This window comes from Arachis ipaensis, chromosome B10 (assembly GCF_059453495.1).
Source record: "Arachis ipaensis isolate K30076 ecotype BB chromosome B10, ASM5945349v1, whole genome shotgun sequence".
In the NCBI taxonomy this organism is placed as follows: Eukaryota; Viridiplantae; Streptophyta; class Magnoliopsida; order Fabales; family Fabaceae; genus Arachis; species Arachis ipaensis.
Window position 1 is genome coordinate 43986058 of NC_142435.1, and position 52755 is coordinate 44038812.

The window sequence follows — 52755 nt, forward strand, 5'->3', positions numbered from 1 at the left end:
ACATGTAGAATTTTTTTTGAATCTCACTTGAAGTATATTTAGCAAATCTAGGAGCATTTTCCAAAACAAGCTTCTGAATATTACTATTGTAAGAACCCAAAAACTTTAACAATTCAATAAAGTTTCAATAAAGTTACCTCGATTATCTGAACTCGAGCTTTCATCATGGCCTCTATAAGCGCAACCTTGAAAAGTCAACCATCTAATACAATCAATAAATGCTCCAAGTCTACATCGACTATTCTCAATTTCCTCTGATGTTTGTCGTTTCATAAGTGTATCAACATGTTGTGATTGCTTCATCAAATCCTCACATGATTTCGTTGCCTTATGATGGAACGAATTGGGCCTTTGCCAATGTGATTCAAAAGAGGACAATCTTTTCCATTATTTACGTTCTTCCAATTCTTGAAGCCATTTTCAATGAAAGCATTTGATCCTGTATTGATTGAAGATTCCATAGCAAATATGTAGCATGGTAAACAATATACAGCATCATCTTCAATAGAATACTCTAACCATAAAGGATATAATTCAAACCAAGAAGCTTGAAAATGACGACGATGACTTGTATCACTCGAGAATGGATACTTATCAAGTATTGGTTGATTTGGTCCAGCTTTAATATAAGCTCGACGAATTTTATCTCTTTTACTTGGATGAAACTTCCAAATCATTGGTCGAATTCCTGGATCTCTTACCAAATGACATACTTCCATTTGTTCAGGATTAAGTCATGGGCGCTTTGACTTTGAACTATCTTGTTGAGGAGCTAAAGTATTCATATTTCATGCTTCAAGTATTGAAGATGTTGGTGTTGATGTAACAACATTAGAAACATTTTCACTCTTCTGGCTAGTCTTTTTGAAAAAAGTATCTATTATTTTCATCTTGTTCATGATTCAACTAAATTCATACAATTAAGAATTTACATAGATAATAAGATAAACATTATGCAACTTAACTAAACTCAATTTATTTTACTTTTTGTAAATCAATAATATCAATGTCACAAACAATTAATAATGAAAAAAATAAAAATAATAAAATGGTAACATTATAATTACATGATTATCATCTTTAATTTTTTCAAAAACCTAAATTATAATTCTAATATTATAAACTAGATAAATAAATAAATAAATAAATATATAAATTATTCATAAAAACAAATAAAATAAATAACTTACAAAAGAAAGAATAATGAAAGATGATAATAGAAGACCAAAGACTACTTGCTATCTTCTAAGTTGTAATGATAATAGAAATATGGAGTGATGTTTTATTTTCTGATTCAAAGAAGAGGGAAGAATGGAAGAAGTGATTTGTTGACTTATTGTTATTGCCTTTTCAGATTCTTCACTTCTAATATGGATTATGGCTTTTTTTTTTAACTAAGCATATGATCCACTATCCATAATCCAAATAACACACTACTTTTCAATCCATTACGGACAGCATATATTTTCTAAAGGGGGAGGCCTACTTTTTCTTTTAGGGGGGCCACTCTTTAATTTTTTTATTCTTGTAAACAAATTTTGGGGGGGGGGGGGTACTGCCTCCCCTGGAACATACGAAGCTTCGCCCCTGCATGTGGCGCTAATGAAGAATCATGTGAAGCATGCATTATTAGCATAGGAAGCCATGTAAAGCAAGTGCCATTAATGCCAATGGTAATAAGCTAAGCATACAATGAATTGTAAGAGCCCCTAACGTACAACGTGATAAATTACATGTTGTACGTGAATGTAAAATGGTTCTTTGGGAGTGAGAAAGATATTCACGTTGTACGAGAGGAATATGGCGTATAACGTGAAGGCACAAATGGCCTTTGGGAGCAACTTTTGATTCTTGCGTTCTACGTGAGAAATATCACGTAGTACACGTAATGCTACTCGCATGTATGCGTGCGGCATGCATATGTGAAACACCAAAATTTTTACCAGCACGTGTACGCATACAATATGCATATGCATGACTCTTGCTTGGCATAGTACGTGAAAACTCTCACATTATATGCTAGACTGAAAATTCCTCTTAAAAGAAAATAATTCAACCACGTTATACGTGAGGACTTCATGCACAACGTGAGGGCATCCACCACACCAAACTTTAAGTGGAATCATATATCCTCATTCAATTCTCTTGCACCAAACTCCTGTGACTGTTCATGTATGGTAGGAAATAAGATAATAACTAAAAATTAAATAAAAGAAAAACAAAAATACGAATAAAAAGAAGATACCAAACGTTGGGTTGCTTCCCAATAAGTACTTTTTTAACGTCACTAGCTTGACGGTTGTTCCTTGCTTAGGTTGAGGTTGATAGTGCTTCACCTCTTCCCCTCTCACCTTGAATTTTCTTCCTGTGTATTCATATGTTAGCTCAAGATGCTCAAAAGGAAGAACTCTACTCACTGTGTATGGCAACAGTGGGTGGTGAGATAGCACTACTTTGTCTTCGGGTAAAAAAGTCTTCAGTAGGAATTTTTTTGTTCCTCCACCCTCAAGGAACTTTCTTCTTTGGAGCCTCCTCCTTGTTTGATGCACATCCAACACCAAACTTGGAGTTGATGTTAGGAGGTTTGTTGATTGGAAAGGGAGGCTTTGGTTGTAAAATCTTTGAGACTTCGATTGAGTAGTCAGCTTGCTGCACCTTCTCTGTCTCTTCCTTTCTACTCAAGCATGAAAAAAGGACCTCTGGAAGTGATTCATTAGGTTCTTCCTTCAGATTCGGGTCCTTGGCTTCAACCTTTTTGCAATCCTCTTGATCACTTGAATGGTGCATGGTTTAGAAAACATGAAAGACTTGATGCTCATCATGCACCCTCAACATTAACTCACCCTTTTCAACATCAATAAGGGCTCTTCCAGTGGCTAGGAAAGGTCTCCCTAGAATGATGGAGGCATGTTCATCTTCCTTCATGTCAAAAATGACAAAATCCAATGGGAGAAAGAATTTTTCCACTTTGATTAGGACGTTTTCAACCACTCCATGTGCAAGCTTCATTGATTTATCTGCAAGTTGTAGAATTATTTTTGTGGGTCTCAACTCTTGAATTTGCAACTTCTTCATCACAGATAAAGGTATTAGATTAATACTTGCCCCTAAATCACATAAAGCTATATCAGAGGTAGTATTGCCAATAGTGCAAGGAATTTGAAAACTCCCTGGATCTTTCTTCTTTGTTGGCAAGTTTCTTTGAGTAATTGCACTATACTCCTTGCTCACCACTATTGTTTGGCCTCCCTTCAAGGATTTCTTCTTGGAAAACAAATTCTTCATAAATTTAGCATACAAAGACATTTTTTCAAAAGCTTCTGTGAATGGGATGTTGATGTGTAAAGTCTTGAATATCTCTAAGACTTTGAAATATTGCTTCTCCTTGTTTTCCTCTTGGAGCCTTTGAGGATATGGAATTCTTGGCACTGTCATTCTCTCTTTTGGTGGAACTTATGTAGCTTGAATTGGTTGCTGGAAAGTGGGCTGTATGTGCTCCCCTTCAAGATTAGTATCCTTTGGAGCTTCCTTTCTTGCCCTGACAGTGAACTCCTCCTTCTTAGTTTCTTCTTTCTTTTCTTCTTCTACCACCTTTCTACTTTTCAAATAAATAGCCTTGCACTCTTTCTTTGGATTTAGAATTGTGTCATTGGGAAGTGTTTGAGTGGGTTTGGCTAGTTGTTGAGAAAGTTGGCTTATTTGCAGCTCCAGATTTTTCAATGAAGCTCCTTGATTCTTGAAGTTGGTTTCTATTCTTTCCATGAATTTTTATAAGGCTAATTCAAGGTTAGAAAGTCTCTGAGAGTCTTGTTGTATTGGTTGTCAGGGAGGTGGTGGTTAGTGAAAGTGGTTCACATGAGGGTTATTTGGGTTGTGGTAATGGTTATGAAAAGTTTTCTGCTGGGGGTTATTGAATTAAGTAGGCTGGCGGGAGTGATGACAGCCAAGGGAGACGGGGCTGGCAGCAGTTGACGGAAGAGGAAAAGACAGGGGGTTGCCCTATTCGTGTTGAAGAAGAAGAAAAAGAAATGGGAGAAGAAATGAAAGAGGGGAAGGAAAGGGGTTTGACGACGGCAAGCACAGTGGTGTTGGTGGTGGGCTGGTGGATGCTGGTTGGCACGGAGGTTGGGGAAAAAATAGGGAAGAAAGAAAAGGGAAAAATGAAGAAGAAAAAATGGAAGAGAGGCATGATAACGGTGATATGGGCGGCAACTATGGTGGTTGCTGGTGGTGATGAAGATTGGGAGGGAAGGAGACGTTGGAGAAAGCAGAGAAGATGAAGAAAACGATGGGTTGGGGGTTTGTGCGAACACAAGTTTAGGGTTCGCACTAAAGGGGGCAAAATTTTGAAATTGCGCGTACGCTTAAGGCATGCGTCACGCGATGTGTCGTGCGAAAAGGGATTGTGCGTACGTATGGTGTACGCACAACATGATGTAGGTGCTGGAAAGGGGGTCATACATACGCATGAGTTTGGGTTATATATATATATATACACACACAGATGGTGCTGTTTTGGTGTCATGCATACGCATCGCATGATTTGGCGAACTTTTGGGGGTCATGCATACACATGATCTGGTGCGCTGTGTTTTCAAAAAATTTTCAACTCCTTGCATCAAATCAAGCATTTCCAACACCCAAAAGAGTACCAAAACAATATCAATCCTTATTAAAACAAGCTTAACTACCAAGAAAAGCTAACAAAACTACCTAATAATGGCAATTCAAATTATTCACCAATATGTACAAAAGAGACAATGGAAAGATCATACCATGGTGGGGTATCTCCTACCTAACACTTTTATTTATAGTCCTTAAGTTGGACATTTAGGTGAGCTCTTTGTCAATGAGGCATTTGGTTGAATTCATCCTTAAACTTTCACCAATGCTTGAACTTCAAGTGATTGCTAGAATTTCCAATCAAATGCACCAAACCTTGATGAAGTTCCACACAAGTCAGGAGCTCCCAAAATTGATCTTCATGTATGTCGGGATCCCAAATCTTGTTTCTATACCCGTCTTTTAATTGATCATCATGATTCTATCCGGGTGGTAAACATTCAGAACTGTCGTATGGACACTAAAGCACCCTCCTAAACCATTCAAATGAGCACTACTCCAACCTTTGCACTTAAATCTTGAGCTTTCAACTTTAATGACCCTTGAATTACAATGCCAACCAATAACCATCTTCCTTTTGCTCTTGAATCCACAAAGAACCCTAAGTTGACCATCCGTCTCAAGGACGCAATATTCAAGCGGGATAATAAAGCTTAGGGATAAGAGTTTTACAAACTTGATGGTGACTTAGGAAGAGACGTTTCCAACGGTCTCGACAAAGCAATTTTCACTTTCGTCTATTCTTTTTGAAGGACTTCCACCACTTGACAAGCTTCCTTATATTCAGTCCATTCTTCACCAACTTTCTTCTAACTCTTCTCCATCACTCAAGTCATATCTCAAAGGTTGCGTAAAGTCTATGCCAACATCCATTTCAACTTCACTAGAGGAAGATTCATCAAACTCAAAGAAATTATCAGTTGGTTTGAGACCATCATCAATGACGGGACTTGTCGCTTGCTCAAGTTCTTCCAATTTTTCACTCTTCCTAATATGCCTTGGAGGTTGCACCTTATCCTCTTCAACATCAATTTCAATCTCAATGAAAGAGTGCTTGACAACTTTGGACTCCACCTCGTGCTCAACTTCTCCTAAGTCTTCAACCACTTACTCATCTTTAATGATCTCAGCTTCCTCTACTTGTTGCAAAAAATACGTCTACTCCTCATTCTCCACTTGAGATTCTAACTTCTCTTTCATACTACGCTCTTCGTCTGCTACTCCTCGTTTGTCAATAGGAGTGCCTTGATTGCATGATGATACGTGAATATCTTATACCCATTTTCTACCTATTTTCTAGTTAAATTTAGTTGGAATTTAGTAAGTTTAATTATATTTTAGTGTTAAAATCCTCTTTGGATGATACTTTGAGTTTTTCTAGTATTTTTATTATTTCAGGTGAAATTCGGCCAATTTGGCAGAGTTTTGTGCAAAAAAAAAGGAAGAAAGTGGATGCTATCAAACCTGATCTCCTTGTACTCTAATGAATATTACTTGAGATAAAAAGGTTCAATTGATGTGGTTTCAACAGCGTTAGAAAGCCAACTTCCAGAGCTTTCCAACGATATATAATAGTCTATACTTATTTTTTGGAATCACTGCCATGAAGGGTGCTAAATTCCGAGAATGGCATTTAGCGCCCAGGAAGACAGAACTGAATGGGAACTCACTGCCAATTCTGGTGCTGAACGCCAATTCTGGCGCTAAACGGGAAATTAGGTTAGATATAAAAGGAAAAAGATTTAGCCCTTGGGGCATACTTCTCCCAGAAGGGGATCTTCTCTCTTCTGCACATTTCACCTTCGAAACCCTTGTTTTCTCTATAAGTCATGAGTCACTAAACCTCCTCGGTTAAGGTTAGGAGCTCTATTTATTTCTATGGATTAAGACTATTGCTTTTCTATTTTAAATAATGTATTGACTCAGTTTCAAGGATCGCTTTCATTCTTCATCTTATGAATCTGGGTAGAACGTTAGTATAACCCTTATTCTACATGTATTCTTATGATTCTCGACAGAGCTATCTCGCTTGAACAATAGATTGAAAGCAAATTCCTCCTAAATTGCTAATTACTTGAACTAATCAGGATACGTGACATATAATTCTCTTAGTTTTGGGTAATTAGGGTTTCTGTAGCCATAAACTAGAATTGCTCTTAACCCTCAATCGAAATTAAGTGACCAAGACATTGGCGATTGATTTGGGTTAGAGGAGACTAAATCACTAAGACATTAGGGTTTAGTCAATTACAGTTTGCTATGAAACGAATCTTGCATGATTAAAATAGTTGGTAAGAAAAATTATTCCGGATGAATAAACAACTCTGAAGCCTTAACTGCTTTATCTCATATCTTTCACACCACTTTTATTATTTGCTTTCTAATTCTCTAAATTTACTGTTTAATGTGTTTTACAACTCTTAAAACACAACTTTCTGTTTGCCTGACTAAGTGAGTTATTCGACCATTGTTACTTAGTCCATCAATCCTCGTGGGATCGACCCTCACTCACCTAAGGTATTACTTGGTACGACCCAGTGTATTTGCCGGTTAGTTTGTGGGTATTCGAAAATCCGCATAAAGTTTTTGGCGCCGTTGCCGGGTGATAGAAGAATTTATGTTGATCTAGAACTTCTCAATGGAAATAGAATTGTTTCATTGCAAGCATAGTCTATACCAAGAATGGAATCTCCATCAAAGTTTAATTTTTGGTTTTCACAAGTTCAACCCAATAAAAATAACCGAGAGTATTGCTCCCGGGTTGTTCTTCCTAGGAATTACAATTGAGTGCTCAATTATTGGTTATGAAGTTAAAGGGATTGGGTTGATAAAAAGGCAAGAAATTAAATGACAAGAAAGTTAAATGACAAGAAAATAAATCAAACAACTAAAAATAACAAATACTAGAAAGAGTCATTCATGGCAAGGATTGAGAATCTAGTTTTTCTATCTTAGTCATTAATCATAACACAATAATTATCAAGAGATAATCCTATTTCGTTATCTCCAATATCGGGAGAAAATCAAACAAGACTAGTTAATCTCAATCCATAAGTCCTAATTAACTTACTAATTGAATTAGCAAGAAATTAGCATTAATAGAAACAATATTAACTAACAACTCTAGATCACCAACATAAGTTGGGTATTAATGACTCAAAAGCACCTAATTTTTCTTTCCAAGCCAAGAATGCACAAAATCTACTCTAAAGCCCAACCAAGTATTTTGTCAAACATTTGGAAGGCATAAGAGGAAAGTATGGTAAAAGGGCAAGAATAATAAAATCTACGAGAAAATAACAATAACAACTCAATTAAACAATAAGAAATATAAAAAGACATCAGTTGCATTAAAGAAAATGGAAATCAATTAGAGTTCATAAACATATAAGTGGTTCAAAAGAGAAATTAACAAGAGAAACTAAGAAGATTGAAGCAAATCAACAAGGAAAAGGTAAAGGAAACTAAATCAAAACAAGTAATTAAACCTAAATCTAAGAGAAAACTAAACTAAGAACCCTAATTTCTAAATAGAAGAGGGAGCTTCTCTCTCTAGAAAACTACCCTAAAATATGGTTTTAACCTAATCTAATTGCTCCCCCTTGATCCATCTTGAATTCAGCCTCTAATAGCTTCAGAAATGAGTTGGATTTGGGTCTGGATGGCTCAGAAATCACCCCCAGCGTATTGCCTTTAAGTTGGTCACGTGCCGCTTGTCATGCGTACGCGTGGGTGACGCGTACGTGTCACCTGGCAGATGTCCTTCCCACACGCACGCGTGGGCCGCGTACACGCATTGCCATGAATTCTGCAAATCCTCATTTCTTCATGAATTCTCCACTTTACATGCTTTTCTCTTTACTTCTTCCATCCAATCCTTGTCTTATGAACCTAAAATCACTCAACAAACATATCAAGGCATCGATTGGAATTAAAGTGAATTAAATTTATCAATTTTAAAGCCTAAAAAGCATGTTTTCAATCATTAAGTAGAATTTAGGGAGAATTACAAAACCATGCTATTTTAGTGAATAAATGTGAGAAAAGATGATAAAATCCTCTAAATTCAACACAAGATAAACCCTAAAAATGGGGTTTATCAACCTCCCCACACTTAAACCAAGCATGTCCTGATGCTAAACTCAAGAAAGAGACAAGGGGTATCAACATTTATTCAATGTAAACTATCTACATGCACTCTATCTAAATGCAATTTATCTACATGAATGCAACTACTTGGTCAAAAATAAATCAAATTCCAAGAATACATATATGATCATGAGGGCTAAGGCAATGGAAATCAAATCAAACCCACAATTGAATTGAGTTATTAAAAAGAATTTACAAACTTGGAAGAAAAGAGATGATCATAGGTGAAAACATGTAATTGAGCAATCGAATCCTCGCTGGATGTGTATACGCTCTAATCGCTCAAGTATATAGGGTCGATTCACTCAATTCTTCTCTAATAATGCTTTCCAAGATTTGTTTTTCATCTAACAATCAACAATTATTCAATGCATGTATACAAATATCATGAAGACTTTTCACAAGGTTGTAATGGGGCTAGGGTCAAAGTAAGATTATATATGGCTAAGTGAGCTTGAAATTTGCATATTTGATTAGCCTAAGCTCTCACCAAACATATATAACAACCTATACAATTCTAATACAAACCTAACTACCCGTTCTTCACTTTTTCACACACTCATGCATTCTCTTCTTGATCACAACCCATATGCATTGATTATTATTACTTTACTTTGGGACATTTTGTCCCCTTTTATTGTTTTTTTTCTCTTTTCTTTTGTTTTTCCTTTTTTTTCTTTTCTTTTTCTTTTTATTCTTCATTCATTTTTTTCAATAACATAATATATACAAAAAGATTAATGCATATGGTTTATATAATTAATACATGAGTATGTACCTGATTCCCAAAATCTTCAACAAAAATACAAAAAATACACTTTTATCTCACCCAATGTTTCCAAATTTTCCACTTTTAAATGATAAACACTCTCACTAGCCTAAGTTAATCAAAGATCCAAATAAGAGACATTTATTATTTTTCACTTTAAGGCTAGTAATGTATTAAAATTAAGAACAAAAGGGAATTAAAATAGGCTCAAAGTTAGTTAACAATGGTGGAAGAAAGGTAAGCTATTTGGATAAGTGAGTTAAATGAAACGATGGCCTCAATCATATAAATACATTCATACACAAAATAATGAACATAAAGAATAAAAAAAATCAAAGATTATATTCATAGAAAGAGAATAATACACACAAGAATGAAAATAGTGGTTATATGATGTAACCACACAATTAAGCTAAAAAATTCACATGCTTATGTGTTCTTAGCTCAAAAACATATTTCACAATATATAATTCAAGCAAGTTCAATGAAATTTTTTTACTCAAATCAATTAGGGTGCCCTATAGATAAATTTTTTGGAAAATTTTATTATTTTGACTAAGCTTATTATATATATGCAAACTAAGAAAATGCAACTAAAAACTCTAAAAGACCTAGATAATAAAAGAAAAATAAAATATGAAAGTGTTAGGATTAGAACTTTTTACCTAAAAACGGTTGCTTGGTCGGACAACCTCCCCACACTTAAAAGGTTGCACCGTCCTCGGTGCATTTAAAGATGAGCAAGGGGGTACGACGACTATACGGATTGCCACCTTCAGTTAGTGGATCAACCGGCTGCTGCGTGTTCTTTCTTCCGCTTTCGTTTTTGCTTATGATGACTCACCCATGAAAAATAGAAAATAGCACAGTAAGATGAGAAAATGCAAAAGCAAGGAAGTGTAAATTGTTAGAATGAGATGATGATCACTAGAATAAAGTGAGTGAATTAGTTTGTGACATTAAGGAAAATAGTGTGTGAGTTCTAAGTTGCATGTAGTTTAGAACACACACTGGCATTAAAAGCTATGTCACAAGTACACAAAAGAAAGCATACACTTCATTCATTCTAGTGTGCTTGAGATACTTGAGAGAAAACTTGTTGGTTAAGACAAACAAACAAGTTATAAAGAAGCATAGAAGCATTCAAGCAATAATCAAGCAGATGTGAAATGGATGATGAATGGACATTGATTGATGTGCAAGGAAATGTAATGAACAAAATAAAATATGAAAATCACACATCAATCAATGACACACTTTGAATTTTTCTTGCATAACCTAATTGACATAAAGTGGGACACATGGTTGCTATGAAACTTAGGACAAGAGAGATAGAGGTTAAAATCAATCACATAGCAAGCATGGTCTACAAAGCTTTGAAAATCACAAAAATATGTCACTAAGTAAGCTTACCATCCAAATTCACAATTCCAAAATCTCAATGCATGAACTAGGTGATGTAAATAAAGATCAGTCATAAACAAGCATCACCTAACAAAAAATGCATTGATAATACACAAATTGCCTCATCATAGATAATGAAATCAAATCACATGCTGGCCAAAATATGCAATTCAAAAGATTTAAAATGCTTGAAGGCAATTCTCATGCACTTGGTAGTCACAAATGTTAAGCATGAAAAATTCAAAACCAAGTACCAAATTATAACCTCAATAAAAGAAATCCAACAATGAATAATTTCAGCATCAAGAAACAACAAATCAAGTCACTAATCCAACACTTATCACTTAAAGCAAAAATTAAGTTAACTAACTAACTAACTAATTAACTATTAACTAAAGAAAATAAGGGTAAATGGTAAATGGTGGTGGTAGATGATGGTTGGAGAAGAGGAAAGAGGAGAGAAGCGAAAAGAAGAAGAGAAATGGAAAGAAGAGAAGAAAAGAAGGTGGGTGAAACAGGGGTGCCCATGCATAAGCGTGGGGTTGAAGAATGGAATGTGATATGTATGCGTCGAGCAAGCGTAGGCGTGGGAAGCAGAAAGTAGAGGGTGACACGTACGCGTGGGTCACGCGTACGCATGGGAGGAATTTATTCTAGACGCACAATTCTTGCACCCTACGCGCAGAACTCTCTGTTTGGCACCCATGCAGCAGCACCCTCCTCGCACCATTCTCGCATGGTGGATTTTCGGGAGTGACGCATACGCGTGGGTCACGCGTACGCGTGGGTGGTTGGAATCTTGGGGTCACACATATGCGTGGCTGGGTGCTCTGTTGTTCAAACGTTTTCAAGTTCTAGCACCAAACCAAGCATTCCAAACATCCAAACAGTCATCTAAACACCACCAAACCTTATTTAATATACTAGACTACCAAATAAACTCAACAAACCAAACTAAACATGAAATTAAACTAATTTACTAATATATATATATATAAAAGAGAAAAATGAAAAGGGTTTACCATGGTGGGGTGTCTCCCACCTAGTACTTTTATTTATTGTCCTTAAGTTGGACTTATAAGGAGCTCTCATCAAGGTGGCTTGTGCTGGAATTCATCTTTGAACTTTTACCAATTCTTGGACTTCCATTGATTGTCAGAATTTCTAACCAAATGCACCAAACCTTGGTGAAGTTCTACACAAGATATGAGCTCCCAAAGTTGGCATTCATATTGTAATTTGGGATTCCATATCTTATTTTCACATCCTCCTAGACCTATTAAATTTAGCAACTCTTTAGCATTGGATTTGGATTTTGATGATGCAACCACAATGAACCTAGAATGGTGCTTCCAACCACTAACCATCTCTCTTTTACTCTTCAAACCACAAATATTCCTAAGTTGACCATCCGTTTCAAGCAAACCATATTCAAGTGGGATAATAAAGCTTAAGGACAAGAATTTTACCCACTTGAATGATGTAATGGATGATAACTTCAGAGGAGATGCTTCCATCGGTCTTGACACGGCAATATCTACTCCCTTCCATCCTCTTTGAAGGGCTTCCACCACTTGACAAGATGCTTCAAGCTCTACCTCTTGCCAAGCTTCCTTAAGTTCAAATTCTTCCTCACCATTAAATTCAAGTTCAATAGGGAAGGATTCATCAAGCTCAAAAGGATCATATGTTGATACAAAATCATCATAAATAGGAGGGTTTGTTACTTGTCCCATTTCTTTCAATTCTTCATTCACAATATGCTTTGGAGGTTGTGCACTAGCCTCCTCAACATCAATTTTAAAGTCCATGGAAGAAGGCTTTACAACCTTAGATTCCTCTTTGCATTCAACATCTCCTAAATTTTCAACCACTTCTTCTGGTTCAATCATCTTAAATTCCTCCTCTTGTTGTAATTCTTGCTTCAACTCATTCTCTTTTCCTTGAAGCTCCAAGTTCTTCTCCTCTCTACACTTTTTATTTGATCTTCCGCATTCGTCAATGAGAGTGTCTTAATTGCACGAGTTTAGGTAGGAGGCTATATGGTTAACCGCTTCAGTCATGGTAGCCACTATGGTTCCTAGCCTCTCTAGCTCCTTTTGCTCCTCTTCTTTTTGCTTTTGGAAATGAGCTAGAAGTTCTTGTTGTTCTTGCATTAGATGTTAGAGAAATTTGTCCAATGAAGGCGGTGTTGGAAGAGAGAGTTTATTGTTTAGAGGAATGGTGTCATAGTTGGAAGGTGGTTCATATTAGTGAAAGTCTTGAGGTGGTGTATAAAAAATTAGTGGCTCTTGGGAGTATTGGTGTTGGAATGGTGGTGGTTCTAAAAATGGCTCATATAGTTGTTGGTATGGTGGATATGGGTTAGGATCATACGGAGGTGAATGGTGGTATGGGGCTTGTGAGAAAATTTGACAACAATGTTGAGGGATTGGTTCATAATTGTGCACATTATGGGTAGATTGTTACCATAAGAGACCGGAGGAGGTTGTTGCCATAAAGATTGCTCGTAAGTATAGGGCTCCTCCCTAACTTGATTTCCATTCCCATAATGTGATCCTTCATTGAAGCTTTCATTCCCTACAACATAATTGTAGCCAAACTGATAGCCAAAGGGATGAGAATTCATAGTAGCAAAAGAAAATAAAAACAAGAACTAATAAGAAACAAAGAAACAAAATCCTAACTACTAACTCAAACAAGCAAACAAAAAAGAGCAAACTATTTACAATATTGACATATGTACAATAACCAATAACAAGCACACATTGCAATTCCCCGGCAACGGCGCCAAAAACTTGATAGAGGAATTTATGTTGATCTAGAATTTCTCAATAGAAATAGAATTGTTTCGTTGCAAGCATAGTCTAGACCAACAATGGATTCTCCATCAAAGTTTAATTTTTGGTTGTCACAAGTTCAACCCAATAAAAATAACTGAGAGTATTGCTCCCGAGTCATTCTCCCTAGGAATTACAATCGAGTATTCAATTATTCGTTATGAAGTTCAAGGGGTTGGGTTGTGATAAACCCCAATTTTAGGGTTTATCTTGTGTAGAATTTGGGGGATTTTATCAATATTTTTCGCACTTATTCATATAAATTGCATGTTTTTGTGTTTCCTTCCTAATTATACTTCATGGTTTAAAACATGCCTCTTTAACCCTAAAAATGCCAAATTTTAATCCTCTTCTTTTACCATTCAATGTCGTGATGCGTTTGTTAAGTGGATTCAGGATCTATAAGGCGAGAATGGCCTAAAAGATGGAAAGAAAGCATGCACAAGTGGAAGGGACATGAAGAATAAAGCTTTGGAAAATTGGTGGCGACGCGCACGCGTGACTGACGCACACGCGTGGTCGTGTGTAGCTGAGATTGGTGCGTGCATAAGCTGACACACTCGCGTAGTGATCACGAAACCCCACCGACACGTACGCATGACTGACGCGTACGCGTGGCTTGAGGAGTTCAACCGACGCGCACGCGTGGTGCTCAGCATGTGACTCATTAATGGAATCATGGCTGGCTATTTCTACAAGGCTCCAGTCCCAAATCCAACTGGCTTCTGCATGAAAAAGACCCAAGGAACTAAGGGAGAAAGGAGGACTCACTCATACACACCATACACATAATTTTAGCTAGTTTTTTATTTTTGTTTTCTAGAGAGAGAAACTCTTACTTCTCTCTAGATTTAGTTTGTTTTGATCTTCCTTTGTTGAATTTCTGTATTGGGTCTTGTTAATTTTAGTTTTATTTACTCAATCATAATTTCTTTTGTTAGAATTTTGTTTGGATCTTCTGTTAGAATTCTATTTCCTCTTTATTTTTCCTTTTCTTCTCATTTTATGAACTTTGTTGATCTTGAATTTCTATTAGTGCATTGATGTTTTCTATGATTGATAGTGTTATTCGAGTTGTTTTCTATTGATAATTGTTAGTGGATACTTGTAATTTTGAATTAATTTTGCAATTTAAATATGTCTTTAGTTAGTGCATACCATGTGTTTGATGAAATGTTTCCTTTGATTATGGAGTAGTTTTCTATACTCTTGGTCTAGGCTAAGGAAATTGGGTGACCTTGAGTCATTGAGTCTAATTGAATTGGTGATTTGAGAACCCTTAGTGGTCAAATTGATACTCATTGACATTAATCTACTACTAATCCCATTAGTAGATGGATTAGGACTTATGAGTTGAAATTGACCAAGCTATTTGACATACTTCACTTGTAGAAGTAGACTTAATGGGCTTGGTTCCTCATAATTGTCAATATATGATTGTTAGACAAGGATGGTGATCCCAATTCCTATGCCTTAGCCAAGAGTCCTTTTTATAATTCATATTTGAATCCCAAAAATCTTAATTTCTTGATTCTTGTTATAGTTAGTTTAGTTGTTTACTTAGTTCTAGAGTAAAAGTAGATTTATATGTTCCCTTGCTAGATTGCATTTACTTATACCTTGCTTTAATTGCTTGATTTAGTTTCTTGCACTTTAAGATTCTTGCATGCTAAGCTTTAGTAGTTTAAATTCTTGTCTATGACTCCCAACCCCGGAATTCTAACCAATATTGATGCACATGTTTGCCCATTCTCTTGAGGACGACCCAAGACTAATACACTCGGTTACTTTTTATTGGGGTTGACTTGTGACAACCATATCAAAATTTGATGAAAAAGGTTATTTGTTAGTCTAGGACTATACTATGACATGATTTTTTATTGAAGAAATTCTAGACCGGCGATAATTTTACCTACCGAATTTTTGGCGCCGTTGCCGGGGAATGGTTGCAATGTGTGCTTTGATATTGGTTATGTGAATATGTGAATATTGTAGATAGTTTACTTGCTTTCATTAGTTTGCTTTTAGTTTAGATTTTCTTTAATGCATGAGCTATGACTTCTAAGTTGAATGACTCGGTCTCAACCGGATTCTAGCTTAGCCGAGTTTGATCCCGAAATTGAAAGAACCTTACTTCATACTCAGCAAGCTAGACATCGGTTGGATTATACGGCTAGTGCTTCGGCCTCTCTTGAGGAACTCTTCGAAACACTAGACGGACCCGAGAGTGATCTAGAGTCCACATTCAACGAAGGAACTTCCGATTCCTCTCTTGGCACTATTGATATATCCTTGCATACTACAGGTAAAAACCACATGGTGGAGCCACGTAGGATTACCTTTCATGAGCAAGGAGCACTGGATCTCATTCTTTAACCGTTGCAAGCTAGGTATCCGAATCTTGATCCTAATTTTGGGCTGAAGAATAGTCTGATTAACTTGCTGCCTAAGTACCATGGACTACCGGGCCAAGACCCCATTAGGCACTTGAGAGACTTTCAAGTAGCTTGTTCTACGGCTCGAAAGCATGGTGCTGATGAGATTACAATAATGGTTTTTTCTTTCCCCTTCTCTCTTGAAGGGCAAGCAAAAGAATTGTTCTACTCCTAACCTGATGAAGTGGTGACTGAATGGGTGACGTTAGGATTTTTGCCAGTAAAGAAGTTCATAAAAACAGTCACGTTGTAGATATAGTCTCTAAACCGACAGAAATCCCTTCGTACAAACGTTTGGTTGTCACAAGTAACAAACCCCTTAAAATTGATAACCGAGTATTTAAACCTCGGGTCGTCTTCTCAATGAATTGCAGGGAGGTGTTATTATTGATTATGAAAAAAAAGTGTGTTTTTGGGGAATGTTGAGTTTGGGCAATGGGCACAGATATATTTAAATGACAAGTAAAATAAATAAATAACTGTAAACTAAACTCTTGGCAAAGTAAGAGAAATTGGAAGTCCAGACCAAGTTATCCTTATTAATGATAATGAAAATTGAATCTTAATTCCACTTAGTCAACATTTACTAAAGTAAAGGAAAGTCAATGGACTAATTAGTTTGATCTTCGAATCCTATTTATTTCCTAAAAAAAGATTGGGATTATTGAAGTTCAATTCAATTGGCAAGATAACAATTAACAATTATGCTGTTGAGTTGGATAACTCCTGAGTTACTGATTTCTTATCCAAAACCAAAAGGGAAAAAGTAAATCTACTGGAATAAAAAATGCCTTCAGATGTAAAGCAACAATAACAGCAATCATAAATTGAAATACCTCAAATAACATTAATTAAGAAAATTATATGTAACATGGAAGAGTTCATAAATTAAATAAAAATAAAGAACCTGGGATTGAGAGTCACTCCTAAAACTAAGAGAAGTCCTAAATCCTAATCCTAAGAGAGAGGAGAGAACCTCTCTCTCTAAAAACTACATCTACTCCTAAAATTTTGAATGTGAAAAACCTCCTTATGAATGGATGCAGTCCCCACTTTATAGCCTCTAATCTGTGTTTTCTGGGCCGCAAACTGGGTCAGAACAGTCCAGAATTTGCTGGTTTCGAATTTTGCCACGCTGGATTTCCGTCACTGCGACGCGGCCGCATAGATCACGCAGTCGCGTCACCTAGCGTCAGGAGAACTATAACATATTATATATCAAATCGAAGCCCCGGACGTTAGCTTTCCAACGCAACTAAAACCGCGTCATTTGGATTTTTGTAGCTAAAGTTATAGTCGTTTGAGTGCAGAGAGGTCAGGCTGGACAGCTTAGCAATTTCTCCAACTTCTTGCATTCCTTCCACTTTTGCATGCTTCCTTTCCATCCTCCAAGCCATTCCTGCCCTATAATCTCTGAAAACACTTAACACACATATCAAGGCATCTAATGGTAATAAGAGAGGATTAATAATAAGCAAATATAAGATCAAAGAAGCATGTTTTCAATCAAAACACATAATTAGGAAGGAAATATAAAACCATGCAAATAATATGAATAAGTGGGTAAAGAGTTGATGAAATCCACTCAATTGAGCACAAGATAAACCATGAAATAGTAGTTTATCAACCTCCCCACACTTAAACACTAGCATGTCCTCATGCTAATCTTAAGAGAAGCTATAAAGAATGAAGAATGTATGAAATGCAACCTATGAATGCAACTACGTGCTAAATGCTTTTGCTTACTTGGTTAAAAATAAATAAGTTCTCCAAGACAAACATAAATCAGATTTCACTAATTCAAATCATAAAATAAAAATCAGGTAAACTTGTAAGAAGACAGCTCATGAAAGCAGGGAACATAGAATCAAGCATTGAACCCTCACTGGTAGTGTGTATCACTCTAATCTCTCAAGTGTATAGGGTTATTCACTCTACTCTTCTCTAGTCATGCTTTCTAAACCTTGTTCTTCATCTAACCAATCAACAATATTTAATATACCAATGCAAATATCATGAGGTCTTTTTCAAGGTTGTAATGGGGCTAAGGTAAGGGTAAAGGTATATATATGGCTAAGTGAGCTTTATAAATTGAATCTTTAATTAACCTAAGCTCTCACCTAATATACATATACTCTATATACTTTTAAATTCATGCCTAGCTACCCATAATTCCCACTTTTGTATAACTCCCATACTCATGTACCAAATTTTCTTTAATTTTTTTTATCACATGTGCATTGATCTTTTATTAAACTTAATATTTGGGGTAATTTTGTCCCCTTATTTATTTATTTATATTATATATATATATATTTTTTTTTTCTCTTTTTTTTTGTAGAGAAATAAACATAACTTATCAATGCACATGGATTTTTCTATTATTTTTCTATTTTGGTTTTTCATGAGTAGGTTCCCAAATTCCCAATATTCAAATAAATTAAATACATTTCCTTATTAACCAATGTTCCCACACTTAGTTGATGCACAATTTCTATCTTAAGCTAACCAAAGATTCACTTGGGATTTTTAATTTGTTTTTCTGCTTAAGGCTAGTAATGTGGTTATAGAACAAGAGGGGATTAAAAGCTCAAGGGGCTAACAAAGGTGATGTAAAAGGTAGGCTTATTTGGGATAAGTGAGCTAATAACAAATAATGACCTCAATCATATGCAAGCATGTAAATATACTAAATAATGGACATATAGAATGGAACAAAGCAAAGATTGCAGTTATAGAGAAGAAAACACACAAGAATAAAAATTTTATGGTTAAATAATGTAACCATATAAATAAGCTCAAATCTCACAGGTTGTGTGTTCTTTGGCTCAAAAACCATGTTCCAAATACAACTTCAAATAAGTTTTAACAAAAAAATTTTCAAATTAAATTAGTGAAATTTCTCTCTAAAAAATAGGGTCTCAAAAGAAATTTATTACTTTAACCAAGTAGTAACTAAATGCATAAAATAAAATAAACATGCAATCAAATATGCAGATGCAACAATGAACAAATTAACATTGGTGTTGAAGTAGGAAATAACTAACCCATGGAGATCGGTATCGACCTCCCCACACTTAAAGATTGCACCGTCCTCGGTGCATGCTAAGATGTGCAAGTGGATGGGGGTTGTGGTTCCTCAGCTGGGGCTCTTTTTGTTCCTTTCCTTGCTGTTGATTTGGGAATGGTTTTCTCTTTTCCTTTCTTGGTGGCCATCCTGAAAAAGGGAAGAGAAAGTAAATTAAATTCAAAGAGATATATATAGCAAGAAAGACAACGAAAAAGGTGGTGATGGATGCACATTAAGATATAACTGACATTATCACATGCTCGCGAGTACATGTGAAAAGCCAACAATGGGAAATAGCTAGTGCATGTAAAGACAGGTGAATGCAAGGTGTTTATTGGCATGCCGGCAAAGGGCATGAGTAGCATAGACCAAGCAATACTTTGTAACAAACTATCACATTTGTATTGACAATTAATTTCAATTAATACAATAGTAAAGGGAGTTTATGAAAAGCAAGCATTCAGAGTAGTAGGATAAAAGATACTGAAAGCAGTGCACAATGCCATACGGGCGTTTTCACAAACACATAGCATGCATATTAAATAATCTAATGAAAATAATAAATTGAACATGCAAGCAACCCTTTAAAAATAAATATATATAATTGTCAAATAATTCCTCTAATAATCCATAAGTAAAATATAGAAATAATGACCCAAATAAATTTCTAACACCAATGAAAATAATGCAATGAATGAAAGTATGTAAATAAACAAAAATAAAAAGAAAAATAAGAGAGATGAGAAGGGAAAGAAGATAAGAAAGGAAGAAGAAAGAAATAAGAAAAGATAAGAAAAATAAGGATTAGAGAAGAAAAGATAAGAAATTAGGTTGATCTGGATAATCTGTGCACCGCTTGTGACGCGGACGCGTGAGTGACGCGGTCGCGAGGTGCGTGATAAGGTCAGGTGACGTGGACGCGTGGGTCACGCGATTGCGTGGCCTGTTTTGTGCGATTGGCGCGAGTGCAGCCTTGTGGTCGCGCAACTCTCTGTTCGAAATTCTTTTTGCCAAAATTCTGGGTGACGCGATCGCGTGGGCATGCGATCGCGTGAGTGGCCATCATGGGGATATGACACGGACGCGTGAGGCACGCGTTCGCGTGGTGAGGCTTGGGCTACCAGCACGAGTCCAGCCCAACTCCTGCTCAACTTTCGGCCATGCACCTGGTTGACGTCGATTTTCAGGTCACGCGGCCGCGTGGGCACGCGATCGCGTGGGAGGCCAGTATTCCCCTGCGACGCGGACGCGTCAACGACGTGGTCGCGTGGGACGAATTGTGCCACTGGCACGCCTCCAGCCTCGCTCCAGCGTGACTCTCTGTTCATTTTTATTTTCTCTTCTCTCCTTGCGACGCGGACGCGTCGCTGATGCGGTCGCGTCGCGTGGCACTTTTTTTTTTTTGTAATCTGAAAAATGTAGAATGTAGTGTTAATATGAATGTGATGCAAAACTCCAGGTTCAATATAAAAAAATAAAATAAAATTCAAAAACAAATAAAACTAAATAAAAATGAAAAAGGACGACCATACCATGGTGGGTTGTCTCCCACCTAGCACTTTTAGTTAAAGTCCTTAAGTTGGACATTTGATGAGCTCTTCTGTTATGGTGGCTTGTGCTTGAACTCATCCAGGAATCTCCACCAATGTTTGTATCTCCAGTCACCTCCGGGGTCCCAAACTAGGTATGTAAAGCCCTTAAGAAGCTTCAAAGGGATTCTTAGGCTCCCGGGGTGACAAATGTCAGAGCAGATTCCAGGATCCCAAATCTTGCTTTTACACCCATCTTTATGTTGATCATGATTCCATCCGGGTAGCAAGCAATCTGAATTCTCACTAAAGTGGCCAAACAACTTCCTAGACCCATTCGGTTGAGCTCTATACCAACCTTTGCGTTTAAACTTAAAGCTTCCAACCATAATGAACCTTGCAGGACAATTCTTAGCACTGACCATTTTCCTCTTACTCTTAATGCCACAAAGAGCTCTAAGTTGACCATCCGTCTCCAGTAGCCCATATTCAAGTGGGATTAGAAAGCTAAGAGATATGAAATTTACCCACTTGAATGTTGTGAAGGATGATGGCAACTTAGGGGGAGGTATTTTCAATGAAATTGCAAGCTCCACTCCCTTGTGCTCTTCTTTGACATCTTCTACCTCTTGATCAACCTCTACAAAATCTTCAACCATGATCTGCCTTGGAGGTTGTATGCTCTTCTCAACATCAACATCAAACACCGTGGAAGGAGGCTCTGTGACTGGACTTTCCAATGGAGGTACAGCATCTCTTAAGTCTGCAACCACTTCTTCCTTTTTAATAATTGCTACTTTGTCCAGTTGTTTAAGTATAAAATCATACTCATCCTCGATATTTTTCTTTCTATGACAACTCATTTCAACTATTCTTTCATCTTCAAGGGTCTCTCCTACCCTTACCTGTAGGGCCTCCTCTAGCTCTTTATGAAGTATGGATTCGCGAAGATGATTCCTTCTTTCCTGTTCCATATCAATATCATAATTGGGATCATCTTGCTCTTGGATTGATGGATGTGGGTGCTCTTCCATGGATGGTGGTGATGGGATGGAGAGATTATTCTGTGGCTGACAAGGAAGTGCACTAGAGCTTGAGGGTTGATTGTTAAAGGTATTTGGTGGTCTGATTTGGGTGAAGAGAGCTTGTATAGTAGAGTTTAGATCGGCAAGTGCTTTCTCCATGGAGGTTTGGGGTGGATCTATGTATGGTTCATTTGGTTCATAAGGTGGTTGGTATGGTGGATGTGGGTTAGGGTCATATGGAGGTGAATGGTGGAAAGAGGCTTGTGAGTATGGCGGTTCCAAGTTGTGTTGAGGAGGTTCATAGGCATATGATGGTGGTTGTTGATAGTCCATTGGAGGTGGTTGTTGCCAAGAGGGTTGATTAAATCTTTGTGGCTCCTCCCATCTTTGATTGTTCCAACCTTGATGCCTGTTCTCATTGTAATTTCTTCTTCCTGCAACATAATTGTAACCAGACTCATAGCCAAAGGGGTGAGAGTTCATAGTATCAAATAAAAATTAAAAATGAAAATAAAAAAAAATTTAAATTAAAAGGTTATTTAAATTTTGAATTTGAAAATTAAATTTTGAAATTTGAAATTTGAAATTTGAAATTTGAAATAAGATAAGATAAGATAAAAATTTTAAAAATAAAAATCTGAAATTATTTTTTTTTCGAAAAAAAATTAATTAAAAATATTTTTGAATTTAATGAGGAAAGAGAAAAATAATAAATGACACCAAATTTCAAATTTTTAGATCAAAACGAAGAAAACAACTAAGAACAACTTGAAGATCAAGATGAACATTAAGAACAAATTTTTGAAAAAAAAAATTTTTTTAATAACTAAATAAAAATCAATAACCTCTTGATTTATGAAAAAGCAAAAATAAAAACAAAAATAGAAATAAGTAAACAAGTAAAAAGCAAATATTTACAATAACCAATAATAAGGCACACGTTTGCAATTCCCCGACAACGGCGCCATTTTGACGTTAGGATTTTTGCCAGTAAAGAAGTTCATAAAAACAGTCGCGTTGTAGATATAGTCTCTAAATCGACAGAAATCCCTTCGTACAAACGTTTGGTTGTCACAAGTAACAAACCCCTTAAAATTGATAACCGAGTATTTAAACCTCGGGTCGTCTTCTCAACGAATTGCAGGGAGGTGTTCTTATTATTGATTATGAAAAAAAAGTGTGTTTTTGGGGAATGTTGAGTTTGGGCAATGGGCACAGATATATTTAAATGACAAGTAAAATAAATAAATAACTATAAACTAAACTCTTGGCAAAGTAAGAGAAATTGGAAGTCCAGACCAAGTTATCCTTATCAATGATAATGAAAATTGAATCTTAATTCCACTTAGTCAACATTTACTAAAGTAAAGGAAAGTCAATGGATTAATTAGTTTGATCTTCGAATCCTATTTATTTCCTAAGAAAAGATTGGGATTATTGAAGTTCAATTCAATTGGCAAGATAACAATTAACAATTATGCTGTTGAGTTGGATAACTCCTGAGTTACTGATTTCTTATCCAAAACCAAAAGAAAAAAAGTAAATCTACTGGAATAAAAAAATGCCTTCAGATGTAAAGCAACAATAACAGCAATCATAAATTGAAATACCTCAAATAACATTAATTAAGAAAATTATATGTAACATGGAAGAGTTCATAAATTAAATAAAAATAAAGAACCTGGGATTGAGAGTCACTCCTAAAACTAAGAGAAGTCCTAAATCCTAATCCTAAGAGAGAGGAGAGAACCTATATCTCTCTAAAAACTACATCTACTCCTAAAATTGTGAATGTGAAAAACCTCCTTATGAATGGATGCAGTCCCCACTTTATAGCCTCTAATCTGTGTTTTCTGGGCCGCAAACTGGGTCAGAACAGTCCAGAATTCGCTGGTTTCGAATTTTGCCACGCTGGATTTCCGTCACTGCGACGCGGCCGCATAGATCACGCGGTCGTGTCGCCTAGCGTCAGGGGAACTATAACATATTATATATCAAATCGAAGCCTCGGACGTTAGCTTTTCAACGCAACTAGAACCGCGTCATTTGGACCTCTGTAGCTAAAGTTATAGCCGTTTGAGTGCAGAGAGGTTAGGCTGGACAGCTTAGCAATGTCTCCAACTTCTTGCATTCCTTCCACTTTTGCATGCTTCTTTTCCATCCTCCAAGCCATTCCTGCCCTATAATCTCTGAAAACACTTAACACACATATCAAGGCATCTAATGGTAATAAGAGAGGATTAATAATAAGCAAATATAAGATCAAAGAAGCATGTTTTCAATCAAAACACATAATTAGGAAGGAAATATAAAACCATGCAAATAATATGAATAAGTGGGTAAAGAGTTGATGAAATCCACTCAATTGAGCACAAGATAAACCATGAAATAGTGGTTTATCAATGGGACCTATTGTGAAGAGAGTTCTTAGATAAGTTCTTTCCTCCGGAGAAGACTGACTATATCCGTAAGGAAATTTCCGGTATAATGCAAAGAGACCAAGAGACACTCTATGAATATTGGACTCAATTTAAGAGGTTGTTGGAATCTTGTCCATATCATGGATTAGATATTCATTTGCTCATTAGCTATTTCACTGGAGGTCTTTGTGCACCTGATAAAAGTTTGCTTACCGCTTCTAGTGGTAGTTCTCTTTCTAAGAACAAGACGGTGGCGAAAGTATGGAGTTTGATCAATGATGTTACCGAAACTACCCAACATGTGAGAGTGAGGAATAATCCTCCCAAGAGTGTGGTGGAAGCACCTTCTTCTGACTTGGCTTTGACTAAAGTACTTGGAGAAATGACCACTCTCTTCAAAGAGATTCACCAAGGACAAAAGGCATCTCAATCAATCAAAGCCATCCAAGCCCCACCTCAAATCCTCCAACTTGAAGGACCTCCAAGAGTGTGTGGGGTGTGCTCTTGTACTTCACACTATACCGACCAATGCCCTCAAGTCCAAGGGGATTACACTCTTGCGGTAGCCAACAACTACAACAACCGGCCACCTTATCAATCTCAAGGTCAAAGCAATTACTCCCATGGTAATAGCTCTAATCAAGGGTAGAGGGACAATGCTCAAGGAAACAACCATAATCAAAGATGGAACCAAGGCAACTCATCTTCTCAATACTACAACAATACCTACCAAGTCAACCAAAACCACCATAATCAACCATACCAACACTCACAACAAAACCAAGCCAACAACAATAGATACCAAATGCCTCACAAAAGACAATAAATCAATCAACCTTCTTCTTCTCCCACAAATCAAGGCGATGACTCTCACCGTGCACTTTACCAAGAACAAGAGAGACTTAGGGCTATGATAGAGAAAAATGAAAAGAAACACTAGGAATCTCAACGCAAAAGTTGGCACTATGAGTGCTCAAATGTCCTCTATAGCCGAGATTCTCTCAAGGTTGGTCCTACCTCCTACCAACAATACTAACACCAACCAAGCCTCTAGCTCATCTAGCCTTCCTTCCTAACCTATCCCAAACCCAAGGGGTAGCATCAATGCAATTACCTTGAAGAGTGGTTGATAAACCCCAATTTTGTGGTTTATCTTGTACTTAATTTGGGGGATTTTATCACCTTTTCCCACATTTATTCAATGAAATAGCATGGTTTTGCAATTCTCCCTTGATTTGTACTTAAATGTGAAAACATGCTTTTTAGGCTTTAAAATAGCTAAATTCAATTCACTTTAATTCCATTCAATGCTTTGATATATTTGTTGAGCGATTTCAGGTTCACAGGGCAAGTATTGGATGGAAGAAGTGAGGAAAAAAGCATGCAAAGTGGGAGAACTCATGAAGAAATGAAGGAACCGCAAAGCTGTCAAGCCTGACCTCTTCGCACTCAATCGACTATAACTTGAGCTACAGAGATCCAAATGAGGCGGTTTCAATTGCGTTGGAAAGTTAACATCCAGAGCTTCGAAATGATATAAAATTTGCTATATATTATTTCACGTTCAGGGGCGCGCACGCGCCATGTACGCGTGCATGCTGATGCTGCTCGTGGCCCACTAAAGATAAAATCGATGGGGGCGATTTCTGAAGCACTTTGGGCCCAACCTAACTCATTTATGATGCTATTTCATGAAGAATTCAAGCAGGGGCAAAGGGGGAGCAATTGTTTGTAACTTAGCATCATGTAGGTTAGTTTCTAGAGAGAGAAGAGGGCTCCCTCTTCTCTCTAGAATTAGGGTTCTTAGGCCATTTCCATCTTAGATCTAGGTTCAATTACATGTTTTCATCTTGTTTCTTTTATGATTTCTTACTCCTACTCTTTCATTCTCATTATTTGTAGTGTTAATTTCTCTTTATGTTCTTTTTTATGTTGATGAACACTTGTTGGATTTGGATTTTGTTTTAATGAAATTTGATTTTGATGTTCTTTTATTGTTGATTTGAATTGTGATCTTACTTTCCTTGCAATTAGTAGTTAGTAGATTTATCATTCTTGTATATTTACCATGCTTTTCATTTATACCCACCAAGTGTTTGACAAAATACTTGGTTGGGCTTTAGAGTAGATTTTGAGCATTCTTGGCTTGGAAAGAGTAATTAGGTAATCTTGAGTCATGAAAACCCAACTCTTGTTGGTGATCTCGAGTTGTTAGCTAGTATTGTTTCCATTAACTCTAATCTCTTGCTAATTCACTTAGTGAGATGATTAGGACTTTTGAATTGAGATTAGCTAGTCTTGTTAGACTTTTTCTCATGGAAGATAACCTATATCTTCTTCCAATGTTAGAGATGACATAATAAGATAAATTCTTGTTTATATTTGTGACATGATTAACTAGTCTTGTTTGACATTCTCCCTATGTGAAGATGACATGATACCTTCTTCCGTTTGTTGGATTTGACTAAATAAGATGAATTAATCAATGTATGACTAGGATAGAAAGCCTATGATCTCAATTCTTGCCATGAATGTCTCTCTTTATTACTTGCTTTCTTTAGTTACTTGCTTGATTTACTCTTCTTGTCATTTAAATTCTTGTCCATTTACTTCCTTGCCCCTTTATCAATCATAGCTCCTTGTTCCTTCATAGCCAATAATCATCCACTTCATTGCAATTCCTTGTGAGACGACCCGGAGTCCAAATACTTCGGTTAATTCTTATTTGGGGTTTGTACATGTGACAACCTAAATTTTTGTATGTGAGGAATCTTTGTTGGTCTAGAACTATACTTGGAACAAGAATTCAATTGAAAAATTCTATATCAACAAATGTTCACACTTCAAAATGGCGCCGTTGCCGGGGAGTTGCAATGGTGCTATGTTATTGGCTATTGTATATATTGTAAATAGCTTGATTTTTGGTTTGCTTGTTGGCTTTTGCTAGTTGTAGGACTTTGTTTTCTTTGTTTCTTGTTAGTTTTGTTTTTGTCTTCTCTTATCACTATGAATTCTCATCACTTTGGCTATGAGTGTGGTTCAAACTATATTGTAGGAAATGGAAGCTTCAATAAGGAAGTGCATCAAGGATTTAGAAATCAAAGATGGGAGGAGCCCCAAGCTTATGGATAACCTTCTTGGCAACATCCTCCTCCGAACTCTTATGGGTATAATCCTAATCCTAACGCATACCAATCCAATGTCTGTGATGACCCTTATTGTGATTGTCAACCACAACCACCACATACATATGACCCTTTCCCTCAACATAGCCCTCAACAACCATACTCACAAGCCTCATACCACCATTCACCTCCACATGATCCTAAACCATACCTACCATACCAACCACCATATGAACCATACTTAGAGCCACCACCATTCCAACACTAATACTCCCAAGAACCACAAAGTCCACACACCACCTCAAGAATTTCACTAATATGAACCACCTTCCAACTATAATACCTTTCCCTCAAACAATGAACCCTCTCTTCCACTACAACCCTCCGATGAAGCCTTTATGCTAGAATTAAGGGATCTTGAATCTCATATCTTAAGGCAACACGAGGAGGATGAAAAGAAATTTGATGAGTTAAGAGCAAAAATGGCTATCATGGTAGAAGCCATTGGCAACATAGTCTCATCCCGCCTAAGCCTATGCGATCAAGGAACTTCCATTGTGGAATGTGGAGAAGCAACCAAGGAGCTTAGTGAGGGAGTGAACTTGAAGCTCCAAGGTGAAGAAGAGGAGTTAAAGCAAGAAATGCAACAAGAGGAGGAGGTAGAGATTATTGAACAAAAGAAAGTAGTGGTTGGAGCCTTAGGATATGTTGAGTACATAGAGGAAGCACAAATTGAAGAGCCTTCTTCCATGGAGTTCGAAGTTGATATTGAGGAGGAGAGTGCACAACCTCCAAGGTACAATGTGATTGAAGAATTGAAAGAAGTGTTCCAATCAATAGGCCCGCCTATTTATGATGACTCCGCATCAACATATGATCCTCTTGAATTTGAAGAATCCTTCCCCACTATGCTTGGAATTGATGATGAGGTAGATTTCACTCAACTTCCTATGTATGATTTGAGTGATGGAAAAGAGCTAGAGGACATTGGTGAAGAAGAATGTGAACTTGAGGAAGCTTGGCGAAAGGTAGAGCATGAAGTATCTTGCCAAGTAGTGAAAGCCTTCCAAAAAGGATGGACGGGAGTGGAACGTGTTTTGTCAAGACTGTTAGGAACTCCTCCACTTAGGTTGTCATCTAATCCTTCGTTTGAGTGGGTAAAACTTCTAACTCTTAGCTTCATTATCCCACTTGAATTTGGTTTGCTTGAAACGGATGGACAACTTAGAGAGCTTTGTGGAATTAAGCAAAAGAGGAGGATGTTTAGTGGTTGGCGTTGTAAGTCTAGGCTCATTATGGTTGAAGCTTCAAGGAGTAAAGGTTGGACTAGTGCTCAATTGGATGGGTCTAGGAGGATAGTTTGGTGCTTCCATGAGAATTCATCTCTCTTGCCACCCGGAGGAAATCACCATGATCAACTCAAGGACGGGTGTGAAAACAAGGTGTGGGATCCCGGATCACACAAGGAAAATCAACTTTGGGAGCCCATGGTTTGTGATGAACTCCATCAAAGCTTGGAGTTATTAACCTTGAATGATGAAGCATAATGGAAGTCCAAGCATTGGTGGATGTTTAAGGATGGATTCAAGCACAAGCCACCTTGATGAAGAGCTCCCCATAAGTCCAACTTAAGGACAATAAACAAAAGTGCTAGGTGGGAGACACCCCACCATGGTAACATCTTTTCATCTTTCCCTTTTGTACATATTGGTAAAATAAGTTTAATTTCATGTTTTGTTTGATTAGTTGAGTTTAATTGGGAGTCTAGTAGGTTAAATAAGGTTTTATGATGTTTTGGTAGCTGTTTGGAGGTTTGGAATGCTTGGTTTGGTGTAAAAACATAGAAAATTTTGAAAAACAGAGCACCATCCACGCGCATGCGTGCTTCACGCGTACGCGTGAATCAAGCAATTTCGACCATTTACGCGCATGCGTCATGTATGCGTACGCGTGGATTGATTTTTCCACTTCCCATACATTCACCCGAGAGTTGTGCCTGAAGTATGCCAACTTTGTGCCCCAAGGCACGCGCACGCGTACCTTGCGTGTCCGCGCCGACTCTCTGCTTTGCCATGCATGCGTACGTGTCAGCCGCGCGTACGCATCGCTGCCATTTCATCAATCCACGCTTACGCGTACATGATGCGCACGCGTAGATTGCCCTGTTCACTCACCTTCTTTTTTTCTCCTCTTTCCATTTCTTTCCTTCTTTTCTCTTCTCTTCTTTTCTTTCCACCCTTCAAACATCATCCAACACTACCAAACACCATGTAACACCATTTCTTTTAGTTAGTTTAATTTTTGTTTTCCATTGTAAGTGTTAGATTACTAATCTTGTTTATTGTTTACTGCTGCTTATTACTAATAGGATGTTAGTTTAACATCATTGTTTTAATTGTCATTGTTGGATTTCTGTGATGAGGTGTATTTGGTTACTTGGTTTGGAACTTTTCATGCTTAATGTCTTTAAACACCAAGTACATGGTACATTGCCTTCATGCATCTTGACTCTTTGAATTGCATGTTTTGGCCACCATGCATTCATCATCCATTGTTAGGCAATTGTACATTATCAATGTATTTTTTTAGGATGCTTGTTCTAATTGATCATCACCTATTTCATACATTGAGATTGTGAAATTGTGAAATTGGATCGAAAGCTTACCTAGTGACATATTTTTGAGCTTTTCAAGCTTTGTGGACCATGCTTGCTATGTGATTGATTTTTGACTTCTATATCCTTTTTCCTAAGTTCCATAGCATTCATGTGTTCCACCTCTATGTCACTTAGGTGTTGCAACAACTTCAATATGTGTCATTGTTTGATGTGTGAGCTCTCTATACCATTTTGTTCATCAAATTTACTTATACATTAATCAATGTCCATGCATTATCCAATTTCACAATTGCTTGATTTTTGCTTGAATGCTTTTATGCTTCTTCACTACTCGTTGGGTTGTTTTAGCCTACAAGTCTTTTAAAGTATCTCAAGCACACTAGAATGAGTGAAGTGCATATTTTCTTTTGTATAATTGTGACATGATTTTTAAATACTAGGGTGTGAGTTCTAAACCGCATGCAAGTTAGGACCCACACACTTATTTTTCATTATTGTCACACCAATTCACTCACTCAATTCTAGTGATTTACCTCATTCCAACAATCCATGCTTCCTTGCTTGTGCATTTACTTGTCTTATTATCTCCTGTTTTCTATGTTCAGGATGAATCATCATAAGCAAAAACCGGAAGTGCGAGAAGAACACGCAACATCGGTTGACCTACCAACTGAAGGTAGCAACTAGGAAAGTCGCCGTACCCCTTTGTTCATCTTTGGATGCACCGAGGACTATGCAAACTTTTAATTGTGGGGAGGTCGTCCGACCGCTCGGCATTTTGGGGTGACAAGTTTCTAATCACAACACTTTTGCATTTCATTTTTAGGTCTTTTAGAATTTTTGGTTTCATTGCATATGTATATATTAAGCTTAGTCAAAATCATGATATTTTCCAAGGATTTTATCTATAGGGCACCCCAATTGAAAAAAAAAAATTTTTTAGAACTTGCTCGAATTATATACTTTGTGGAACATGATTTTTGAGCTAAGAACACAAGCATGTGAGATTTGAGCCTAATTGTGTGGTTACATCATATATAACCACTTATTTTCATTCTTGTGTGCATTATTCTCTTCCTATGATTGTAATCTTTGATTTGTTTAATTCTATATGTCCATTATTTTGTGTATACATACATTTATATGATTGAGGCCATTGTTCAAATAGCTCACTTACCTAAATAACCCTACCTTTTATCTTCCATTGATAACCAATTTGAGCCTATGCTTAACCCATTTGTTGTTAATTGTAGCACATTACAAGCCTAAGTGAAAAATAATAAATATCCCTTAATTTGGATCTTTGATTAGCTTAGGCTAGTGAGCGTGTTTATCATTTGATTTTGAGAGAGTTGGGAACATTGGGTAGAGATAAAAGTGTATTTTTGTATTTGTGTTGAGAATCTTGGGAATTGGGTACATACTCATGTATTAATCATGTGTAAACGATATGCATTAATGTTCTTGTATATATATTTTAGTTTGAAAAGAAAAAAAATTAATGAAAAAATAATAATAATAAAAAAAAGAAAAAAATGAAAATAAATAATAGAAAAAGAAAGACAAAGAATTGCAATAAAAAGGGGACAAAATGCTCCAAATTAAGGTTCAATAAAAGTCAATGCATATGGGTGGTGATAAAAAAGAGAATGCATGAATGTGTAAAAAAGTGAAGAATGGGTAGTTAAGTTTGTTTAGAATTGTATAGGTTGTCATAGGTTAGGTGGAAGTTTAAGTTAATCAAAGATTCAAATCTCAAGCCCACTTGACCATATGCATCCTACCTTGACCCTAACCCCATTACAACCTATGGGAAGTCCTCATGATATTTGTATGCATGCATGAAATAATTGTTGATTGTTAGATGAAAAACAAATCTTGGAAAACATGATTAGGGGAGAATTGAGTGAATCAACCCCATACACTTGAGTGACTAGAGCGGATACACATCCGGTGAGAGTTCGATTGCTCAATTTCATGTTTCCACCCATGATCATCTCTTTTCTTGCAAGTTTGTAAAATCTTTTTAATAATTCAATTCAATTGTGGGTTTGATTTGACTGCTATGGCTTTAGCCCTTGTACTTAAATATGTTTTCTTGGAAGTTGACTTGTTTTGACCAAGTGGATGCATTCATATAGATAGATTGCATATAGATAGATTGTATTTAGTTAGTTTGCATTGAATAAATGTTGATATCCCTTTGCTTATTTCTTGATTTTAGCATGAGGACATGCTTAGTTTAAGTGTGGGGAGATTTGATAAATCCCAATTTTGTGGTTTATCTTGTGCTTAATTTGGGGGATTTTATCACCTTTTCCCACATTTCTTCAATGAAATAGCATGGTTTTGCAATTCTCCCTTGATTTGTGCTTAAATGTGAAAACATGCTTTTTAGGCCTTAAAATAGCTAAATTCAATTCACTTTAATTCCATTCGATGCCTTGATGTATTTGTTGAGTGATTTCAGGTTCATAGGGTAAGTATTGGATGGAAGAAGTGAGGAGAAAAGCATGCAAAGTGGGAGAACTCATGAAGAAATGAAGGAACCGCAAAGCTAATATCTGGAGCTTCAGAGTGGGAGAAAAGCTGACCTCTTCGCACTCAATTGACCATAACTTGAGCTACAGAGGTCCAAATGAGACGGTTCTAGTTGCGTCGGAAAGCTAACATCCGGAGCTTTGAAATAATATAAAATTTACCATATGTTGCTTCACGTTAAGGGGCGCGCACGCGCCATGTACGCATGTACGCCGATGCTGTTAGTGGCCCACTAAAGATGAAATCGCTGGGGGTGATTTCTGAAGCACTTTGGGCCCAACCCAACCCATTTCTGATGCTATTTTATGTAGAATTCAAGCAGGGGCAAAGGGGGAGCAATTGTTTGTAACTTAGCATCATGTAGGTTAGTTTCTAGAGAGAAAAGCTCCCTCTTCTCTCTAGAATTAGGGTTCTTAGGCCATTTCCATCTTAGATCTAGTTCAATTACATGTTTTCATCTTGTTTCTTTTATGATTTCTTACTCCTACCCTTTCATTCTCATGATTTGTAGTGTTAATTTCTCTTTATGTTCTCTTTTATGTTGATAAACACTTGTTGGATTTGGATTTTCTTTTAATGAAATTTGATTTTGATGTTCTTTTATTGTTGATTTGAATTGTGATCTTACTTTCCTTGCAATTAGTAGTTGGTAGATTTATCATTCTTGTATATTTACCATGCTTTTCATTTATACCCACCAAGTGTTTGACAAAATACTTGGTTGGGCTTTAGAGTAGATTTTGATAATTCTTGGCTTGGAAAGAGTAATTAGGTAATCTTGAGTCATAAAAGCCCAACTCTTGTTGGTGATCTAGAGTTGTTAGCTAGTATTGTTTCCATTAACTCTAATCTCTTGCTAATTCACTTAGTGAGATGATTAGGACTTTTGGATTGAGATTAGCTAGTCTTGTTAGACTTTCTCTCATGGAAGATAACCTATATCTTCTTCCAATGTTGGAGATGACGTAATAAGATAAATTCTTGTTTATATTTGTGACATGATTAATTAGTCTTGTTTGACATTCTCCCTATGTGAAGATGACATGATACCTTCTTCCGTTTGTTGGAGTTGACTAAATAAGATGAATTAATCAATGTATGACTAGGATAGAAAGCCTATGATCTCAATTCTTGCCATGAATGTCTCTCTTTATTACTTGCTTTTTTTAGTTACTTGCTTGATTTACTCTTCTTGTCATTTAAATTCTTGTCCATTTACTTCCTTGCCCCTTTATCAATCATAGCCCCTTGTTCCTTCATAGCCAATAATCATTCACTTCATTGCAATTCCTTGTGAGACGACCCGGAGTCCAAATACACCGGTTAATTCTTATTTGGGGTTTGTACATGTGACAACCTAAATTTTTGTATGTGAGGACTCTTTGTTGGTCTAGAATTATACTTGCAACGAGAATTCAATTGAGAAATTCTATATTAACAAAAGTTCACACTTCAGTGGTACAACACTTGAGGAAGTTGAACCCAAGCCCATCAAGTTGGTGGAGGATGTTCCTAATGTAGAAGTTGGTGAAATAATGGAGATAGATGAAGATGAAAAGGAGGAAGAAGTTACAAAGGAAGAAGAAGAACAATTGAGGGCCAAGGAACCGAAGAGGAAGAACAACTTAGAGGAACAAATTCCTATACCTTTCCCTACGATAACCAAGAAAGCCAAGAATCATGAGGAGCTTGATCCCAACATAGTACAAATCTTCAAGAATGTGAAGGTAACTATTCCACTCTTTGATACCATACATCAAGTCCCAAAATATGCTAAATTCCTTAAGGATGTGTGCACTCACAAAGAGAAGATTGGTGGGCTAAGGATGAATCTATTAGGTAATTCTGTTTCTTTTGTGATGGATGATTTTCCTGAAAAATATAGTAAGCCCGGTCCTTGCTTGGTATCTTGTATGATTGGTGAGATTCAACTTAAGGATTGCATATGCGACCTAGGGTCGTGTGTGAGCATTATGCCACTCTCGATTTATGAGAAATTGAACCTTGCTCCGTTGAGGCGATCCGGGGCTAGGTTTGTGCTTACGGACAAGAGTATAATTTCAGTTGTGGGTATTGCTGAGAATGTGTTGGTGAGAATTCAAGACTTAATCTCCATTAATGTAACTTTTTATAAGTCAAAAGTTGAAAAAAGTAACTTTTTGGTGTTTCCCAAATGGACCCTTAGTTCTAGAGTAAAAGTAGATTTATATGTTCCCTTGCTAGATTGTATTTACTTATACCTTGCTTTAATTGCTTAATTTAGTTTCTTGCACTTTAAGATTCTTGCATGCTAAGCTTTAGTAGTTTAAATTCTTGTTTATGACTCCCAACCCCGGAATTCTAACCAATATTGATGCACATGTTTGCCCATTCTCTTGAGGACGACCCGACACTAATACTCTCGGTTACTTTTTATTGGGGTTGACTTGTGACAACCATATCAAAATTTGATCAAAAGGATTATTTGTTGGTTTAGGACTATACTATGACATGATTTTCTATTGAGAAATTCTAGGCCAACGAAAAATCTTCACATCAGGTTGATAAAAAGGCAAGAAATTAAATGACAAGAAAGTTAAATGACAAGAAAATAAATCAAACAACTAAAAATAACAAATACTAGAAAGAGGCATTCATGGCAAGGATTGAGAATCTAGGTTTTCTATCGTAGTCATTAATCATAACATAATAATTATCAAGAGATAATCCTATTTTGTTATCTCCAACATTGGGAAAAAATCAAACAAGACTAGTTAATCTCAATCCATAAGTCCTAATAAACTTACTAATTGAATTATCAAGAGATTAGCGTTAATGAAAACAATATTAACTAACAACTCTAGATCACCAACAAAAGTTGGGTATTAATGACTCAAGAGCACCTAATTTCCTTTTCCAAGACAAGAATGCACAAAATATACTCTAGAGCCCAACCAAGTATTTTGTCAAACACTTGGAAGGTATAAAAGGAAAGCATGGTAAAAGGACAAGAATAATAAAATCTACTACTATCAAATGCGAGAAAATAACAATAACAACTTAATTAAACAATAAGAAATATAAAAAGACATCAATTGCGTTAAAGAAAATAGAAATCAACAGGAGTTCATAAACATAAAAGTGGTTCAAAAGAGAACTTAACAAGAGAAACTAAGAAGATTGAAGCAAATCAAAAAGGAAAAGTAAAGGAAACTAAATCAAAACAAGTAATTAAACATAAATCTAAGAGAAAACTAAACTAAGAACCCTAATTTCTAGAGAGAAGAGGGAGCTTCTCTCTCTAGAAAACTACCCTAAAACATGGTTCTAACCTAATCTAATTGCTCCCCCTTGATCCATCTTGAATTCAGCCTCTAATAGCTTCAAAAATGAGTTAGATTTGGGTTTGGATGGCTTAGAAATCGCCCCTAGCGTATTGCCTTTAAGTTGGTCACGTGCCGCTTGTCACGCGTATGCGTCGCCTGGCAGATGTCCTTCCCACGCGCACGCGTGGGCCACGTACATGCGTCGCCATGAATTCTGCAAATCCTCATTTCTTCATGAATTCTCCACTTTACATGCTTTTCTCTTCACTTTTTCCATCCAATCCTTGCCTTATGAACCCGAAATCACTCAACAAACATATCAGGGCATTGAATGGAATTAAAGTGAATTAAATTTATCAATTTTAAAGCGTAAAAATTATGTTTTCAATCATTAAGCAGAATTTAGGGAGAATTACAAAACCATGCTATTTTAGTAAATAAATGTGAGAAAAATTGATAAAATCCTCTAAATTCAACACAAGATAAACTCTAAAAATGGTGTTTATCACCTGGGATTGACTATGATTGACAACTACTGGTTATTTGATTTCTTTGATTAGGCGTTTTTCTTTAATTCCATTTAATTTATTTCTTTAAATTTTTGAAAAAAAATTGATTTATTTTATTTAAATTTTTTTCTCTTAATTTCTGAAATCAAATTTGGTGTCCCCTTATTTGTTTTATTCTTCCTAGTTATTTTACTTATTGAGTTCAAATTTTATTCTCCTTCTTGCTTATTAGTTGTTTTATTTTCTTAATTATTCAGTTTATTTTCTTTATTTTATTTTTCTTCTATTTTTGTTTTCATTTATATTTTATTTTATTTTTGTTTTTTATTATTTTATTTTTTTATTTTATTTCTTTTGAATATATATATATATATATATATATATATATATATGAATTTAAAATAAATTTCTTTCTGTTCTTTCTTCTTTGCTTTTCTTTTTACCACATGGTGCGTTTAATTCTATTTAGTATTTTGTGCTAAGAAAAAATAATAGAGAGAGATCACATGGGTTACTACTCACACCCAAGGAGTGATTCATATTATTGTGGATGGAGGAACTACTCGAATTTTGGTTGCCAAAGTGATAAACCACTATTTTACAATTTATTTTGTATCGAATTGAGTGGATTTTGTCACTTATTCTCATACTTATGCATATAATTCGCATGTTTTACATTTTCCTTCCTAATTTTGTGTAATGATTGAAAACATGCTTCTTTCGCCTTAAATATGCTAATTTTAATCCTCTCTTCTTACCATTTGATGCTGTGATATGTTTGTTGAGTGTTTTTAGGGTTTATAGGGCAGGAATGACTTAGAGGATGGAAAAAAAGCATGCAAAAGTGGAAGGAACACAAGAAATTAAGGAATTCAGAATTTGGTAGCAATGCGCATGCGTGGATGACGCGTACGCGTGACCGGTGCAGCAAGCAAGTGACGCGTATGTGTGACCAGGAATTTGTTCAGCGACGCGTACGCATGGCTGACACGTACGCGTAATGAGTGTCACGTGCCTCTGTTACGAGAAAACGCTGGAGGCGATTTCTGGACTGCTTTTGACCCAGTTTCAGGCAGGCAAACTTGGACAAGAGGCTGCAGAGTGGAACGAATTGGGGGGATTCAATCACTTTTCATTCATTCACAAACTTTAGGTTTTAGATGTATGTTTCTAGAGAGAGAGGCTCTCTCCTCTCTCTAGGTTTTAGGATTTTTAGTCTTATTTCTTCTTAGATTCAGATTTTCACCTTGCTTTAATTTAGTTTTCCTTTACTCTTGTTTGTTCTAGCACCTTATTTCTTTTAGTTTATTTGTTATTGCTTCCGTTTGTTTACTTCATTGTTGATGCACTCTTGCTCCCTTTGATTTAGATTAATGCAATTTATATTTTTATGTTATTGTTCTTCCTTTAATTATTGGTTATTGTTGTCTTACAATTGGGTATCTTAGATTTTATTATCTCTTAGTACTTTTCTATTCTTTTATTTTGTGCCTTCCAAGTGTTCGATAAAATGTTTGGGTGGATTTTAATTTAGATTTTTAGGTTCTTGACTTGGATTAATTTTTTAGAGACTCTTGAGTTATCAAAAGTCTTTTGTTGATTGGTGATTGAAGATTGCCGGTTAGCTTGAACTTCACTAGAGCTAGTCTCTCACTATGAGTTGACTAGGACTTGTGGACTCAAGTTGAATGTATGCACTTGACATTCCTCCATTGGTTAGAGGTTAACTAAGTGAAGTAATTCACATTTACCATCACAATTGACGATGATAATGAGGATAGGACTTTTAATTCTCAATCCTTGCTAAGAGCTTTGTTAGTTATTAGTTTATTTTTCTCGCAATCTATATTTTCTTGTTCCTTATTTCAAAAACCCCCAAAATATACTTTTCCATAACCAATAATAAACTACACTTCCCTGTAATTCTTTGAGAGACTACCCGAGGTTTGAATACTTCAGTTAATTTTATTGGGTTTGTATTTGTGACAAACAATCTAACGTTGATTGAGGTTTAATTGTCGGTTTAGAACTCTACTTGCAACACGATATTTTTGTGAAAATATTTACCGACATTTTTCCTCCATCACAAAGTCAAGAACAAGGAAACTTTAGTTCTCCATATTCCATCTATCAAGGACCATCATCTCCTTACTCATACCAAGAACCATCATCTCTCTATTCATACCAAGAGCCATTATCCCTTTATTCACACCAAGAACCACCAACTCTCTATCCATATCAAGAACCATCATCTTCTTGTTCATATCAAGAACCATCACCTCCTTATTCATACCAAGAACCATCATCTTTTGATCTTGCCTACCAAGAACTACACCAAACAATAGATAAAATTTTGCAAAAATTTCCAACCTCGCTCCCTGCTTACTCATATAAAAAACCTTCATCACGTGAGCTTGATTTAGCATAACTCTCTCAAAATCCACAAAATTTATCTCACACTCCACAAAGCCCTTTTTAAAATACACAAAATTCATTTCCCTACAAAACTCCTTTCATACCCCCCAATTCACCCTCAATACAACATCTACATATCTACAAAATCCTTCCAAACCTTCATCTCTGGAGATGGCTATAAAACAACTCTCTCAAGATGTCAACATCTACGTTCAAGAGTCTAGGACCTCAAAAAGAAATCTAGAAGTGCAAATAGTCCAGATGACACAATCTATTGCTGAGGGAAAGGCCATGAGCTTAAAGAGTGGAATGGTGCTTAGCAAGAACAATGAAGGTCAACTTGAGGTGACAAAGGAGGAGTTAGAAGTGCAAGTGCAAGATCAAGAGGTCCCTATACTAAGTGAAATTCCAATGAAGAAGGAGATAGTGGAGGCATACAAGCCTAGGATTCTATATCCGCAAAGGCTACAATAGGTGGCAAAAGAACATGCAAAGCCCCTCTCAAAAGAATCATTGTAAACTCATACAAAAGGTAGGAGAGTAACCAAAGGAGTCCATCCTCTAGTGAATCAGAAAGCTACATAGGGGTTGATTTAATTGAACCACTAATCCAAAAAGTTCTTGATAAAGGGGTCCTTCGAAACACTGCACAACACTCAAGCCCCAAAAAAGAAGAAGAATTGGAAGAGCAAGAAAAAGAGGCCCCTGTACCAAGTGAAACCCCAATGAAAAAGGATGTTGTAAGAGAAGAAAATAATTATGGGAATTTACACTCCAATGAAGCAGAGAGTGGCATAGAGGGTGAGTTTATTGAACCACCAATTCAAGAAGTTCTTAATGAAGGGTACACTCCAACCATCACACAATACCTAAGTTTTGAAATCAAAGAAGTAAAGGCAATTAAGGAAAGCATTGAAAAGGGGATTGTGACCAAGAAACCAAAGACAATATCCATAAAAAAGAGAAGGTCAACAAAAAGTAATCCAACCCCTATCCCAACAAGTAAGGTGAATCAAGCTAATAACAATAAAAAAATCTTGTTAGGAGGAATTCAAATCTGAGGGCACTAATTTTCTCCTCTCCTCCCTTAAAGTCATTTCTTTTAACCAACTGGAGGAAGAGGAAGAAAATTAAAAAATAGGCGTCAAGCTAGTGATATTAAAAGAAGCACTTGTTGGGAGGCAACCCAATATTTGGTATCCTTTGATTTCATGATCAGTTTGATTTTTGTTTATTTTTATCCATTTTTTCGTAAATATTCTTAGTTTTCCTTGGTTTCATAGTGTTTGTGCTCATGCAAAGTGTTTAAAACAAGAATAGGAGGAATCTGGAAGAGAAACAGAACACCCTGGAGAGAATTCAATTTTGGTGCTCAGGCACTAAACGCTAGGCTAGGTGTTCAGTGCTAGAAATGGCACAAATTTCAAGAAACTCACTGTTTGGGCAGCGCTAAATGCCAGGGTGGGCGTTTAATGCTAGAAATAGGCATGACAAGTGGAGTTGCTTCTGTTTGCTTGGCATTAAACACCAGGAGCGGCATTTAGCGCCCAAGATGGCACATTTTGGTGAACGATTTCTATTTGGCCGGCGCTAAACGCGGACCTAGGTCTTTAGTGCCAGCCCTCATCTAGAAAATAATTTTTTTTTTACTTCTTCTTGCCCTTATATCACTCCCTTCTTTCTTTCGCAATATTTTTTGTTTTTACTCATCCTTGCACTTTTTATGGTCCTCCCTATTTTCAGTTTTTCTTTGCTTGGGGACAAGCAAACTTTTAAGTTTGGTGTTGTCGAGCGAGCTCTCTATTTATCTTATTATAAATGGCACCAAAGGGAGGTGAATCATCTTTATGGAGGGGCAGCCACCATGACAACTAAGAGAGTTTATTTTTGTAATTTTTGTTTACAAACAAAATCTTTTACGATTAGAATTTATTATCTTATTTTAGTTTCAAATCAAATTAGGTTAGATATAAAAGGAAAAAGATTTATCCCTTGGGGCATACTTCTCCCAGAAAGGGATCTTCTCTCTTCCGCACGTTCCACCTTCGGAACCCTTGTTTTCTCTATAAGTCATGAGCCACAAAACCTCCTTGGTTAAGGTTAGGAGCTTTGTTTATTTTAATGGATTAAGACTATTGATTTTCTATTTTAATTAATGTATTGATTCAGTTTCAAGGATTTCTTTCATTCTTCATCTTATGAATCTAGGTAGAACGCCAGTATAACCTTTATTTTACATGTGTTCTTGTGATTCTCGACAGAGCTATCTCACTTGAAAAATAGCTTGAAAGCAAATTCCTCCTAAATTGCTAATTACTTGAACTAATTGGGATACGTGACATATAATCCTCTTAGTTTTGGGTAATTAGGGTTTCTGTGGCCATAAATTAGAATTGCTCTTAACCCTCTAATCGAAATTAAGTGACCAAGACATTGGCAGTTGATTTGGTTTAGAGGAGACTAAATCACTAAGACATTAGGGTTTAGTCAATTACAGTTTGCTATGAAACGAATTTTGCATGATTAAAATAGTTGGTAAGAAAATTTAATCCGGATGAATAAACAACTCTGAAACCTTAACTGCTTTATCACATATATTTCACACCACTTTTATTGTTTGCTTTCCAATTATCTAAATTTACGGTTTAATGTGTTTTACAAATCTCAAAACACAACTTCCTGTTTGTCTGACTAAGTGAGTCATTCGACCATTGTTGCTCAGTCCATCAATCCTCGTGGGATTGATCCTCACTCACCTGAGGTATTACTTGGTACGACTCGGTATACTTGCTAATTAGTTTATGGGTATTCGAAAATCCACAACATATGAGCATTGTGAGGCTAAGTTGCTTACGACTTTGACTAAGGTAGTCATGATGATTTCTTGCCTCTTTCAATATTCACTTTGCTCTTGATAAAATAAAATGAGAGTGCCATCTATGAATGATTGAGGTGGAGAAGAGGGTTTATTGTTTGGGAGAAGGGTTTCATAATTAGAAAGTGGTTCATAATGGTGAGAATATTGAGGTGGTGTATATAAAATTGGTGGTTCTCGAGAGTATTGGTGTTGGAATGGAGATGGTTGTATGGGTGCTCGTTCATAATGGTCATAAGGGTGTGGTACATAAGGTTGGTGGTATGGTGGATATGGATTATAGGAAGGTGTTTGGTAAGATGGGCTTGTGAATAAGGTTGAGAACAATGTTGAGGAAGAGGTTCATATTGGTGTGCATTATGGGGGTGGATTATGATCATTGTTGGATGAAGAAAATTGATACGGATACCAAGAAGTCCATTCATAAGAGCGCAATTCCTCTCTCAATTGACTTCAGTCCTATAGCGTGTACCATTGAAGTTCATATTTTCTGCAATATAGTTACAACCAAACTCATAGCCAAAAGGGTGAGAATCCATAGTAAAAAGAGAAACTAAAAACAAAAGCTAATAAGAAACAATGAAAACAAACTCCTAAAACTAGCAAGAACTGTTGTGACTAGGAAAGGATAAGAATGGATGTCCATTTAATGGGCAACCCATTTTCTACGTTGAAGAGAACAAGTTCTTAGGATGAAAGAAATAAATGTAGTTTGAAAAGTAAACTTCTCTTTGCCTATAAAAGCATGATCTGAGGCAAGAGAATATACACAACAATAATAAAATCAAATACTCTCTCTTTATGTTACAATCAAATACTCTTCTCTTTATATTTCTACTACAGTTCTTTCTCTTCTTTTATTTTATAAGTATTTTAAATTCTATTTTCTATTACTCTTTACATATAATATTAATAGCAATATTAATCATCTTTATTATATTGAGATTGTAACAATAAACAAATGCGATTCTCTCTTTCTTTATTTTTAATACTTCTTTCTATCTTTGTATATATATACACAATACAACATATAATATTATTATATATATATAAATTATTATTGAGCTAATTATTTTAGTACTAGAGTCATCTATTTATACATCTTATATATCTCTTTTATTTTACAACACGTTATCAGCACGAGACTCTGATCAAATTTTTAGGAAGACTCAGGTAACAAATTTTCATTATGTCGAAGCTCTCTCATCTTGAATTCAATGCTCTTGATATATCTGGAAACAATTATTTATCATGGATATTAGATGCTGAAATCCATCTTGATTCAATGGATCTTGGAGATACCATTAAGGCTGAAAATAATGCATCCCAGAAGGATAAAGCTAAAGCCATGATTTTTCTCCGTCGTCATCTTGACGAAGGATTGAAAAATGAATATCTTACATTAAAAGATCCTGCAGATCTTTGGAAAGACCTTGAAGAAAGGTACAATCATCAGAAAACGGTGATACTTCCTCAAGCCCGGTATGAATGGACGCATTTGCGTTTACAAGATTTTAAAATAAATGAATATAATTCTGCAATGTTTCGAATCACCTCACGAATGAAATTGTGTGGGGAAAAAATAACTGATCATGATATGTTGGAGAAAACTTTCTCAACCTTCCATGCCTCGAATGTGCTCCTGCAGCAGCAGTATCGAAAGAAAGGGTTTAAGAAATATTCTGAGTTAATTTCTTGCCTTCTTGTTGCCGAACGCAACAATGAGTTGTTATTGAAAAATCATGAAGCGCGCCCAGCTGGCGCCGCCCCATTTCCTGAAGTAAATGCGGCAAATCATTACCCCAGAAGAGGTAAATGGCAAGCTTTTAATAACAAGAAAAATTATGGAAGGAAAAAGAATTATGTTCAAAAGAGAGGATCTCACCAGAAGTGGGACAAAGAAAAGAATATCGGGCAGAATAAATCAACCGAGGAGAAGTGTTTCCGCTGTGGTGGAAAGGGCCATTGGTCACGTACCTGTCGTACCCCAAGGCACCTAGTCGATCTTTACCAGGCATCTTTGAAAAAGAACGACAAAGGAAAAGAAACAAATTTTGTTTCAAATGATGCTGAGAACTCCACCACTCATTATGATGTATCTGGTTTCTTTGAGGACCCTGAAGGAAATATTGGTCATTTGATCAATGATGGAATAGTTTAATATGTGGGATTGTGAAGTATATATGTAAATAAATAATGTAAAAAACTTATTGTTAAGTTTTATTTTCTATGTATTTAAGTTTCAAATGTGATGTACATAAATAATGAAATATTAATAAATTTTGAAATTATTAAATGTGTCAAATTTTAAAATAAAATTTCAGTATATGACATTATTTTATGTACAGTGTTTCTTAGAAAAATAATTCTGATCAAGTATTCAATTTAACTGTGCATAGTACTCATTTTATTATTATTTGTTTTTGAAGAATGGCAAGGATATGTAATGAAGATGTATGCCTTGCGGATAGTGCGAGTTCACACACTATTCTCAAAAGTGATATATATTTTACCCATCTTGTGCCAAAAGAGGAATATGTTAACACTATTATTGGCTCAGGCAATGTGATAGAAGGCTCCGGAAGAGCTATAATTTTGTTTCCTGGAGGAACAAAATTTATAATAAATAATGCACTGTTATCTACCAAGTCTCGAAGAAACTTGTTGAGCTTTAAAAATATTCGCCGAAATGGATATCATATTGAGACTATGAATGAGGGAGATCATGAGTATTTATATATCACAACTCATGATTCAAATAAGAAAGTTATATTAGAGAAATTATCCTCTCTTTCATCTGGGTTGTATTATACCAAGATTAGTGCAATTGAATCACATGCCACTGTAAACCAGAAGTTTATTAGCCCAAATGAATTCATAACTTGGCACGACCGATTGGGTCATCCGGGAACAACCATGATGAGGAGAATCATTGAAAACTCTCATGGACATTCACTAAAGAACCAGAAGATTCTTAAAACTAGTGAATTTTGTTGTGCTGCATGTTCTCAAGGGAAGTTAATTTTAAGGCCATCACCAGTAAAGATTGGATTTGAGTCTCCTGAATTCCTAGAAAGGATTCAAGGTGATATATGTGGACCTATTCATCCACCATGTGGATCTTTTAGATATTTTATGGTCCTGATAGACGCATCTTCGAGATGGTCACATGTGTGCTTATTATCTTCTCGCAACCTGGCGTTTGCGAGATTATTGGCTCAAATTATTCGATTAAAAGCACAATTTCCAGAAAACCCAATTAAAGCAATTCGTCTTGATAATGCTGGCGAATTTACTTCCCAAGCTTTTGATGCTTATTGTATGGCTAATGGAATAAGTGTTGAACATCCAGTAGCTTATGTTCACACACAAAATGGGTTAGCAGAATCACTTATTAAGCGCCTCCAATTAATTGCTAGAACCTTGCTTATGAGAACAAATCTCCCAACCTCGGTTTGGGGGCATGCTATTTTACATGCCGCAGCACTTATTCGTTTGAGGCCAACGAGTTATCATCAATTCTCTCCTATACAATTAGATTTTGGCCAGCAGCCAAATATTTCCCATTTAAGAATATTTGGGTGTGCAATATATGTTCCCATTACACCACCTAATCGCACCAAAATGGGACCCCAAAGAAAATTGGGGATATATGTTGGATATGATTCTCCCTCTATAGTGAGGTATCTTGAGATACAAACTGGTGATGTGTTTAAAGCCTGGTTTGCAGATTGTCATTTTGATGAATCAAAATTTCCAACATTAGGGGGAGAGAATAAGCTTCCTGAAAAGGAACTTAATTGGAATGCATCATCGTTGATGCATTTAGATCCTCGATCAGCGCAATGTGAACTAGAAGTTCAAAAGATTATACATTTGCAAAGAATAGCAAATGAATTGCCTGATGCATTTTCCGATACAAAGAGGATAACCAAATCTTATATACCAGCGGAAAATGCCCCAATTCGAATTGATGTCCCAGTAGGACAAGTAGCTACTGAAGCGAATTCACGCCAGAAGCGTGGCAGGGCGGAAAATGTCCCAATTCGAATTGATGTCCCAGTAGGACAAATAGCCACTGAAGCAAATACACGCCAGAAGCGTGGCAGGCTTGTCGGTTCCAAAGACAAAAATCCTCGAAAGAGAAAAGAGGTAAATATGATTCCTGTTGAAAAAGACATAGTAAAGACACCTGCAGTTGTCCAAAATTCTGATATAACGCCAGAAGACGTTCAGGTACCTGAAAATTGTGAAAATGACGAGATCTCGATAAATTATGTCTTTACAGGAGAGAAATGGGACCGAAATAAGACAATTGTCAATGAAATATTTGCATATAATGTGGCATTAGATATCATGCATGAAAGTAAGGATCTTGAGCCAAGATCAGTCGAAGAATGTCGACAAAGAAATGATTGGCCAAAATGGGAAGCAGCCATGAAGGCTGAATTAGACTCACTTGCAAAACGTGAAGTCTTTGGACCTGTAGTCCGTACACCTGCAGATGTAAAACCTGTTGGATACAAATGGGTATTTGTGAGAAAACGGAATGAGAAAAATGAAGTTGTGCGCTATAAAGCCCGACTTGTGGCACAAGGTTTTTCACAAAGGCCCGGTATAGATTATGAAGAAACGTATTCCCCAGTAGTGGATGCGATAACATTGCGTTATTTGGTCAGTTTATCTGCATATCATAAACTGCATATGCATTTAATGGATGTGGTAACAGCCTATTTATACGGCTCATTAGATCGGGATATCTATATGAAAGTCCCCGAAGGACTAAAGATATCTAAACCATCCAATGAATATTCGCAAGGGTTATACTCAGTCAAATTGCAAAGATCTTTATATGGTCTAAAGCAATCTGGACGAATGTGGTATAATCGTCTTACTGAGTATCTGGCCAAAAACGGTTTCAAGAATGATGATATATGCCCGTGTGTTTTCATAAAGAAAACTGCTTCTGGATTCATTATAATTGCTGTGTACGTTGATGATTTAAATATCATTGGGACTCCTGAAGAGATTCCAACAATTATAAAAACTCTAAAGGAAGAGTTTGAGATGAAAGATCTTGGAAGAACTAAATTTTGTCTCGGCCTGCAGATCGAGCATATAAAAAGTGGGATCTTTATTCATCAAACAACATACACAGAAAAGATCTTGAAAAGATTTTATATGGATAAGTCACATCCATTAAGTACACCAATGATCGTAAGATCTTTGGATGTGAAAAAGGATCAATTCCGTCCTAAAGAAGAAAATGAAGATATCCTTGGTCCTGAAGTACCATATCTTAGTGCCATTGGAGCGCTAATGTATCTTGCTAATAATACGCGACCTGACATATCATTTGCTGTGAATTTACTAGCAAGATATAGTTCCTCTCCAACCAGAAGACATTGGAGTGGAATCAAACAAATCTTTCGATATCTTCATGGGACGGTTGATATGGGTTTGTTTTATCCCTATGGATCCAAGTCACAATTAGTTGGCTATGCAGATGCTGGATACTTGTCTGATCCACATAAAGGGAGATCTCAAACAGGATACCTGTTCACATATGGTGGTACAGCTATATCATGGAGGTCCACGAAACAGACGATTGCAGCAACCTCCTCTAATCATGCTGAAATACTGGCGATTCATGAAGCTAGTCGTGAGTGTTTTTGGCTGAGGAATCTGATTCAATATATTCTGTCATCATGTGGACTGATTGATCATAAGATAGCTCCAACTGTCCTGTTTGAAGATAATACAGCATGCATTGCTCAACTTAAGGGTGGATACATCAAAGGTGATAGAACAAAGCATATTTCTCCCAAATTCTTCTTCACTCATGACCTTCAAAATCAAGGGACAATTGATGTCCAACAGATCCGTTCAAGTGACAATCTGGCAGATTTATTTACAAAGTCACTCCCAAAATCCTCCTTTGAAAGATTGGTACATAAGATTGGGATGCGCCGATTTCGAGACATTAAATGATGTCAGCAAGAGGGGGAGACTGTACTCTTTTTCCCTTGGTCAAGTTTTTTCCCATTGGGTTTTTCTTGACAAGGTTTTTAATGAGGCAGTTCTCATCACAAAGGATTTTGTACTCTTTTTCCTTCACTAAAGTTTTTTTCCCATTGGGTTTTTCTTTAGTAAGGTTTTAACGAGGCATAATCCTAAATGGACATCCAAGGGGGAGTGTTGTGACTAGGAAAGGATAAGAATGGATGTCCATTTAATGGGCAACCCATTTTCTACGTTGAAGAGAACAAGTTCTTAGGATGAAAGAAATAAATGTAGTTTGAAAAGTAAACTTCTCTTTGCCTATAAAAGCATGATCTGAGGCAAGAGAATATACACAACAATAATAAAATCAAATACTCTCTCTTTATGTTACAATCAAATACTCTTCTCTTTATATTTCTACTACAGTTCTTTCTCTTCTTTTATTTTATAAGTATTTTAAATTCTATTTTCTATTACTCTTTACATATAATATTAATAGCAATATTAATCATCTTTATTATATTGAGATTGTAACAATAAACAAATGCGATTCTCTCTTTCTTTATTTTTAATACTTCTTTCTATCTTTGTATATATATACACAATACAACATATAATATTATTATATATATAAAAATTATTATTGAGCTAATTATTTTAATACTAGAGTCATCTATTTATACATCTTATATATCTCTTTTATTTTACAACAAGAACTAGCAAAGAAACAAAAGCAAACTATTCACAATATTGACATATATACAATAACCAATAATATGCACACATTGAAACTCCCTAGCAACGGCGCCAAAAACTTGATGGAAAGCCAATCGTCGGTTCGAAATTTTCTCAAAAGAAGAATCGCTTCGTTGCAAGTATAGCTCCAAACCGACAAATGACTCTCAATCAAAGTTTAATTTGTTTGTCAAAATGAAAACCAATAAAAATTGAGAGTATTAGATCTTGGGTCATCTCTCAAAGAAATTGCAGTGAGGTGTGCGTATTATCGGTCATGAAAATAAGGGGTTTGCAGATAAACAGGCAAGAAATTAAATTATAAGAAAATAAAGCTAACAACTAAAGGGAATATGAATGCAAAAAGATACTCCTAGCAAGGCTTGAGAACCAAAGCTTCCTAATCAAGTTATTGACCACAAACATGGTGTTTACCTAGAGTTAATTCCATTTTGTCATCTCTAGCATCAGGAGAAAGTGAAATAGGTGTAATCAGTCTTAATCCATAGATCTTACTCGTCAATAGAAACAAGAACAACTAACAACCCTAAATCACCAATCAATAATGGACATCAATGACTCTCGTGCCACTAACCACGACATGACAATTATAAGAGCAAACCCAATTAGTCAACCTCTGATGGTGAGATAAGTCAACCGGGAAAAATCAATCTCAACCCATAGGTCTTACTCGTTCATGGGAACGGGATTAATTAAAATCTCCAAATTGTCAATCAACTCGAACATCAGTGACATCAAAGTTACCTCAATTACTCAATTCCTAGCCAAGAGTATAAAAATCTACCCTAAAATTAAGAGAGATATTTTCACAAATACTTCGAAGGTAATAAAGTAAAACATGGTAAAATAGCAAGAATAATAAAATCTAAAGCTACCAAATGTAAGAAATTAATAACAACAACTCAAACAAACATCAAGAAAGCATGAAAACATAAATTGCATTAAAGAAAATCAAAATTAACAAGAGTTCATGAAACTAAAAGTAACAAAATAGAGAAATTAATAAGTAGAACTAAGAGAATTAAGATGCTAGAACAATAACAAGTAAGAAAAATTAAATTAAGACAAGAATTAAAATCTAAACTAGAGAAAGAACTAAACCTAAATCTCTAATTTCTAGAGAGAAGAGAAAGCTTCTCTCTCTAGAATTCTAACCTAAAATATGGTAAAAACTATTCTAATTGCCTACCCCCTTGATCCTCCTTGAGTTTAGCAGTCATGCGTACGTATGAGGCAATCGTACACGCAACATGACGAATTCCCAAAGCTTGCGTATGCGCAAGGCATGCGTACGCATGACCATGAAGAAATGCTCCAAACTTCATTTCTTCATGAACTCTCCATCTTTGCATACTTTTTCTTCACTTTTTCAATCCATCCTTGCCTTCTATGCCTGAAATTACTCAACAAAAACATCAAAGTATCAAATGGAATTAAAGTAAATTAAATTTAACAATTTAAGAGGCTAAGAAGCATGCTTTTAATCATTAGGCACAATTAGGAGAAATTCACAAAACCATGCTATTTCAATGAATAACTACAAGATAAGTTGATAAAATTCACTCAACTCATCCAAGATAAACCACAAAATTGTGGTTTATTAGGGAGCGACGAAAACGGCGGCGACAAAGAGACCATCCTGAAGCAAGGACCCCAGCTGAGTCCACGTAGTTTTTGGACGCAGTTGGTGGTGGCCAACACAGCTGGAGGTGGTTTGGGAGAGAGAGAGAGAGATAGAGAGAAGAGAAGAGAATGTTAGAGAGAGTAGTTTGAAAATGTGGAAGGAGAGGGTTCGTGATTAGAATTTGGGGGACGTTTACCATCGGATTTATTGGCGGATAAACCGGGATAAAGCATTATGCGTGACCAAAACACAACGTTCCACTAATTGGGTACCGGGTAAAATTTGCAGCAATTTTTTTTCTTTTTCATCCAATTAGTATTGGCGAATTAACCATCAGTAAAACAAATATGCCAGTAATGTTTTGATCTACAAATTTATTGTCAAATTTGACGGTAAAAATGCTACTAATGTGCGACGCTAAATCCGACGAAAATTCTGACGATATTCAATATTTTTCTTGTAGTGTTAATCACCAATTATGGCTCATTTTGGACTTTGACCAATTTAATCCATTAATGATCAAGCATAGCTTGCAGGAAGGATTGAGATAAGAATTTCTAAAGTTTTTAGACCACATTGGTTTATCTAAGTCATTGTGAAATTTGAGAATGTGTTAAGAATAATTATAGTTATTAGATTAATATGTTCACTCTGAGTCAAGCTTAACATAAAAAGGTTTGAGACAATAATATCTAATAACTGTTAGATCAATAATGTTCTTATTCATCTTAGTCCAAAAAGAATTGTGAAAAGAATATCTCATAACACTATTCAAATAGTAAAACTTTCAACTTAGTTAAGGACTGGATTCACTACAAGAAATTACTGGAATAGAGATTGATTTTAGAGACAAAACAATTAGTCTCTAATAGCGACCAATTTAACAACCGATAGGTTTTTTCTTGGACCAAAATAAAGTTGGCTGCTAATTTTGCTCAGCAACTAATTTTAGCAACCGACAAAATCATTACTAATATCATAACGATTTGGCGATCGATAAAATTTTTTCTAGAACTATAATAAATTTGGTCACTAAAATCGATAGCTCTTTTTTTACTCAGCAACCAAATTAACAACTAAAATAGAAAAGGTTAGTCTTTGGAGTTTGTCGATCACAAAATCAGTTGTTATTTTTAATTTAGCGATCAATTTTGCAAGTAACATAAAAATAGGTAGAAACATGGTTGGTTCATAATTCGGCCGCTAAAATTATGGTTACTAAATCGGTTGGTAAGGGTTGAGTTATAGACCGATTTAGCGACTCACTATAAAATCTTTGTTTTAAAGTAGCTGGTCATTAAATCGATTGCTGTAGGAATTGAATTTGAGACTAACTGAAAATAATATTATAAACTAACTAGTTGCTAAATCAGTCACTTTTTTAGCTATATTAGAATAATTATGCACTTATTTATTCAATATATTTTTTAAAGAAAAAATAGAGTATTTCTATTAAAAAAAACTCTAATTTTTCAACCATATTCAAGTCCTCTCAACACAGAGCCATCCTCGTCATATTATTCCTCTCACACACAATCTCGTTGGCTCACTGCTGTCACTTCTCTCACTCACCAACGAGCTTCTCTTCACCAACAAGCTTTTTCATTTCTCTTTATGGTGATTATCTTAGTCTGAAAAGACTTGTAAAAAGAATATCTCATAATAATTATTCAAATATCACTACAAAAAAAGGTCTATGGTCACGGTGAAAAACTGTGACCAAAGCTAGTGAAAAGGGTGACCATAGGTCTATGGTCACGGTTTTTGACCTATGGTCACGATTTTTTTACCGTGGCCTATTCTGCCATTGCCATAGACCTATGGGCATGGGTTTTTTATTTATGGTTACAGTTTCTATGGTCACCGTTGTAGTGTTCAAATTCTGGCACTTTAGGCCACGTTTTTTTACCGTGACCAAAGGTTAATCTATGATTACACGTAAAAACCGTGACCATAGCCTAATCTATGGTTACAGTTTTTTATCATGACCATAGCCTCTATGGTCACCCCTTTATTAAAACCGTGACTATAGCCTAATCTATGGTCACAGTTTTCACTGTGACCATAGCCTTATCTATGGTCACAGTTTTCACCGTGACCATAGCCTCTATGGTCAGCCCTCCTTAAAACCGTGACCATAGCCTTATCTATGGTCACAGTTTTTCGCGGTCACCATAGCCTCTATGGTTACCCCTCCTTAAAACCATGACCATAGCCTTATCTATGGTCATCCGATTTTAAAACTGTGACCAAAGCCTACTTTATTGTATGAGATTTATTTTTTTTTGGTTTAATTATTCTGTTGGTCCCTATAGTTTTGTGAAATTTTCAATCAGGTCCCTATACTTTTTTTTCCTTTTAATTGGGTCCCTATACCAAATTTTTTTTTTCAATTAGGTCCCTCTTGGTAGTAATTGGCTTAATTGTATAGGGATACAACTTAAAAAAAATTTTGTGCAGGGACTCAATAAAAGGAAAAAAAAAGTGTAGGGACTCAATTAAAAAAAATTTGGTGTAGGGAACCAATTAGAAGGAAAAGAAGTATAGGGACCTAATTGAAAATTTCCCAAAACTATAGGGACCAACAGAGTAATTAAATTTTTTTAAAGAATAATCGCATCCCAAATTTATGATAATCACAAAACAAGTCTAAAAATGAGAAATTCAAGAAATCTAGAACATAAAATTTATATTATAAGCTAGACATGTTTTTAGTCTAAA

General features: G+C 36.0%; 1 protein-coding gene across 1 annotated transcript; it reads left to right on the forward strand.

Moving 5' to 3' along the window:
* The first annotated feature begins 24331 nt into the window (after positions 1 to 24331).
* Positions 24332 to 34805, forward strand: LOC148579864 (uncharacterized). The gene is made up of 2 exons (XM_088491243.1): positions 24332 to 24909; positions 34004 to 34805. Exons 1-2 carry the CDS (start codon positions 24332 to 24334, stop codon positions 34803 to 34805), a joined length of 1380 nt encoding a protein of 459 aa, XP_088347369.1.
* The last annotated feature ends 17950 nt before the right edge of the window (positions 34806 to 52755 follow it).

Coding starts and splice junctions, on each gene's coding strand:
- LOC148579864 (XM_088491243.1), top strand. CDS start 24,332: ATGCAAAGAGACCAAGAGACACTCTATGAATATTGGACTCAATTTAAG. Junction 24,910..34,003: donor GGTAATAGCTCTAATCAAGG/GTAGAGGGACAA, acceptor TTCACACTTCAG/TGGTACAACACTTGAGGAAG.